The sequence below is a fragment of the Chelon labrosus genome, assembly GCF_963514085.1.
Source record: "Chelon labrosus genome assembly, chromosome: 15".
Lineage (NCBI taxonomy): Eukaryota > Metazoa > Chordata > Actinopteri > Mugiliformes > Mugilidae > Chelon > Chelon labrosus.
This window is the reverse complement of record NC_140348.1, coordinates 16,350,417-16,411,364: the sequence shown is the minus strand read 5'-3', so window position 1 is coordinate 16,411,364 and position 60,948 is coordinate 16,350,417. Positions and strand designations below refer to the sequence as shown.

General features: G+C 40.9%; 7 protein-coding genes across 8 annotated transcripts; 2 read left to right on the top strand and 5 right to left on the bottom strand.

Moving 5' to 3' along the window:
- Positions 1–1,056: 1,056 nt before the first annotated feature.
- Positions 1,057–4,831, bottom strand: echs1 (enoyl CoA hydratase, short chain, 1, mitochondrial). The gene is made up of 8 exons (XM_084561482.1): positions 4,436–4,831; positions 3,460–3,657; positions 3,242–3,369; positions 2,967–3,066; positions 2,751–2,855; positions 1,792–1,911; positions 1,636–1,703; positions 1,057–1,536 (listed from the first exon to the last, which is right to left on the bottom strand). The coding sequence occupies exons 1-8, from the start codon at positions 4,524–4,526 to the stop codon at positions 1,471–1,473; spliced, it is 876 nt and encodes a 291-aa protein (XP_084417608.1). The 5' UTR covers positions 4,527–4,831; the 3' UTR covers positions 1,057–1,470.
- A 465-nt stretch (positions 4,832–5,296) lies between these two features.
- Positions 5,297–7,930, top strand: sprn (shadow of prion protein). Its single transcript, XM_084562110.1, has 2 exons — positions 5,297–5,579; positions 6,648–7,930. Exon 2 carries the CDS (start codon positions 6,661–6,663, stop codon positions 7,126–7,128), a length of 468 nt encoding a protein of 155 aa, XP_084418236.1. The 5' UTR covers positions 5,297–5,579; positions 6,648–6,660; the 3' UTR covers positions 7,129–7,930.
- A 128-nt stretch (positions 7,931–8,058) lies between these two features.
- Positions 8,059–11,463, bottom strand: mtg1 (mitochondrial ribosome-associated GTPase 1). Its single transcript, XM_084562109.1, has 11 exons — positions 10,830–11,463; positions 10,660–10,723; positions 10,242–10,347; positions 10,064–10,150; positions 9,925–9,981; positions 9,604–9,694; positions 9,453–9,514; positions 9,277–9,373; positions 9,074–9,155; positions 8,850–8,962; positions 8,059–8,530 (listed from the first exon to the last, which is right to left on the bottom strand). The coding sequence occupies exons 1-11, from the start codon at positions 10,930–10,932 to the stop codon at positions 8,433–8,435; spliced, it is 960 nt and encodes a 319-aa protein (XP_084418235.1). The 5' UTR covers positions 10,933–11,463; the 3' UTR covers positions 8,059–8,432.
- Positions 11,464–11,514: 51 nt separating this feature from the next.
- paox (polyamine oxidase) lies at positions 11,515–15,475 on the bottom strand. 2 transcript variants are annotated; one of them, XM_084562108.1, is made up of 10 exons: positions 15,237–15,475; positions 14,527–14,697; positions 14,029–14,159; positions 13,703–13,890; positions 13,326–13,507; positions 12,959–13,128; positions 12,747–12,832; positions 12,514–12,626; positions 12,233–12,387; positions 11,515–12,120 (listed from the first exon to the last, which is right to left on the bottom strand). In XM_084562108.1, the coding sequence occupies exons 1-10, from the start codon at positions 15,388–15,390 to the stop codon at positions 11,968–11,970; spliced, it is 1,503 nt and encodes a 500-aa protein (XP_084418234.1). In that variant the 5' UTR covers positions 15,391–15,475; the 3' UTR covers positions 11,515–11,967. The 2 variants fall into 2 exon arrangements, with proteins under 2 accessions (XP_084418234.1, XP_084418233.1); XM_084562107.1 differs by having other exon boundaries at positions 14,521–14,697; positions 15,237–15,474.
- Positions 15,476–16,446: 971 nt separating this feature from the next.
- rassf4a (Ras association domain family member 4a) lies at positions 16,447–37,481 on the bottom strand. The gene is made up of 11 exons (XM_084561775.1): positions 37,324–37,481; positions 30,547–30,615; positions 30,335–30,410; positions 22,603–22,709; positions 21,812–21,891; positions 21,075–21,244; positions 20,571–20,672; positions 20,433–20,484; positions 20,222–20,343; positions 19,499–19,596; positions 16,447–18,851 (listed from the first exon to the last, which is right to left on the bottom strand). The coding sequence occupies exons 2-11, from the start codon at positions 30,597–30,599 to the stop codon at positions 18,782–18,784; spliced, it is 930 nt and encodes a 309-aa protein (XP_084417901.1). The 5' UTR covers positions 30,600–30,615; positions 37,324–37,481; the 3' UTR covers positions 16,447–18,781.
- LOC311500881 (C-X-C motif chemokine 2-like) lies at positions 31,661–33,281 on the top strand. Its single transcript, XM_084562510.1, has 4 exons — positions 31,661–31,728; positions 31,839–31,968; positions 32,059–32,139; positions 32,717–33,281. Exons 1-4 carry the CDS (start codon positions 31,668–31,670, stop codon positions 32,844–32,846), a joined length of 402 nt encoding a protein of 133 aa, XP_084418636.1. The 5' UTR covers positions 31,661–31,667; the 3' UTR covers positions 32,847–33,281.
- Positions 37,482–39,745: 2,264 nt separating the features above from the next.
- Positions 39,746–43,776, bottom strand: tmem72 (transmembrane protein 72; the record flags this gene model as incomplete). Its single annotated transcript, XM_084561085.1, has 5 exons — positions 39,746–40,179; positions 40,408–40,547; positions 40,731–40,802; positions 41,566–41,632; positions 43,701–43,776. 5 exons carry the CDS (start codon positions 43,774–43,776, stop codon positions 39,746–39,748), a joined length of 789 nt encoding a protein of 262 aa, XP_084417211.1.
- Positions 43,777–60,948: the final 17,172 nt, after the last annotated feature.

The window sequence follows — 60,948 nt, the reverse complement described above, 5'->3', positions numbered from 1 at the left end:
AAAAAAGGTTCCTCCCGATGATTGGAGCACCGAAAGAAAGTGCACACTAACCAAATTTGTTCTGGTGTTTTCTTTGAAGTCAAAATTATGGTTATAGTTCCCTAATATTTTCAACCAGTAGGCTATGTGGTGAAACGTGCTTCAATGGGCATTTGGGAGCACATTTGCAGCTGAGATTATATAATTATTTCCATTAAAATTCCGTATACAAGTAATGAAAGTGAAATCCCAGAGAAATATTCACTGACATTTGTTCAAAAATCAGCAACAATAAAACCGTTAATCCCCTTATTTTGAGTAAAAATGTGAAATGTTTTATTTGGCAGACTAATGAGATGCTCCAGTAACATCAAAGCCATAAAGTAAGCGTCCATGTTTATTTTGCTGTTGTTTTTTTATTGACTTTGTTACCTAATGTCCTCTCTAAGCTCTTATCTGCATGAACCCACTGTCCAGACTCAGTCTGTAGTTTTGTGTAACGGCACAACTGCCCCATCTACTGGCATGAAGCACACACTGTTTGAAATCTGGGTGAACTCGATGCTAAATCTGATTCAGAGTTGTAGCCAACACCATTTACTGGATGTTGTGTATATGTCAAATGCATGTTAGAAATCAGCCTCTGAAACCCCTCTGTTTACCAACAAGTAGATATGAACAATATGAAGTTACTGCTTGACATTATAAATGTGTCGAAAGGAACACTCATGTCCTTATACAACAACATAATGTATGTTTCTCTTATAATTTATACTGTATTGATCTCAAAGGGTAAATTATGTTCCTGCGGTTTGACCCATCCATTCGTTCACACAGCAGTGTGTACGCCCGGGGAGCAATTTGGGGGTTAGGTGCTTGCTCAAGGCGTTGCAGTCATGGACACGGGGGGAGGTGAACCTTGGAACCTTCAGTCCAAGCTGCGCCTCTAACCACTATTCCACAGCTCCACAAAAGAAAGGAGCATGTTTCCGCCCGGTTTCGATCAAGGGGCCTTTTGTGTGTTAGGCAAACGTGATAACCACTACACTAAAGAAGCTGATACAATGAAGCTGGAGATGCCTCTTCACACTTTTACTTACAATACCAGAAAACACTCTCGAGCTTTATTTGTAAAATGTACACAGAATAAGTTGCCTACAAAATGTAGACAAACATTTGACAAATGAAAAGGCAAAGTTAGTACAAGTCAACAAGGCTGATTCCTCTTGTTACACACTGGTTATAACGCAGTCAACAAATCAGTCAAACCTCCGGCACCCATTTGATTTCGAAAGTGAGCCTCAGCAGGTAGGGCTTCACTGTGATAAGACACTTTCGTGCATTCACTCAATGCCAAATTTTAATCTTAACAGCTTGTATGCTCCACTACCATCAGAATTTTCTTCTTCAATCACTGTATTGCAGATAAGAAAGTGAACCACAGATATCAGGAAGTGTGTGTTCATGGCCGAGATCTTGATCTGCTCTTTCCTAATTGTCCTGGAAAGAGGCCTTTCGCTTCTCCACAAAGGCAGTCATGCCTTCTTTTCGATCATCCTGTTAGGAAAAAACAAACAAATGGGCACGTATTAGATGGACTGTCAAAATAAGAGCCAACCCTTCTCACTCACTCTCTAAATGGGTTCTTCTACTCACCGTTGCGAAGGTAGCGTGGAATAAACGCTTCTCCAAACGATTCCCCTCAGCCAAAGTCAACTCGAAAGCTTCAATCATACAAAGGAACTAGTCAGATAAAACTGAGACCTATTCAATTCATATTTTTAAAATGGGCAGAAACACACTTTTACACACCTGCGTTAACGGCCTCTTTAGCCATAGCAGAGACCAGTTTGGAGTTGGCAGCAATTTTCTCCCCACATTTAACAGCTTCAGACACCAGCTGGTCTGCAGGAAAGATTTTACTCACCAAACCTGGGAAACACAAAAAGCCACTGAGTCAAGTATAATCAATATATAAATGTGTCAGTTTATTATGTCACGTCTTATGAAAACCGTCCAGAAACTGAGCTATCGAGAAAAACAGCGACTGGTGGTGCCTTTGTTCAAGTTGCTGTCAGATGCCAACAGAAATTAAATTATTCTTCTGCCATGAATTCCAGCGTGGGCTGTTCTTGTTGGATGGTGCAAATGTAAAAATGTGTGTATGTGTTTTACAATATTATACAAGCCTCACTTTGACAGATGTGTGCTGGACACCTTCTTCAGGGTCCCTATAATGAATTTGAAAACACTTTACACAACAAAGTAATAATAGTAGTGGAAGCTACAGACTGTGGTGGAGTTGCACTACAATGTCAACACCAAAACCAATGTTTTTCTCAAGATGGTTTCACTATTTTCATTCCCTGCATTACCCAGATGTAATGTTATTTAATTCATACAGTTACATGTCTGAATTTTAGTCTAAGTGTGAAGTAAACATTATTCCAGATGCTTTTACTCTTTGGACAGAGATTTATCCAGAATACCAGGTTTGAAACGCCCATCTCCATGAGCTTGGGCATGTTGCTTGCATGCAATGCATCCTGGTACATGTAGGCAGTGCAATAAAAGCTGCAAATAAGAAAACTGTTCTCAGCCACTATATAGCATGAATGACAAATGTAGTGCCTCACTGACTGGACATCCACAACTGTGAGAAAAATAAATTAAATAAAAATATAAATACTACATTGGGTTTTACCTTTTAAAAGAAACCCTCTGAGAACTTCATGTACTTCAGTAAAGGAAGTTTCCACTTTAGTTGTTACCTGATTGCCTGGCATCTTGAGCAGTGATTCGGTCTCCCGTTAGAACCATTTCCATTGCCAGAGATTTACCCACTGCACGAGTCAGCCGCTGGGTTCCACCAGCCCCTGTGGGTGGAGAGATGTCGTGTCATGATCCAAAAAACAGAATCTGTTCACTTCAGTATGATCAAGTACATTTTTAACAGGAAGGAAAGTGCATATGACAAGAGCCGTTACCAGGAATGGTCCCCAACAGGATCTCTGGTTGGCCAAACTGTGCCTTTTCTCCAGCGTAGATGATATCACACATCATTGCCAGCTCACAGCCTCCACCCAGCTGAAAACAGCAGGATGAGGAAGCGAATGAGATTCAGAGATCAGTTTTCCTTTAATAGTTTTGATTAGGGTCTGGAACATATGGTGATCCTTTTTTTCCCCCCTCATTTCCATATTCATTTTTTTGTATTTTTTTGCATTTCATGTGTCAGAAATCTCAAATATGTGATACCCACAGCAAATCCATTGACAGCAGCGATCACAGGTTTCTTCACAGTGGACACTCTGTTCCAGTGAGCCAGGAAGTTTCCGCCATAACACTCTTGGAAGGTTCGATTCTGCATCTCTTTAATATCTGCTCCAGCTGAAAAGCACCAAAGTCGAGTTAATTTCTACTCAGTAATATTGAATCAAACTTCAGAGAAAAAACAAAAAAAGAAGTAAATTCCCCCACCAGCGAAGGCTTTGTCACTGCCAGTAATGACAATGGCCCCAACGTCTCCATCGGTTTCAAAGACATCCAGCGCCTGTCCCACCTCCCTCATCAGCCCGTCACACAGAGCGTTGAGAGCCTTCGGCCGGTTCAGCTGAATGAAACCCACGTTCTTCTTCTCACCCCGCTTCTCCACCAAAATATACTCATATTGACCACCTGCAAGAAGAGAAAACCTCAGGTAAGGTTCAGGTAAGACTTGCAATTTAAATCAATTTTAAGACCATTTTTGTGGAAACTCTTTTCAGTAGTTTTGCAATGACTGCACTGTTAAGATTCTGCTGACTCATAAACTACCCTACAGTGTAGTCTTTAATCCAGGTGAAGAGTCACCAAAGTGGTAATCTGATTTATACCCATTGGAAAAACAATGATGTAACAAAGCGAAGTCATGTTCTGGTCAATTATTAACAAAAGCTGAAGGCCCGATACAAACAGCCTTGAGACAGCACTTCTGCACACACCTTAATGGCTTCTGAGTTCATTTATTGACACTTGACAATGAACAGTGCAATTAATAAGATTGATCCATTTTTTATAAAGATAAAATAATAAACAAAGCAATTAATGACTTCAAAACTACACAACCACATATTTAAACTTATACGAGCTCTAAACTGCATTCACAACGTCCTATGAGTTGTTTTTCTTGTTTATACCTGAGAGGTACAGGTATTAAGAGACACTACAGACATTACAGCTGTAATTTCCTTTTGCACAGACGTTTTTCTCTTGTGTCATCAACGACATGCAATGAAAGTGACTCGATTAAAGACCAGAGATGTTTTGTGCTGCAAATAAAATGTTGCTGCAAACTTGGCGTCTGTCTGCGTGCGCTCCACACTAGTCGCACATTCAATGACGCAGATTTCATGACATTGTGATGGGGCACAGCTGTTAATGAACTGACCCCGGGCCTCTTTTCTAAAACACGCACCTGAGCTGTAGAGACGGGCCGCGGACAGGACGGCCGGAGCGGCTCTGGAGGACTTCAGGAGCGAAGCTGCACTTCTGCAGAGGAAAGCCATGACGACAGACTATTGTCAGTGAACTTGGTCGTGGTTACTATCAGCGACTCCTTCCTCCTGCGGCTTCTTCTTCGTTGGTGTTTCTTCTTCTGCTTGGAAGTTTGACAACATGATACTGAATTACTGTGACCTTTAGTTTTATTCTTCCTTAGTATTATTTCATTTTTAAAGCAGAGTTTTTCAAACCAGGTGTAACTTAAAACGTGAAACCCCGTCTGTTATATATCTAATATATCTTTAACGGTGTCCTCATCTGTCGCTGTCTTTTCAGGACACTTACCGCCACCTGGTGTCTGGGAATAGTAAAGCAATGATCCGGATACATTCCCACTTTTATGATGTGACAATAAATCGGTTATATCACATAAGGGCTGACTTACTATGACCTACTGTTGTGTTATATTATCTTATTTTACGGTTTGTGTTGTTTCTTCCAGGGTGTGGATTTATTTGGTGTACAGTTTTCATTCGGGCTGCTATAATGGGAATTTGGAAAAATGTCCCATAGCCTAAACGTCTCGGTAAAATTGACAAAATGTATATATTATTATAAGATTATCTCAACAGTGTCTTATAAACTGTAGAACATTAACATGGGACTTTGGACGGATAAACAAATAGGCTAAATTTTATAACCACAAAATTTCTCCGTGAGAATAATCTATCGCGTACACATGCTGAGATTATATGTTCAACAACAACAGGGGGTCGTTCTTTACAGTATCTTTAAGAAACCAAACACAACATTCATCAAGTTCCTTACGGTAATATGATTGACAGCATAAATAATTCTGCCGATATATAAAAAAGTCAATTAACAGACCTTAATCCAAACTAAGATTATAAAATGCTACTAACTCGACCCACCAAGCTGATGGCATCACAGTATTTTATTCTACTCTGCTGTATCACACTCCTCAGATGCGCCCGTGTGAACGCGCAGCTCGTTCTCGCAATCGTCTGCATGAACGAGCTTGCATCGTCCGCGACGATTTCCTTCATCTTTAACCGAGACCCAAAACACAAGCAAGGACAACAACACAAAGGATAAAGGTAAGAATCAGCCTTTAGGGTGTGGAGATTAACACGAGCCTGGGTGCGTATGCGTAGTGAGAGTCAATCAGGCCAATGTATACCAGCGTCCAGGCTAATTTATGAAAATAGCGTAATTAACATAATGCATATGCATTTCTATTGCTCTTGTATTTGTAAAACATTTTGTTAATAATATGACACGTATTCAGCTAAAACTCATTTTAAAATATGTACTTAAACAAAGACGCCTCCTTTTGCCTTTTAATCATAATCATCCATGGAGGGAATTTTATTTCATATGGGCCTACAGCCTATTTGAAGGCTGAAAGCCGACAGCGTATTTATTGGTAAGCAGCATATTTATTTTTAAACTGCCCTACTTTAATGGATGAGAGCAATGAGCAGCACAGACCATGTTCAGCAGCTCTGACAAAGGACATCTCATATTTGTTGATCGGTAGGATACAAGCTGGCTTGCTCACTGCATATTATGTAACATGTATTAAGATGATACTCTGATTTTATGCAAAACTGATCAGTGAATAATCAACAGAAGGCGTTTATCTACAGCTGTTTGCTGGTTCTCAGATAAGCAGGTCATGATATATCCAAAAAAAGGCAAGTGGACTTGTTGATTTCCAGAGGAACTCAGTTCTCTTCAGTTCTGAATGATTGGTGGAGAGTTTAGGTTGTTGTTAGAAAAATCTGTGGGTGGTGGCTGCCTGAATCTCACATTACTATGGTCTGTAATGAACAGATGCTTACCTGTAACTGGAGGAAATTGTTTTGATCCTCTTTTCATTCCTCAGTGCAATGAATCCAATCTTAAGATGTGAACGGGGGTAACACCTTTTGGGGACAGATGTCAAGACTGTGTCATAAATTGACGGCAGATTATATCTCAGCATACCTCCATTGTTCAGAGAGGGCTTCTCCAGTTTTACATAAATGTCCTCCTTCCCTTCCAAACCTTTCTGTGTTTTACAGTTATACTCAGAATAAATGGATACATTCTCAATGTTATACATTATATGTGGAGTTTAGCCAAAACTGTTATAATGGCCATAATGTTCCTCTTTGTTCCAGTCTTCCTGCACAGATGTCAGGGATGAACCAGGTGGTTGCAACATGCTGGACTTGCATCCTGCTTTCAGCTTTCTTGTATGAGCCTGTGCTGGGAAAAGGTGGCCGTGGAGGGTCCCGGGGCTCCTCTCGAGGATCTCCCTCCCGCAGCTCCACAGCGGGGACCTACCGGGGAGGAGGCGCCTACGGTGGAACCCGCTCCCGCTTCAGGGCGGCAGGGCGCACATCCCCGGTGAGGGTGGCAGCTGCAGCAGCAGCAGGAGCAGCCGTGGCGTTGACGGCGGATAAATGGTACGCGTCCGCCTACCGCCAAAGCAAGGCCGACAGCTCGGATGAAGAACTGGATTACTACAACAGGACAAACTACTTTGATGCATTAATGTCAGACTCAACTCAAAATGGATCCTCTCTCTCTCAAGTGGTTTCTATAATTATTGCAACGTTTTCCCCCAAATATGGACTCTTACTGGACAGTATACTGTAAATATTCGGGTTATTTTTGGAGATAAACTTGTGATTGAGTGAGCTTCTGTCTAGGATCTGATAATGTGCAGGAAACCGCACAGGAAAGACCAGTGACAGTTGCAAACAAGTGGTGAAAGGATACAATCAATCACAGAAACATCACTGTACTGTATGTTTTTACACATATCATCTTTACCAATGGACAAATGTACATTACCAGCAGAGTATTCATTGTGATGTTTCACATTTGTCAAATACACTTCAGCCTACGTGACGGAAACTAGTGCCAAACTTGAGAATAACTGTAGTTTCTTTGAAGTGGAAGAACATATTTAATTACAAATATTTTCACTGTCTATACAAACTGCTGATTGCCAACTTTAAATCTACTGCCAAATCAAAAAAGCCTCTATTTGAATAATATGCAAAGTGACGAATGCTGCAGCTCTGAGGAAAGTGTGTTATGTATCTGCAGAACCTGAAATTTTATATAAAGCCTGGTCTTTCTGAAATTTGTAGTTTCTAGTCGTCCCTTAAAGGTTGAGAGTAAAACGTCGGGACCAGCATTATTCCACCCACAAAATTAAACTTGCTTCTTATAAGTTTCTCTTGAATTGGACTTCTTGCTTAGAAGTAAAATAAGCCTCATGTGCTATTTTTCTGCAAAGATAGGATTTAAAATTCTCTGCAGTAAGACGAGGCAAATAATAGTGCTGTGTTTTGGGAAAGTGAAACAGCCTTTTCCCAAAATCATCTTCCATTTCTGTGCAATTCATTTCTTTTTTCTGACCGAAATCTAGCAATTCATTTCTAAAACCTGTGTACAAACCATGACATGGTTTGCAAACCAACTGCTGCTCTCACGGTTGCTTACGTCTCTGAAGGTTATCTCGGTGCGTCCACCATCCCAAAAGACCTCTTTACCCACAGAAGACACTCAGGAGCAACAGACTGTTCCGTATTTATAAGTGCACTCTATTATATGCTACAACACTTACGTGCATAATATATAAAGAGTTTGTTATTGTTACTGTCTTTATGCTAATAAATATCCTGTTTACACCATGTCAGATATCTGCCTCGTGTATTCTGAAAAGTGTAAAAAAAAAAGTTGTAGCTAAATAAAGTTTAATTCTTTTAGTCACAGAGGATTTACAAAAGGTTTTGGTAACTTCCTGTACCATCAATAATCCAGACACACTGCATGATATGAGGGCAGCCGCACTACACTTTGTCTTTGTGTCTTTGTGAGGCTAAATATAAGTCTTTCCAGGTTAAGGGCAAACTGGTAAAAACCCAGAAACAGTCTTCCAAAAATGGAGGTCAGTCCAGCATTACTAGTCCCAGCTCTCCTTTCCTGAAGGCTCTTATGAAATCGTAAGCTGCTGCTGTGTAGTTTGGGACGGTGACGGTAATGTTTCCTGAGGGAGACGAGCAACAAACACTCAGTACTTTGAGATAATAGTAGAAACAGCTGATGAGAAGACTGATACTACTAAAAAGTAATAAGTTTAATTTTGGCTTAGTATAATATCTGGAAAAACACTGAGCCTGACTCTGTCTTTAAATAAAGGGATTAAAATACCAGCACCTCTGTTCAGTCCTTACAGAAATGGTAAAAATGATAAGAGGGGTGGCATCAATATTAGCTCATACTCTCTGCAATTAATTAACCTTAAAATAATGAATGAATAACACTGTTTGTGTCAAGTGTTAAGTGTAAAATTATCTCTTTCTTACCAACTCCAGTGATGGCTTTGATCCGTTGAGTCTTTTTGAGCTTTACAGCAATGCGTTTGAGGACATGCTGGATGTCATCACTAGGCTCTTGGAGGTCGTATCTCTCCACATAACTGCACATGAACACACACACACACACACGTACAGTAACAAATCACAGTATTGCAAAGCAAAAAGAAAACACAGAGTACATAGTTTGCATTAATATTCTTAAAAACACACACCTGAACCTCCCTAGCCTATTCAGAGAATAGAGTAAGTAGTCCGCGATAATATCTTCACCCACTAAATGGTCCAGTATAGTCCCTGGAGAAAAAGATAACATATAAACATTTTTTTTAGGAAACAATTGAAAATTTCCACATCATGTTATAAGATTGACAGTGTTTTATTTTTTTAATATCAGAGAAAAAAATGTTCTGCTCACCACATAAGGCCAGCTTCATGCCTGTCTCAACACTCTCAATCTTAGGAGGCAAAACTCCCGGTGTGTCCAGCAGGTACATAAAAGGTCGCTCACACACCTGAGAATAAAAATGACAGCTACAAATACCGTACAGGCGCACACAATTAACCCGTGAATACACATACATAGAAACCAACCTGAATTTTAGTCAGTACCGCTTTAGTTATGCCTGGCTCCCCTCCTACTCGAGATGCACGACCTGAAAATGATGCATAATTACAACATTTATCAAAGATTGTTTGATGTTATCCTTTCATCAATCAATTAACTACTAATGTTAATGCATACCCTTTTTCAAGTTTGTTCTTCTCAATGAGTTAATCAGCGACGACTTCCCCACATTGGGCACTCCAATCACCATCAGGCAGTAACTTGTACTCTGAAAGTTTACCATGACAAAGTTAGAGCACACCCAGTGTTTTAAATAAGGGGAAATTTCAATAAATGCAAAAGCAACAGCATGTCGATGAGCACCTTGCTTCAATATTCCTGTCTAAAACAGACTTTTGTAGAAGACCACATTCCGCTGAAAGCTATAAAATGTGTATAGAGCTAACAGATAATTCAAAATTTAAATGAACTAAAATATGTTCAAATTGCTTGGAGTACCTCTTCTCTGTTAAAGCGTGGCTGGTTCTCAATAATTTCCAACACCTTTGGCACCAACTACAGAAAAAAAAGAAGGAATAATGTTCAAGGTCACCTTCACAGGTTTGAATATTTAATATCCAGTAAAGATGGCAGTTACCTTTTTGACGCTGTCGTCTCTCTGCTTCAAACTGTCTGTGAAGAGAACATTGCTCACGCCGCTTTTCTCGAGCTTCTTCAGAACTCTCTGCAGAGTAAAAACAAGGACAGAACATTGGTAGTATTTCAAAATGCTGGTGGCACGTGACTCAGCTGAAGTAGCATTGAGGCTCTTGGACCTGCTTGGCGGACAGATCGGCGAGGTCCATCTTGTTGAGAACTAGCAGATGTGGTTTGACATTCAGCGTGTCCTGAAACACAGGGTTTCTTCCGGAGAAGGGAATTTGCTTAATGTTAAAGAAAAAGCAACAATGATCAGATCAGTCTGGTATGGCTCTGACTCCTGTAATGCCCAAATGTTTGCAGAATTTGTTTTAATAAAGAAGTGTGCATTCAAAGTCCCATATTTTCATGCATACATAAGCTAAGTAATGTATTTCTTAACAATAATTATCTCTGGTTCTTTTCTTTTTAAATACTGTACATGTCAGAAAACATATTAAAATAACACTCTGGATTAATTTACATGTTAAAAATGTGATAAAACCATGACTGCTGTATGTTCTGCTTAAGTGTAATGCAGTTAAAAAGGATATTCTGGCATCATGGATTTCTATGATGCAGTCCACACTCTTAAGGCTGGCTCTCATCTGCTTCAGTCCTGCAAATATCCAACATAAATTGATCAGAAAGTTGTTAAATACTTATATTCCAAATTCCCCACAGATAATTCTCTTGACATATTCTGGGAATAACAAAGCTGTCACCTTTAGCCATGTGTCCGGGGAACCAATGAGCCACTTCCCGTTCACCAAAGTCGAAAACGGTTCTGAATTTACCGACATTACGGAGTGCCTGGTACAGTTTCATGGCTGCTGGTAATCTACATAAGACGACGCCTGGATTTCATTTGTTTTGATAAAATAATTTTTGACCCTACAAGCTACGAAAACTCCTGATGCACTCGGTGTGCCACACTGTTTACATACCGACTCGAATCTGGCCTCGGGAAACTCCGTTCCGTTTAGTTCAAGTGCGATGATTTCTTCTTCTATGTTTTTATTTTGTAAGTGCGGATATTAAAGCGGTATATTACTGCCCCACGTGGGATATAAAATATTACTTAATGTTTATTCTTCAACAAGGAACTGGACGTTGGTGGTTGACACATACAGTTAAAAATGGAAATGGAGAATTTGCAAAGTGTGAAAATTACACAGAGGATATTAACTGCAAATTTTCAGTAAAACTGGCACCTTATTCCTAAATTGTCCGCTAAGAGTTGCGGACATAACACAACACAGAGACCCAGAACTAAACAGGCTGTTCACAAAATGTAAAATGATAATCCTTTAAATGTAAAGAGTTTCATATTGCACTAAAACAAAGGGAAACATTTAGAGTTGTTCTTATGTATATGCCTGCCAAGTACACAAATGCACAAAAACAGAATTGTCAGAAATAAGCAAAATTTATTCGTAGTTAATTACAATCAGTGCATAAACAATAAACAAACTGACAAAGAAGTTGCAAGATCAGTACTAAATCTTATAAGTATAAACAGGATTACATGTTTATTTGTAACTTTACTTTAAAGCATACAGACTACCCATTTATTAGTGAATGTTTAAAGCTGTATCTTTAATGTGTTGTCTGTGTGTGCATTCCTAGTCACTGTTGTCCAATTGTATTTTAGTGCACTGAACAGCCTAAAATCGTCAGTATCACACTTTGATTGTTGTGGCACATTTCAAATTCATGATTTAAATAAGCAGCAGCTTCCACACAATCCTCCAGATCAACTGGGATATCATTGGAATTTGTTTATCACATATGAAATGTAATGGGTAGGTTCATATTACAGCAAATCTAGTAAATTTGTTTAGTGCAAGGCAGCATCACCCTTTAAAGCTTTGACTTGGGAAGCTCAGATGGATTAACGGAGGAGTAGTGAGAGATAAGTCTGTCAGCTTCTCTCCACCCGGACAGAAGAGCTCCATGGACGGTCGAGAAGTAGCAGGGATGAGTCGCCTCTCCAGCGAACAGCACCTGCAGGGGCTAAAAAAAACAAAAAACAACCAAACAGTTAGAAAGTAGAGTCAAACCTTGAAATAGGTTTTTCTGTGTGCGCAGGGCACATATTTGTGTTTCAGCATGAACATGTAGGTACTTGTGACTGTGATCTCTTCGGTGGCAGCGGCTCCATCATGTTGTCAGTGTCTTGGTCCGAACAGCCTTTCCCAAGGTAACTGTAGGATCCACAAGTCCAGGGATCGTGAAACCACTGAGAGCGTAGAATTCTCCTCGGGGTGATGATGGGGTTCCCTAAACACGCAAGATTCGTGCGGACACAGGTCACACTAAAATATCAAAGACTGCTTTGGAAAACGATCTTGATAAGGTCTGAGCTGAGGAGTTTTACCTTTGTTCTTGTGACTTATTTAGACTCACCTGTAAACCGGCGAATAAGCTGTGTGACGGCATGTGTGACCTCTTGTTCAGACAATGTCTCCATGTACTCTGACTCATGCCCAGCAATCCAGCCACAGAGAACATGGCCATACCTGAAAATTAAACCAAAAGCACGACTGCACTCTTAGTCGACGTATGAGCACCTTACAGTATTTACCATCTAGTTTAGCATAAAGGAGCTGGGCAAGCATTAGCCATTTGTGGCTGTTGACCTTTCAGTAGGTTTGAGTACGGAGAAGCCAAACAACTTCTTTATCCAGGATCTCTGTACATCTGGCACCTCGTCCAGCATCGCATCCTATTTCACGAAGAAACATAAAACAGACAAAAGTTGGATTAACTGATGCCAGCTTTAGACTGCATCATAAAGCATTTTTATTTAAGGTGCATATATACACCTTTATGCACCTACAACACATCTCACCTCATCTTCCCACACCAGTTGGATGACCTCACAGTCAGCATCCCACCACGGTGCGTCAAACTCCACAAATATTTTATTGTTTGTTCCAAAGCCGAGCCTCTGGATGGAGTGCAGCTTGTGTAGAGGGAGAGGAGGGTGGAACAGGGTTGAATGGTGCTTCTTTAGGTATCCTGACAAAACACACATTAAGCTTGCTAAGCACCGAGTAAGAAAACAGATGTTTCACAGTGGTTAACATGCAAGATATTATGCTTGAGACTGTAGTTAGTAAAGTAGTACAGGACTGACTGACTCTTGTTCGCATAATTAAAATATGAGTAGCACAAACCAAAGAAGCGTTGTACATGTAGTGTTCCTCAGATTTTACCTAGAGGTACTGTGACAATAACATGATCGGCGACAATCCTTTCACCGTCACCACACTCGACAGTCACAGAGTTATCTCTCTTCTCTGTGTTGTTCCAGTGAACACAGCACACAGGTTGGTTGTAGGTTACTAAACCGCTGGGAAGCTCCGACATCAAGTTCTTGATCAGACCTTCATATCCACTGCACAAGACAAGAAAAATAAGTAGTCAGTTCCATATATACTGCAAATGTACGCTGAAAATTTTATTTGACATAAATCAGTTAATTGACAGACTCAGTAATAAGCACTGAATCATATAACAACAACATCATACATGCACGAATATGTATGTTGTTGTAAAATAAATGCAAACTATATACGTGTATGTTACGTACCGTGGGAACGTACAGTCCAATCCAGGCAGAGTCTTGTAAAGGCCAAAGGCCCCCAGGCCTACCTCATCCATGCTGTGTGTCCCATTAATACAGCACTCCACCTTCAACAAGTTGCTGATCACACACAGTCGCAGGGATCTGGTGGTGGGATCAATATCCTTCCACTTCTCAGATGCTCGTTGTAGCACCTCCACCACACAACAAGAAACAAAACAAACCCTTCATTTACTGAAAGTGAGATATAGCAGTCAGCCACGGATGCCAAACTGATCACAGACAAACGCACTGCCAGTATTATCTTTTTTTAGTCACTAAAAGAAATGCACCTCTGACCGAATGAAATCTCCCACACAGGCCCAGGGTTCTCCTCTTTCACTCTGAAATTCAGAACATTCATTCAGCAGCTCGGCAAACATCTCCTGAGCTGGATAGACATCCTCAGCACTCAGCTTTCGACCTGCACACATTGAACAAGAAAACCCCATGGTTTACAAACCTAATCATCTACCCAACATCTAAATGCCAGTTTCACACTGTTTATGTCGACATACCTTGACATTCCAGGGACTTTTACAAAATGTGCATTTAAGAGATATAAAAATTTACATATGCACTACAACAGCAAGTGTTTATGGTCTAAAATAACTAATCATGTCTTGCCATGAAATCTCACCGTACCCTTACAAACTAATGAATTATTTTCTACGTTTGAACCAGTATTGTGAAAATGTATTTTCTTCTATAGAGAGTCAGACAAGTTGATTCTCCTCTATGTGACACTCAGCCTTAGACTATGATTCCAAAAAACATCTGGAAACCTGAACTGCTGAAGACGCTGGGAACCCAGGGGGGGTGTCCTCCAATGTCCATGGCCTGGTTCTCTGGGGTGAGGGCTTCAGGATCCAGCAGTCCATACTGACGGGCCAGACAAAACACTGGGTTCTCCTCGCACGGTCCATGGATCCAGTTTGCGCCGATCTCAACAATGTTGTCACCTGCAGACAAAAAAATATTTAGTTTGTTTAATTTTATTAAAATGTGCGTTACGCCTGGGTTAAAAAAAAGAAAAAAAAGAAGAAGCTCTGAACAAAAAGTACATTTAAAAATGTTTGTTTACTCCGTGCTCCTGCTGGATTAGAAGTACAATGATTCACCAACTCTCATTATTATATACAATTTAGAAAATTAGAAAGATTGGCAACACAGACTTGCACTCTTGATTTAAACCTTATATTAACCTATTATTGCATTTCATGTATACATTCTGTATGTTCAGCATTGTGTTCACTTTGTACTGAGATGCAGCTGTTGACTGCTAACGTGTCTATGGACTTTGTTATACATTATAAACCTTGGTGGACTTTTGCACAACGTCTCAGTTTCTGCAAGCCCTGAAAGTGATCGTAACAAGGCTGTAGGCTTTCCTGCAAGTAAATGCATTTGCGTCATTTGTTGAAAGCAACACAGAAACATAACCTGCTGTTTAAACATAACTGGACGGGTCAGCTGTGAGTTGTGGCTGTCTTTCGCTCACCCAGTCTTCCTGTTTTTATCCGTCCTCCGCTTCGTGCAGTCGCCTCGAGTATCCGCACATGATGAAATCCGGCTTTGACGAGCCTGTGTGCGGCTGATATTCCCGAGATCCCGCTTCCTATTATAACTATTTTTGCGTTAACTCCCCTAGACATGGCTGGCTTCGTAGTGGTGCTTTATCTAGCCGTGACTGACAACTGCTTCCTCTGCTCTGGAAACAAGAGCAGCGACTGACCTGACTTCCGGTACGTACTTTCAAATTAAAACTCACCAGGTAGACTTTTTACTGGTGAATGGAAACACATGGTCATGCTGTCAGGTTAATTAAGAAAAAGAACAAGAGTCAGGGTAAAGGGAAACATGTATTTAGTAACCTTTAATCACTATTTAAAGCATCATAATAATAAGCCTCATCACAAATACACTAGTAAATAATCACAGCTATAGGAAGAACAACCGATTTTCAATATCACTATCACTTGACTGGCTCATTATACAGTTTATGTGACCAACTCTTACTCATTATAAGAGTTGTACTCATTATACTGGGTATTTTTTACAGCATATCTTGGCATCTGTGTTTGTTTGTTCCTTCTTATCATCTGCTTTATGACATATATGTCTGCCGTTTCTCCCATTTATTGCCTCTTCTGTTAGATCCTGCCAGTGGCTGTTACCTGTCACCTGATTCACACACTTGCTTACTCACCTTGAATTCATTGCACTGAACCAGTTCCACACAGCCCCTCCCTGATTGCCTAACGGGCCTTTCCTGCTGTAGTTTTTATCCTGATCCATTACCTGCATTGTTCCTTTTGATGTATTCACCTGTGCCCTGCTTAAATGTTGTTGTCTTTTCCATGGTCTACTTCTTTTACTATACCTTGACATTGTTTTGTTTGGTTTATGCAGTACCCCTATAGGTGCCTGAGTGTAGGGTCTCCCTTTGTAGACCTGAAGTGAAGGACATACAGCTGAGTGAGCGCAGGATCCGCAGAGTCCAGGGGTCATGAAACCACGGGGAACACATGATTCACTTCAGAGTTTCCTAATCAAGAAGCAATATCAAGAAATAAAAGCACACACAGAAAAACTTGGTGGTGAAAAAAGACAGAAAATATATATTTTTAATTATGTAGTAAAACTTGTTCCATGACAATAAAACTTTGTATTTGCTACATCGCTTCGAACAAGAAGCACCAACTGAAAAAAGCAAAAAGGTCTCCAGAGACTTTCTGGATAATAAATGAGTAAAATGGTTAATTTGTTTAGTCTACACATGCCGTCATGATACTGGCTCCCAGATTGGGGTTATAGTCAGTTTTAGAAAGTACTAATCAGTTATCTAAGCAGTAAATTTATTCACAACAGATTACATAAATTACATAAAAACTTTCATCATGCACAAAATCTTAAGGTCCTCTAACATCACGATAACTGACAAATAGCAGTAATGATATTCTGATTAACGTAAAAACATCCCGCAGGCCCCATTTGTGCTTGTTCCTTTCTTCTGATTTCTTTGTTAGTGTCTTAAAATGACTCCAAACCACAAGGTGGCACCACAAGACAAATTAATATCTAAAATAATATCCAAACCAGAAGCGGTTATCCCTGCCACAGTGGCTAATTCTCTAATTTTCATCTAATCCACAAAACCTGCCATACATACACCGATCAGTCATAACATTATGACCACCTTCCTAATATTGTGTAGGTCTCCCTTGCGCCTCCAAAACAGTTGTGACTCACCAGAGAATGGACATGGGCCTCCTGAGGGCGTCCTCTGATGTCTGGGAACAGAATGTTGTTAGTGGGGGAATTTGGGTCCTATGGGTTGAGGGGAGGGGCCTCTGTGGACCAGTGTAACCCACACACTCCTGATCACTTTGGGATTGGAAATTTGTGCTGTTATTCATGTTTTGTTCCTAAACATGTTCCTAAACCGTTTTTGTGTGTGTGCCTGTGTCAGGCTGCATCCTGCTGGGGATGGCTGTTGCCATCAAGGATCATTGATCATTGCTATGGGGTGGGGGTGCCTGGTCTGGTCTAGGTGGGTGGTACATGTCTAAATAACATCTACATGAATGCCAGGTCCAAAAGTTTCCCAGCAGAATATTGAATTGTCACAAGATGGTCAATGTTATTTACTTCTCCTGTCAGTGGTCATAATGTTATGCCTCATACATTTGCTAGTTAAACTAAAACTAGACATCTTTATATGGAACAATTTAAGGACTTATTGTAGTCCTTAAATTATTTTTTATATAAAAAAACCTGTGTTATAAAAATAACACAGTTTACTGAAACTTATTTACTCTCTAAAACTGTTTTCAGGCGCTGGTTTGGTCCATGTGAATGGAAACCTCTGAAATTTAATTTACCAGAGAGACACACAATCAGAAGCATATGACTCACATGAAGCATATTGTCGGTAGTTTTCCAGACTAAACCAGACTCAAAATTGAGCACTGTTTGGAAACCCACTGTTCATCTACTCCTGAGAAATTAATGAATGACACCAGTGCGCACACATTGCAGTACTACACTAAAACTGCTGTGAATAACGGTTTGGAGGATTTAAATTTAACCATTGACAATATTCCTGTGACTGTCTTTCGTTTGATGTGTCTAAATGTGACCAATACTCCTTGATCGATGATGATTTTTGACATGATTTTTCCCACGCTGCGACTGATGTCATAGAAAGAGGCAACTACTGTTAATCATAATTACAAAGGCCGGAACAAAATTTATAAAATTACATTTGCTGTTGTAAAAGCATGAGGTGTGTATATAAAGAATGTGTGTCTGGGGGTTAGTGGTGGCAGGGGACACTATTATTAAAATGATCTGATAAATCGAATAACAACAATGGTCAACTGATTGTAGGTCAGTGTTTAAAGGTAGAGGTTGCTCCACCAAACATTACAACAGCCTGGCTGTTTGTAAAACTGTGGGAAAAAGGAACAGCCCTCCTCTCTCAGGATACCCCCATTGTGTAATGTTGATAGGTCCACACACACACACACACGCTCATGGGAACTAGCTGGCAAAATGGGTTCCTCACATGAACAATGCTAATCTCTGCTCAGTGGGTCGAGGTACAGGAAATAATAAAAATGGCAGTTTTCTTCATGGGAAGCACGAGCTGGGTATTATGTTTGGTGTGAGAGATCCGTAAGAATTTATTTATGAGGGCAAAACTGCAGATTATTTATTACATAAGAAGGTCCAAGTCAGAGAAAACATTACCAAAAACAGTCTGTATAAATATCCATATACGCAGTCAGAGTTCTTTATACAAAATGTGAAATATATTAAAAGCGGATATCAAAACATGTAGCTAGAATCTAAACAGATCATACAAAGTGGAGAAATATGTACAGTAGTTTTAAAAGCAGAAGCACATTGCATTAAAAGCACCTTTCACCTTTATAGCCACATTTACTACAGCATTTGGAAATGTTCCCATAGTAAATCAACAACCGTTAGTGTCGCACACACCCCTTCTTCCCACACACACACACATTCGTACAGAACCACTCATACTCTGTCGCTGGTGTGAGCTTTGCCTTCGAGCTGATGTACAATCATTGACTTCAGAGCGCTGTACCTGCAGAGGCGAGAAAGAACACACGGTTAAAGACTGAGCGAGTCAAATACAAATTCAAACACATTGTAAGGTATTTACGGCTCCAGTTTTTTGTTGTTTTTATTATTGACATACGTTAGAGAGAGGGAGTTTTTCCATGCCACCATCGACTTGAATTGAATTTATTTTAATTGAAAACCTCACTGAAAGATCAAACCAAGAATGTCACTCAGTCTCACATTTGTTTCTACTTGAGACACAAGTCTTAAAAACAGATTATAAACTGAACACACACATTGACTTAACCCAACAACCTAACCAAAGTTTAGCCTCAACCTAACCCCACTCTAACCTTAAACCAAGTCTTCACATTAACGACTTACATAATGACTCCATAATGCGACTGTGTAAACAGATTCATCCCCCCACAGCGTGAGTAACACACACACACTACGCTTGGGTTAAGAGGCCGAAATCGCAGTCATATGAGGTAAATGATTACACAAGCTTCTGAACTTTTCATACAAACACTGTCCTCATTGACGATCCACTGCTTGTTTTGATTTTGTAACACGGACAGGAGACACACATATTGGCTTCACATAATGACACAGATCAGAGATAGCGTTGCAACTAGGTCCGATGAGTTAAGGAGACTCTCGACTTACTTTTTGGTCAGTTTGTTTATCTCACGTTCCTCTTCCTCTTTAAGCTTCTCCACAAAGCTGTCTAAAACGGGAATCTCAAATTTTATGTATTGGGCAACCTGGGAAGAAAAAAACATAATATAGTACAATATGAACATGAGAGACACTTCCCAGACTCATATTGCAGATACACAGGCATCCAAACAGCTTTCAAACCTCTTTTCTCGGTCCAAAAAAACACAGAACTACCTGCAAACAGCTACGCCACTGACTATAACAATTATTCTGAATAAAATACACAATGAACTGTTTTCAGTACAAAGTAGTTCCATTAAAGTGAGTGTCTGAAGCTAGTTCTGTGGTTCACCAAGAGAAACATGAAACGTTACTTCAAATGTTATCTCTTAAATGCTTCAGGCAACATCAACAAAGGTCCATTCATCTCCGCTTGGTTGAGGCAGAAATAGAGTGATATCCATGATTCCAATCACAGACCATGTAGAAAATTTGTCCAGCAACAATCCTGTTTTATTTATATTACTCAGCGTGCACAACATGCAGTCTGTCATGTTGGCCTATTGTTACATCAGTCCCCAAACAGGATATTTTCCCTCAGCTTTCTAAATTTAACCTGACTATCATTGGCCTATTGTGTCATTGTGTGTCCATGTTGGGTACTATACAAGATGAAAGGAGAGAGAGGGAGGGAGAGAGAGAGAGTAGTGGCTCGAGGCCCAGACTCACATCGTATGTGACTTCCTCTCCCAGGTCGGCCTCCGTGATGAAGATCTTGGAGATTTTCTCACAAGGTCCGTAAAGCACACGAGTCACCAGCGGGTATTCACCATCCCTCAGACGGGTCTTCTCTACAAGGTCACAGATAAAGAGATAAACTGTTTAAAACACACACACACACATTTGTAGAGACAAAACCAAGGCAAAAGTTAGGACTTACCACCAGACTCATGCACCATATAAAGGAAGAACTCTTCAGATTTATTCTCCACCTTAAAAGATGCAAATACAGATTATTTTTGGTTTTAGGTTTTGCTCAAACACCACTTGAGGTGAAGCCGGTTTCATTACTGCTCACCCTAAACTTGTGCAGCAGCAGGTTGAGGACTTGTCCAGTCGTCATGGAGCTGTTCACTCGTACGTTAGTGACTGAACCATAGGCCGGGGTAAATACAGACGTCTGGAGGACAGAAAACAAACACGCAGAAATATATGAGCGACAATATCTTAGGACAGGATCTGACCTGTCAAGGAGAGTCTGCTTTGTCAACACTTCCAGGATTGAGGAGGGATTCCTGGACCTGAACAACTTGGACATTTTGGACAGTACATTTGAAACATAAAGGAAATCCCTCCATCTGGAGCTGGACTCTGTTCAACAACAACACATCCAGATGCAAGATGCAGGAACTCAGTGTAACCTTGCTCTCTGTGGCACATTAATGAAATCAGCAGGCGATTGTCAAACTCAGCAAGTACAGGCACACCCGCACAGGAAACCACTGCCCCTCTGCACCTGCAGATGTGTCAACAGCAAGACACATTAATGCGTGTTCTTGTCCCTGGGCTTTGTTTATTGTACCTTGTGGTTGTAGAAGTGACCGTTGATGGAGAACCTGTGTGTGCGCAAGCGCTGCAGGTCTCCGGCCGTGTGTGTGTTTGTCCGCCTCTGAACTCGCATGAAGGAAGCGTCACTCCTGGTCCTCAGCAGCTGAGGGGAGTCCTCTTCCTCCTGGCCACCCATGTCACCGCCTTAGGGACGCACATAAACAAAATCACACCTTTCACATCACATGCACCAGATAGTGCCAGCTCCCCATGTGCTCAAGAAAAGCCTCTCTGTGCTCTCTAAGCCGAAGCCTTGTTTGTCCTTCATTTGTAGAATTAACCAATATTTGAGACCAATTTTGTAGAAGAGTATTTCATGCTGACATTCAATACTAATAACATGTTTTAAACAATCCTCTATGTACACACCCAGAGAATTAATGACCTGGGTTAACAGAGGGATTATCTGTAATGAAAAAGGACCCCTTTGTTGATATCAGCAACTGACAAAACCGTTTAGAGGGGCCACCGTCAGAGCCATCACTAAATTGTCTAACCCTGCTTATTTATAGTGTATTTGATCTGATCTGATCTGGTTGGCATCTCCAGATAATATGTGCTGGACACGTGAGCTAACCTTTCCACTACAAGATCTGAGTAAAGCTCAGGCGAAGCTGTAATCTGTTTGAAAACGTGTGTGTGTAATCTTCATTAATCCAGCGCGTGTGTGTGTGTATGTGTGTGAGAATGACTGCACGTGTCTGTGCTCACCCGCTGGTCCAGTTTCTCTGTCGAGTGAATTATTGTTAGACTCCACTGATAACTGCTTTGCCGCAGAAGATCTGTCATTTCTGTGCAAAGATGAAGAGAGAAGATTTGTTTAATGTACCTCAACATTTTTAGGTCGACTTCTTGAGATTCCAACCACGTCTTGATGTAGCCAATATATGCACGCTGAGCTAGAAGAAGTGGTCCAAAATGTTGTTGGTTTATGCTTTCTGGCACACAGTGGCGATCCTAGGTTCTAGGGGTCCCAGACAAAGGCTCTCTATACCCGCCAGACCAAACTAATGAAATCTGTGATAGGGTAGATAGAAGGGGGCCCCTATGGGGGGTATATACAGGGTATAAATCAGTAAAAATTAATGTCTGTCAGATTAATATGATGCTAAAACAAAGGGTTTAGCTTAGTTCAAACATAATTATTTATTTTTTTCCCAGTATTTTGGATAGAAATGTAAAAAAATTGACTTTCCTAAATTCCACTATACATTCAAATTGCTTCTTTTATGTTGACGGTAGTTAAAATATATATATATATTATTGTCTCTGAAGAAATGCATCAAATCAGGGTATTTGAAAAGTTGAAAAAATACTTTATTTTGTATTTTATTCCTTATGCTGATGTTAATTTCCTAATTAGCAATCAAACAACTGCAATTATACTATAGCATGGGTCTAGAATACTTGGTGTTTGACTTTCAAGCATTACAATACAAGGACCACATCTTTGTTCGGCCTTGTAAGGCCTTTGTGCGTCCGTCAGAATCAGGTTGTCATACCTGTTGAGACGGAATCTTTCATTGTCATCGTACATCTGAAGTCTTATTGGTCGGCGTAGACCCCAGTAGATGTTCAGCAGCCCTTCGAGAATGAACTCACCGTCCTCCTGCACACACACAACACACAAAGAAATGCACAATAACGGTCATTATCAGCAGTCCTGGTCAGAAAGGGGATATCCTGCTGGCCGGCCGCCACGGCGGTTCAGTATCAGGTGTACGTGCAGGAGCAGGCGCTCACAGATGCAGGGTTGGAAACTCTCCTCCTGGAGAAAGTTTTCTAGGTCTGACCCAACCTTTTCTTTTTTCTTTTTTTCCACGGGACAAGAGTGAAGTCACGTCTGAAAAGGCAGCAATAATGAGAACTGAGCCACGTATGCCACAGGTCACGTACACGCAGGGGGAGGCTTTTGGTTTCGAATAAATGAAACTCTGAGGTTTAGAATAAAATGGTGACTGTGCTGTACAGTTTTTCTAAAGCTAAAATAAAACATAAACTTAAGACAGCGAGAATAATATAATGAAAGTTCTTTCATTATATTATTTCACATTATGTGTCTCTATTATGACTAAACCAGTAAAGCAGATATTACACCAAAACTGTGACTGTTGTAATTGAACATGTCGCTTTATGAGTAGGTGTTTTTGTTTGCCTCATCTGAAACATCTTGTTGTATCATCACTATAACCGATTCCATATCCCGTAATGCAAACCACATCTTTTAACACGGGTCCTGCAGATGGAAAAAATAATCTATGAATCTATTCATCACAAAGATTCTGATACCAAAGAAACACAGATAATGTTAATAATTCAATTGTCACATGTCTGATCATCTGATATGCCGCCACTTGAAAGTTTGTAGCTATCCTGTTTTGGTTAAACCCAGGTAATTATGTGGTTTGCTGTTCAATCTAATACTGGAAATATACTGTAGATGAAAACATTCAATCACTCAATACTATGTCTGCTTGTACTGTAAGTGATAAACTTAATTTGTGATTTTATTAAAACAGGAATCATGGTAGGATGCCAGTTAAGAAGTCCCTAAGTACAAACACTATTAAATGTGACTTAAAGAGAAAAGAACAAGACGTTATACTCAACCAAAGAAAAAGACTGGTCCCAAATAGTTCTGAATTTGGCCAGAGAAACATATTGTATGTATCTGGAACAATCAAATGGTTACTAGAATACTGATCTGGAAAATAGTTGGCAGGTTAAAAGTTTTTGAGGCAAAACTGCTGTAAAGAATCCCTGACCTTTTGCAGCATGTGGCCACTCATTAACTCTGCATGAAAGCAGCTGACAGTGTGGATCTCAAGCTTTCTCAAGGAGCCACATGATTTGTTTGGTGTTTATACTCAAACGGCTTGTGGAATTAAAGAAATGTTTTACGCCGTCTGGGCCATTAAACGCAAGCCTGTAGTGTTTTTGCACGGCTAATTTTTCAATTTGCATGGACAACTGCGGACGGAATATTTTTCGAGAAGATGCTTGACTGTGATAAATGAGCAAGTTACTGAAAGAATGATACTGGCGGTTGTTTTAATTTTTTTTTTTTTTTTTTTAGACTAATAACAATCCCAAATGTGCTCACAGTGCTTCATTGTTTCTGGAATATAAACATTCGCCACAGCTGCACAAGTGAACCTCACCAACCCGCCACTCCTGAGTTTCCTGAACAGGCATGAACACACCCTCGCATGCACACACACACACACACACACACACACAAAATTCACACAGATGCGAGTAAGGTCAGCAGAGCTATTTTTGGAAGAAGTGGTTAATCGCTCTGCCTCAGTGAGCCTATAAAACCTGGACACAAGCTCCGGTCCACTCATACTCAGCTGCACGGACAAGACATCACTCTGACTTTCTCTGCGCCACAGACCTACAACTAAAGCTACAAAGGTGAGAGTGGTTATTTTTTTTCTTAATCTTTATGAGCTTTGTAACTTCAGCCATTTAAACAAGTTTTATAAAAAATATACAGCAACATTAGGATTAAAACAACGAAAGACTAAAGGATAAAATACAAGCATGTATAATAACAACAAAGTCACAAGTAAAACTAAAAGTGTCACTATCTAGGAAGTTAACATAGAGTTAACTAATTATTTTCTTTCCCTCTCCCGCTGCAGCATGAAACAGAGCCGGTTGCTACTGTCTTTGCCTCTCCTACCGACCATTACTGAGACGCTGGAGGACTTGCCTGGCTACTCCTCACCCTCCCAGTCCACCCAGGGCTCCCAGTCTCTAGATGACTACATGACCAGCATCCAGGCTCTCGCTCGCCCGGTTGAGACCCCGAGCTACGGCCCCGTCAGGCTCCAGAGGTCCCCCAGGATGCGGCAGTTCTCAAAGGCTCAGATGAAGCTCTCAGTCTCAGCCTCAGCTCCTCGCGGGTCTCCCCGCGCACTAAGGACTTCCAGACCTTCCAGTCTGAATCTAAACAGCTCAGATGATTTTTCTCTGAAAATGAGCAGAGAACGGGACTGCAGGGGGAAAGACCCCATGGACTGGTTGTTTGGACAGATAAGGACTTAAAGAGACTTTGTTGCTATTGTTGTTGAAGCCCTGTAGGTACTTGGTGGAGTAACCGAACAAGGTTTGAGGACTCTCAGGAGGAAATGCACTGTTTCCATTGACTGAACAAAGACGAACTCACCATATGGCTCAAGAGAAGAGTGAAGATCTATTTATTTCCATGCACTACGGACTCACGTCTTCATGTTTACATAGTTTATTATTTTGTAAAGATGTACCTGATATAGTTTTTAATAAAATGCTAAAATAATATGAAAAAGCTGAAGTTACTCATAATTGTTGAAGATCATTACAACTAAAAACCAGCTTAGGTCACATAACCACATCAGTTTTATTGTTAAACCTCTTTGGGTTATTCACAGTTGGTCATTCAAAACTAAAGGTTTAATCTGAAGATATCATCTAGGAACTTGTGATAGATAATTTTCAGTTATGTTTGAGACTTAATAATGAATTGAACAGACTAACAGTTTCAGACATAGGCTACTGTAGCTGAAATGTCAGGATTGCATCTAAGAGTGTGAGTGGTCGTCTACAGGGAAGTGGTACTCGAGTATTTTAAATTGCAACTACATTCTTGAACTGTACTACATTTCAGACAGAAACATTTTACACTTTAATCAACTACATACCCTCACTTGCCAGTTCATTAGACTACAGTGTCAGTAGTAACAGCCCTTATCTTGTTTCACATAACTGAGGAAGCTGTTGATTCAGCTGTGTTTTCATTATGGAGGCTTTGGTTTGTAGTACTGATGAATTGTGTCGTGGTGTACAGACACATGCTCCTATTATTCTGACAATCCCATTTTATATATTACATTAGAATGCATTAGTTCTTTAATCTAGTTTATTATTCCCTGCTACTTTTTGCTAGGCTTTTTTAATGTCATATTCACCCAGTAAATTTAGATTTCTAATTAAGAAGAATAAGAAGAACACATGAAATCCAGCATTTCCACGATAAGCATATTTACCTTTGGCAATTCAAATATGTTTTGATTCCAATACATTGTAGCCTACTTTTATTTAAAGTAAAGTAAAGAAAAGTTACTTTTTTAGACTTCTCCTTTGAGAAGGAATTGGAACTATTAGCTATGCAGCTGATAAGATTACTTTGCCCACCTCAGTTATTAGATCAGCATCAGGAGAGGGCTGTAAAAATGACTTCCTTTGACTTGCTACAACGCAATGCTGCAGAAAAATGCTACTTACATGTAAAATATCAGTAGTAATTACATAATAGTTTACTGAGTCCTTTTTTCATTAGCAAATTTGGGTGATAAATGCAGGACTTGCAAAATTCAGTAATTAATTGTGCTTTTACTCAACTGAAGGATCTGCATACATCTTCCATCACAGCAACAACACCAGCGCTTTTTGCAGCTTTACACTGCCATCTAGTGGTAGATATGGGTGCTACAATGAAGACCGTTTAAACTGCAGTACATGTTATAACCACTAGAGTGCGCTAGAGGCACATTCATTCATCTTCTATACCCGCTTAGTCCTGTTAGGGGTCTGGAGACTATCCCAGCTGTCATCGGGCGAGAGGCGGGGGTACACCCTGGACAGGTCGCCAGTCCATCGCAGGGCCAACACAGAGACAGACAATCATTCACACTCACACTCACACCTACGGCCAATTTAGAATCACCAATTAACCTAATGAGCATGTCTTTGGACGGTGGGAGGAAGCTGGAGTACCCGGAGAGAACCCACGCAGACACAGGGAGAACATGCAAACTCCACATAGAAAGGCCCAGCCGGCTCATGGATTCGAACCGGTGACCTTCTCGCTGTGAGGCATCAGTGCTAACCAGGCATATGGATTAATATTGGGACCAAAAACATCATATAGCCTACTGTACATTCTGCCAGCCCACGTGTTTTACTGAGTCAAGTGTTAGACACAGATCAGACTAATGTCTTTTGACTATATAATCCGAACAAATATTTAGTTTTAATGCCACCTGGGGGTCTGAGGTTAAAATGATCAGATTACCAAAGCTTACAGCACTGTTTACGTAAATCTATAAAGCTGAAGAGCTGAAGTGCTCTTGAGTGTGACAGTGAATCAGCGCCGACACATGACTTTCCATTCCGACAAGAGAAAGTAGAAAGTACCTCCAGTGTAATCTTCTTTTACAGATCTAATACAGTTATACTGCAGCGGGCATGCCAGTGCTTGTTTTCCAAGTGAGTGGAACCACCTGACATGTCCTCCCAAACATCACCTGACTACACCTGTGCAGTGTGGTCATGATCTTAAAACAACACACAAATCTCTCCGAACCACCCAGTCACCTCGTCACACCTACTTTTCACACGGAGCCTGTTTACATTAGATATATATGATCAACCTGGGAATAATGGTGCTATTCTATGGCTTGGCTACATCTGTTCTCATTCACACTGTTACAGTATTCTCTAGACATATCCAGATGTCAGCCAGCTAGCAAGTGAAGAATGTCACTGCTGAGTAATGTCTTCTCCCTCACATCCATCAAATGTCTAATGAGTCAGGGTCAGGGGTGGATGACAATCAGGACTTTGCGGTAAGATTGTTGCGTCAACTACTGTCAAGAAACTTTCATTCTCGGAAGGGGTCCCCGTTCTCGTAAGGTTCAGTAAGCAGGGATGTAGGCAGAGATATTAATGTGAATGTGGCCACACCCAGAGAAAATCAGTTCAGTCTCGCGTTGATGGCGAATGCACCGCAGTTTAATCATACAAGCCATCATGAGAGGTGTTGTTTTCCAGCCGCCAATAGCATGACACCGTGGTCACATACACACAAAGCTACCAGACGCAGCCATGGTACAGTTGCCCTAATTCTTTTAGTGTGAGTCACCGTCTGAGGTTCTGACACTGTCCAAACAAATGTTCAACAAAATAAAAAGAGGCCTCAAAGCTTCCTCTTTGTGAAAACATGTAGCTTTTAAAAGACACACGGGACATCAGACAGAACATCAGGCTCTTCTAGATTCCAGCACCAACTTTAGTCCATGAACCTCACAGAGAGCACGGAAGCTGTGTGGGAACGAGATGAAGTGATTTGCAAGAATAAATAAAAAGCAGGAATTCGGGAGAGCGTTGGAGGAGTGCAAACAGACCATACTGACATCAGATAAACATAGATAAAATACGACCATATTACAATGAATGCAGATTTTGTAACGGTTGAGTCATGAATCAGTCAAGAATCTGGGTTTTGAGAAAACTAGTTTAACTAGTTAGTTTTGGTTTTTTTTGTTGTTTTTTCATCAGAGTTTATTTCATACCAGAACCTTCATAAAGCAGCAGGATCCATGTAAGAGTCTCTAAAGTGAGAGTTGCACACATTAACAGCAGTCACTTCATCTGATAGAAAGTGACACTGTGTAGCCTACAGGTGACCTGTCACACGCAGTCACAGTTTGACAGTAAAACAGTTTGTTACAATTGAGCCTTCAGATTGAGTCCATCACAGCTAGTCGTCGTCTTCAGTAAAATTAAAACTAGTTACAGGCCTCTCAAAAGATCTGAGCCATTATCATGACCCTGGAGCAAGAAAGAAATACTGTTTAATAATGGGGGACTTAACTTCAGCAGTGCAGAACCACATTCAGGCTTCTACAAGCAGAAATATTTAGTTGTGATTACATTCCTGCACATATGTTTACTCTCACAGCTGCAATCTGAACAGAGCAACAAGAATAAACTTGCTTCTGCCGGGCGTTTATACATCCAATTCCATCTGTCAGAAGCTCAGATTGTATTGACGTATAAAATCCACCTTTTATTTTTCTTTTGGCAGCAAAATGTGCATTTCAATCACACTAGTCTGAGCAGCCTGCTGCTGGTGGTGACCAATACCACAGAGGTTGGCACGGTAGGACTGAGGAATTAATCTCCACCCAGCATCCTTATCAAGTGTTCCTGTGGCACTAAATATAGTGGTGCTTTCTTTTTTGTGAGCTTACCATTAACATTATTGGTGAAAATTACTATTATTATTACATTCCTACACTTACAATCAGACCAAACTGCAAATCTATACATCTATGGCAAAATACAAGTAACTGCAGGCAAAGCATCATATAAAAACTATAGAACAGAGTGATCGTCCTGTTCTAGCTCAAACTGCTTTTCTTGCCTGTCTTTCACATTTTTTATTTTATTTATTTATTTATTTTGCCAAACACAAAAAGCACACACATACACAGAGTAGAGACATGTCCATTTTCACTCCAGTAGCCTCCATCTACAGTTAAGAAAATATCGTTCTGGACGAACTGAGTAAGCACACATTTTGGTTTCGTTTCTCGTTTCCAGCAAAGTGGACAGATGACACACATTCCACTTTAACGTTCCTGAAGGCTTCCTGCAAAGTGGTGTAATGCATCACTGTATTGAGTCATTCTCTGTAAACTTAGAAATGGAAATGAGTGAGTCTGGTTCATTATCTTTCAATCAAATATGAAGGCTTAGACATTTAAGAGTTCCAACAGTTTGTTTTTGGTAAATATTGACTCTGTGTTATGATATCACTGGTCACTCTGTATCTTCATTAAGTGCATAGCTGCACTGGGATTTTCCCAGAAAGTGATGATGCAGTGACTTGGAGGGCAGTTACTCAGGGGGGACCAAAAAGAGGGACCACCCTTCCCTGCTCTTACACACACAATGCCTTTCTCTCAAGAATCTGCTGGTGAATGCAAAGGGGAAGTCCAGACCATAAAACCCATAGAATGATTACCAAACAAATAACCAAACCCTTGCAAACAGCTTCACAGACACAACAGAAAAAACGCTTACTGAAGAAATGCAAGCAGAGTTTTATGACTGAAATTTGAGCCTCTCTTTTCCTTTCCGTCTTCGTTCTGAGGGAAACAGGGGCTTTTTGTGGTTTACCAGCCATTTGCCATGTTGGAAAATAAACCAGGAATCTCAGGTCTGTGCTAAGAGCTGCTTCCACAATAAAACCAGTGTGGCCTCAGGTTTTTGTGTCCTAATTATCTTTAAATTAAAGCGCTGGTTTTCAGTAACTGCTTCCAGTTTTGGGATGAGTGTGAGCAGCTTTACAGTGATAAGTATCCTGCGATCCTGCACGCCACTTTTCAACGACCCCACTTACTTAACTTTTCATTTCCGAGAACCCGGTCTCTTCCCACGTGATCTGTCAGCTTTCCTTACCTCTCGAGTCCTCAGCTGAAAGTTTTTCCCTTCATGGTAACAGTTGTAGGTCCTCAGCAGTGACAGGATGTCAGACCTGAATATGAACACAACACCACAAAGGGTGAGTTAGCGCAAACAACTCCTGGACAAAGCATGCACTGATGAAATGTGATACACATAATCACTGTGCTGTTTTACTTATTGTTCATAAGGACTTAAGAAGGGCTTACTTTGGTATGAGTTTCTCTTCACTGAGCTTCACGTAGGTCTGGCGCTCACCCATTCTGTCTAGAGCCCAGCTGCAGCAGAAAAACATGAGAACACATCACGAGGTTTGCATTAGCCGTGTGCATATATGACTATAAAATGAATGGTGCCCATATTAAAGGAAAACTCCAGCTAAGCAAAATGCACCCTAACAGCAGTTCACCTCTTTTTCTTTCTTGGACCACTTTTGATATGTACTGGCCACTGCAGACCGGGACCACCCAACAAGAGCTGCAGTTCTGCAGATGCTCTGACACAGATGTATAGTCATCACCATTTGGTCCTTGTTAAAGTTGCTCAAATCCTTCCACTTTCTCTTTTTTACCGCCTCTAACATATCAGCTTTGAGGGTTAAATGTTTGAACTGCTGCCTAATGTTTACAACCCACTGATAGGTGTCACGATAAAGAGTTAATCATTGATATTTAACCAGGTGGTCATAATGTTATGGCTTATCGGTGCACGTATATTACAAACAATATTACGAGGTGAGCACATTAGTGTAATACTCCATGCATACTTTTATTTTGTCCAGTTAGAGAGGACTTGCGGTTTACCAGCCAGACTCGCCTGAGAAAGGGAATTACAAGAAATCACATGGCTTTATTGACACAGAGCCAAAGGACTGATAATGGTGTCATGTTGTGGCAAAGCCCAGAGACACTGACTTCGCTTATTCAAGGACAACTCCATCTACTGGGGCCAACCTATGAATAATGATAGAAAGGAAACACAACTTGGGAATCCCTTTAATTAATTTATATTAAGAAAAGACTCAGCAGAGCTTATGGTGGATTTGTTGTCAAGTGCACAGTAAAAAAGAAACAGAAAAAAAAGGAAAAAATTAAGAAAGGAAATGGAAAGTTATTAATCACTACGTCCTGTGGTGTTTTCTCTGACAAACACAAAAATGTTGTCCCTGATCCTTGGATCCTGAGTCCTGTGCCCTGATGTTTTCGAAGGAGAGAGCAGCGGCAGTGGGGATTTCCTGATTCGGAAAGCCCAGTGACTGAGCGGGGGAGGAGCATGAGTGTATAAAAGTGAGTGGGTCTAATGCTCTCTCAGCATTCAGCTAGCTGCCAATATGAATCCCCAGTCCGTCTGCTGGTTTGCCCTCCTGAGCCTCTGCTGTGTACTTATCACAGGTAAGAATCTTTTGATATAAATCTATGCCTAAATCCGGTAAAAGTAAGGATTGCTGTTTGTTGCATTGTATTGAATTAACCTGTAATCTTGTTACTGTGTCTGTGTGCAGTCAGTGAATCAGACAGTACATTTGTCCCGGGGAGATGTATGTGTCCGCAGACGCAACCAGGTGTAAGAGGAAAACTGAAAGAGCTCACAGTTCACCCAAAAAGCCCCCACTGCGAAAAGATCACAGTCATGTGAGTACAAGATGCTGCAGATACACGGTGAACCATGCCCGCTCGCGGAGGAGTTTGACTAAATGTGTGGTTTTACAACATGTTTTTCAGAGTGACACTGAGCAACAACAGACAAGTGTGTCTGAATCCAGAGGCACCGATGGGCACACAGCTGATTCGCTGCTGGAACAGGTGAGACCCTTTAGTATTTACCAGTTAGTAAATTCATGGCGGCACATTAATTAACGGCATGCACAGTGTGCTGTGTCCTGAAAACCTGAAATCTGAAAGGCTCTGAAGATCATGTTGAAAACTATACTCTGCAATGACCTTTGCACATCACAACAGCAATATATTCTTTATACAAAACAACACAGGATCTAAACTGGCTAAGAGGATCCACCCATCTTCATATTTCCCATAAATGACGACAGAGCCAACGATATCTTATTTGTTGCCAAGCCCATTCTTGTTCCGACAAAGCACCTGGCTGTATAGTTTCTTTATCTTTACTGCAGCTTACTTACAGACAGGGAATTCATGTTATATGGTTACATGGTGCCAGTTAACGAATATGTAAACCTGATTATTCCATAAAAGTATATTTTGCCACTATGCATCATACTGAAACCTTTACCCAGGAGGTAACATAATTGTTTGTGTTTCAAGAGAATGAGAAATCAACTCAGACCTGCAGGGAAGTCTGAAAGAGTTTCCATCTTCTACCTTCATCTAAACCGAATCTTGTGCTCCTTCATGTGTTTTCTAGAGCTAATCGCGAGGGTCGTGATGTGAACTTGTGTCTGAAGAGGAAGAGAGCGAGAGGGGGTCGGCGTCAGCGGCTTCAAAAGAGGAGACGTAACCACAGCCAAAATGTCGAATCCTCAGGTTCCCAATAGTCAAACAGACTGATAAATTACAAAAAAGCTACTGAGTGGAGAGATCTATGTGTGTGTGTGGTGTGAACACTCTGATTGTTGCCGCTCTGTGGACTCTTAATGTCACTAAAAGTCACCAGCATGCAACCACCTTTCTTTCTGTAAATATTTGACAACATTAAGCTCCCTTTCATTGTTGTCTGAGATGTAAATTCAAACTGCTTCCAGGCCAGCAGCAGCTGGAGGCTTCATGTTTTTTTGTACGAATGACTGATGTAATATTCAAACACTAAGCCCTGGAGGCTTTATAGTTAAATGGTCAGTATATATTTTATGTGTAGTTCTGTCTATGCAGCTAGCAAATGCAAATGACTTCGTTGGTTATTTATTTTTTAATGAAAATGGGGATTTTTATAATTCTAAATAAATATGTCAGAACAATACTGTGTCGGTTTCTGAATGCTGCTTCTGATAATCTTTAAAAAAAGGAAGGGAAAGTATGACGACCTTGTTGGCAGGATATTAGAGGTCTCTTGACCCACAGGCTCAGCTTTAGTTAATAAACTACAGGATGTGAGTCAGCACGTTGTAAACAAGTCTCATGCAAAAGTATCTGCACAAATAACCGGAGCTAATTTTGTGTTGTTGTTTTTTCCTAACGCTGCTCTGCTGTTAAATCAGAGGTGATCTCTTAATGGAAGAACACTCACTGGAGGCATTTTGGAAAAGAGAACAGATTATGGTGTTTCACAAATTTATGGTTTATCATTTGGCGTTGCACAAGAGACGCGGAAACATCCTCTTGATCAAGGCTTTGATGTCTGAAAGCAAGTGTTTTACGATAGCTTGTAAATGTTTCGCAATCATCTGAGACAAAGCAGATCCCACTAGGAGCCATGAGGGACACAAACACTTTATTTTAGTCTTGCACACACCTAGATCTGTTTAATGTTAGGTGAATGGCTAAAGCAGGCTCTAACCTGTCTTGTTTTCAATAGGAAAAACCTGCTGGCATCCATTCAGGCTCTTGCCACACTGCCTTGTGATTCCATTTCCATTCCAATCCTAACAGCACATGTTTGTCAAACTGAAAGTGAAAGTAAACTGTTCAACAGCGTCAGCTTTGTTAAAGGCGTGGGAATGAATGAGTCCTTTCTTAGATAGTGAGTTATTACTTGCTTTTCAGGTCAAGTATTAAACCTTGGTGAAAGCTTGGGTTGGATGTAAATGACTCCCTCTCCCTCTGAGGAAGAGAGGGAGAGGGGGACGGTGCCAGCGGCCCCAAAAGAGGAGATGTGGCCAAAGTCCCATCCTTGAATTCCCAATAGTCAAACAGACTGACAAATGACACAAAGCTACTGAGTGGAGAGACCTGTGTGTGGGTGTACAGGCTGATCGTTGCCGTGAGGCTGGGAAAAATCACATCCAGCACCCAGACAATAAGTGTGGCTCTCCACATGGATGCATGCTTCCCTCACTACTCACCCTCTGCACAAACGTCAGGTGAAACCGTGAAACCGTGAAACAGGTGAAATATGCAGTCGACACTGTGGTCTGTCCCTTTAGGGTATTCACAACAAGCTTGAGCTTGACACGCTGAAGACTGTGGAGAGGACAGTGGACTTTGGGATGAGCCCAGCATCGCCATCAAACAACACTGTCTACAGTGGAAACATTCATCCACCATCTTCTTAAAACACCCAACGTAGATACTATATATCATTACAAAGGCCCAGCAGAGAATGCACTTCCTGCACCAGCTCAGGAAGCTCAACCTGCCTCAGGAGCTGCTGAGCCATTTCTACACAACAATAATCCAGACTCTGCACATTCATCACCGTCAGTTCGGATCAGCCACCAACCAGGACAGGAACAGGCTGCAACAGACTGTGTGGACTACAGTAGAATTAATGCCCTCCAACCAGGACTTATACACGTCTCGAATCAGGAAACAGGCAGGTAATGTCACTGCAGATCCCTATATCCCTACATCCCCATGTAAGTATACTAACAGCAATGTGTAATCAGAGCAAAATTCATTGCGTGTCTGCATACTTGACTGATGCAAAAACAATCCAACTAAGAGAAGCTTGCTGCCTTATGAATTCTTGACTTGTAATTAAGTAAACCACAATCCAATCCAGTCCCATTTAAAATTCACGATTTACATGGAAGTAATTTTGTGCACGAAACATTAACTAACATCTGGAAAAGCTTTCAGAAACCGATCGACTCACACCGATCGACTAACAGATTGTAACCACTTGTTCCTGTGTGTGTGTGTGTGTGTGTGCGGGGGGGGGGGGGGGGGGGCTGGAGCCTATCCCAGCTGTCATCGAGCGAGTGTCTAGGTCACAAGTCTATCGCAGGGCCAACACAGAGAGACAGACAACCATTCACACTCACATGCACAACTATGGCCAGTTTTGAATCACCAATGAATCTAACAAGCATGTCTAGGACAGTGGGAAGAAGCCGGAGTGGAAGCCAGAGAACGCGGAGAGAACCCACGCAGTCACAGGGAGAACATGCAAACTCCACACAGAAAGGCCCAGTCGGCCCACGGCCCATGGATTTGAACCTGGGACCTTTTTCAATGCTAACCACCTCGCCACTGTGCTGCCACTAACAGATTGTGTTTTTAAGAATTTTACAAGAATTTATCTTGTCATGTGTTTTAATTAACTTCCAATTAATGGTATTCATCTTATCTGAAACAAATGTTAAGTGTACTCCATTTAAGGTAATGGGGTTTTAGAGTTATATAAGATTACAGGAATAAGAATAAAACAGAAATGCATTATTTAAAGTAAGAATATGTCATTTCTTTATGTAATTTTACTATAACGTACAAACACTGGAGGTTTATATTTCAACACTTGCTTTCAGTGCATTACACCTTCATTACCACTTTATTCACAAGACTAAGAAAGTGATGATACAATGGTGCCACCTAGTGTCTACAATATAACACTGAACTCCATTAAAATATCCAGTTGTAACGGCATGGTTCCCTCTTTGCAGTGATGGCCCATTAAACAGCTTGAAGAGACAGTGTGTGTTATTGTTTACTAGGAGTGTAGTCTCTTTTCACACTGTTAACACTCTAGGGACAGAGTAAATAACATTAATGTAATCTTTACTCGAAGTACAAATGACTGGGGTCATTGGTTGGGACTTTCTGAGACAATCCATTTAGTTGCAGTATTTAAAACAGAAGGTCGTGAAACCAGTGTGACTTATTTAACACAGCTAAACTCAACTCCCTGTTTCATACACTCCATTTTACACTTTCATTTGAACCTGAAACGTTAAACATTTTATAGATTTCTTTAAAGCAAAAGGAACAGATTGTTCTGAAGAAAGCCCTCTCGTACAAAGGAAGTGAGCCTTTCGCGTGTCTTGCAGCTGAAACTCAAAAAGAGAAAAAAACAGAAGAAAAAATGCTTGCATGAGCAGCTGTAGCCACCACAAAAACCAGGAAACAGACTGCTCACTACTGTCTGACTGGGAAGTGATCTTTGGAGGCGAGGCGCTAATTCAGCTGAACAATGATGAAAGATGGAGAGTGGATTATTTTAGATTTAGTCACATTGCTGCCTGTCTGCTAAATTGCTATTGCTGTATAAATGCTGATAAAGTTTTTTAAATTTAAAATCCAGAAATGGTTATGTTAAGTAGTGGGGAATAAGCAGCACCTGTCAGCTCTACTCCCTGTCTTTAATGACCTTTGCCCCCTTTCATCCAAGCAAAGTGCTGATAAAGTATGCCTATAATGGGATGGTCAGTCCATCTCGCATGCATATTAATACACAATAATGGCTGTATAAATTTTCCATAACTTAAAGGATTCCAGTCTGTCATCATCATTATAAATTATGCAGCTGCTACACATGACTGAACAGGAGATGGGCCAAAAGATTGGAGGTGAGCAAAGAAAATAAGGGTGGTGCTCAGATTTAGGCGAACGTGCAAAATCTCTTCTCTGGTACGTCTGTGCGAGAGCGTCCTGGGTGGACAAAGAACCTTCACTGCAGGTCTGCTAATTGGTCTGATCATCGCGAGATTCGTATCCAATTATCGCACCTACACCGGCAGCTGCGCCCCAAAGGCAATCCATTCCCATGCGTAAAATGTCCCGGAGAGCTCCAAAAAAACGCGCACAGTGCCATTTTTAGTAGAACCTTTCCCACACATGTCTGACTTCTGAGACAAACGCTGACTCAATGGATATATCTACCAGCATATCTGTTGCAATTGTGACAAATGTAAAATTTTACGAGCACAGCAGCAGATGAAAGATGACGAAAAGTTTTTATACCAATCATCACTGCAGTGGTGCATCCTAATGCAACCACCGTTTAATTTTCAACTTCTAAACATCTCTAGTCATCAGAGCTTTTCTTTCAAAGGTTTGTTTGCGTCTATAAAGTTCTTCCCCTCCTCATATTTTCGCGTGCACATCCCATGCGGTACATTTGATTAGTTTAAATCTTACCATAACACAGCGCGTCCCCCGTCTTCTTCCGTATATCCACCGGCAGTGTATCCCGTTTATCGTTATCAGTTTTCATGCCTCCTTGGCCGTGCGGCATTCAGAGCAGGCAGATAAAACTGACACCGGGATGATCCAATAAAAGGCCGCGCGCAGACGTCTCAGCCAATCAGAGTTGAGTATGGGCGGGGTGAGTCGCGCCTTCTCCCTCCTCTTGGTCACGGTGCCTCTTGGGGCTTTGCCTCCCTCCCATCAGTCAGTGTTTTAAATTGTGGTTTTAATGTTTAAACCTCAGAATACCTCTAGATTAAGTTTTTATTTATTTAGATATTAGTTTGATCTTTCAAAGAAGGTGCAATTATGTTTAACATGCATACAAAGAATGCACCAGAATGTGCTCATTTTGTGTAAGTTTGCATCAGAACTCCTATTTTCAGATCTAAAAATGCTATTCATGTTCAATTTATACAAGTTTTGTTTCATAAATATCATCTATTGTGTTTTCCCATCCCCCCTCTTGCGACAGTGTGTTAAGTGTTAAGTGCCATTTGAAATACTCACATAAAACCAGTTGCACAATCAGCAATAGGTATCTGTCTAGTCTGCTGTTGCATACACAGCAATGAGAAAATCAAACTCCTCTGCTGACATCTTTTGCTTCAGACATCTTTGTTTTTTTACCCACAGCTAAGCAAAGGAAAGAAGAAGGAGGAAGTGGTTCCTGTTACCTGTTAAGATTTATTACACCCATCCTGTTTTTAAGCCTGGATCTGCCGTCTAGGAAACCATTGTAGGGTGGAAACACAAACTGTAGGAAGTCTCTCTCTCTCCCTGCCTGAATAGGATTTATGTTTTAACATGCAAAGAGGAAGTAAGTTGTTCCAACAGCTGAACAACTTCCCTGCCGGAGAACAGCTCATTCTAAAGGATGTGTGACAAATCTGGTGGAGCATTTATGGAAGCAGACTGGAAATAGTGACACCATTTTCCTTCTCCTCTGTTCATTATTGGGTCACTCAGCTGCTAATTGACCAGAGATCATTGTGAAGATAATAACGCAGCTCAGATTAGAAACCAGTGGAACGATCTCAGCAAACCGTGGACAAAGACTGTCTTGTTCTCGCCGTGAGACACCAAAATGTCTCATCCCTCCTGACTGAACTCACATGTTAAATTTGTTAAAGGGACGTATGACACCGTGCAGCGGCTGCGAGTGTAATCTGTGTCAAATATGGAGAATAACCCAGTTGTTTAACCTTCAAGCTATTTATGCGCATGTGTGTTTTCACGTGTCTGCTGTCTGGCCCCGGTTCTCAGCGAGGTGCTGTCTGATAAATGAGGCTCTTTGCTTTTATTGATTCTCTCTTTAGCTTTGATGCTGCAGAGAGATTGCTTCTTAAGGCTATGTGAACAGTTATACACCTACAGTTCAGTGAACAAAGGACTGGGGAGTACAGTGTGTGTACAGTGTGTGTGCATGTGTGTTATGACAGAACAAAACAGTATTGATTTATGACCAGAACAAAGAGGAATGCCCGTGTAGAGAATCGCGTCCTTTGTAGCGTGAAAAATACAAAAGAAAAACAAATGTAATGTTGATACAGGCTTCCCATACCAGCCTTTGTATTACAAATATGCAAATTTTGTGGTGATTTATATAGCACTCGGGTCTGATTCACACACATTATTATCATTGTTCAGTGTGTCACATAAATACATGATATGGTGCATTGGTTGGGTACGGTTTGGTGAAACAGGCCTGCGGTGGAGCTTTGGTGGGCGATCTGATGTTTCTCTCATCACCATAATAACGTGAGTCCTCCTCCCAGAGCTCTGTCTCCATGGTCACCGCGCACACATGACAAACGCACAATGAGGAGGCTTGCATGTGACTAACACATGCACCTGCATATGCTTCACTGCCTGCCGCCCTTACTCGGGCATGTTTTCTCTGAATGAATGAAACAGTTGATCTAATTTATTGCGGTATGAATAATGCATGATTCACTAACTGGATTGGATTGCTCCGCATTGATGTCTGCCCTTCAATCAGGGCCGGCTTTGAGAAAGACGGGCCTGACACCACCCACATTCGCAAGGAGGTACAAAAGATTTAATTTCTTTGAATGCATCCACTTGAAGCTCAAATAGCCGCTGTTTAAAAACAGATTTCAGGTGCATTTTGTTCATAGGTATCATTTTTGAAATAAAATATACAAATCAGTCCAATATTTAAAAAAAAAAAAACTAACAATCTTTACATTTCAAATGTGTAATTGCATAAAATAAACTAAACTTACAATACAAAACTAAATGTTTGCTGATGTGCAGCACCAGCTAGTTTAACCCAGTGAGCGTGAATACATTATAAATGCTTTGTGTTATCAGTAAGAAGCTCAGTCTGTCTGTTTGTGTGCACAGCAGTTCAGTTAGTAATCATAGGCGCTGTGTCTGATGTGGTGTCTGGCTCAGGCTCGCAGTATCCGTCCATCTCCTCCATCTCTCTCTCCACAGGCTCCTCCTTCCCTCTGAAGCACATTGGCCTCCTCTCTTTCCACCTCCTCCTCTCTCTGTCGTTATCTTTAGGTGCTGCTGTCTGATCCAGCTCCAGCATGGCCTGGACGCTCTCGCCTCTCTCTCCCTGTCCAAGGCAGTGGTCTCTGCTCATTAGCGCCGACCCCTGTCCTCTCCTTCCTGTTACCATGTGGAAGAATGAGAATGCATTGTCCGAGCTTTCTGTCACGCAGACGCTGGTCGGGCCTTGGTCACCGTAGCTCTCCTGCTGGCTTTTGGTGGACTTGGTCTTTGTTTTCTTGCTCAGTATGAAGTTAAAAAAGGCGGTTGCCAGAAGCATTGTCCCTGCAATCAGAAATTATATTATAATATTGAAATATTACAGTGAGATAAAAATGGATAAACGAGCGATTTGTTCAATTTCAGTGTTCTATTGGTCATCCTGGTTCTTGGTCAAAGCTTTTGGGAACATTTGAACAGAACAGAGTCATCGTGAACCTGTATCATGTAAATTGAAAATATCTTTCTTTTAAACTTGTCCGCAAAGTGTGCTGACCATGCCTGTCATTTTACCTGGGATGACTGCATGCCAAACCAACACAGGGTGCAAGAAGCACACCACTGACATGATGGAGTAATACAGGAATTTGTGGAAGCCTCCAATGCGACCCATCTTCCCCCACAACACAAACAGCTGCCAGTCTGGAGGACAGCTATAGAGGGAAAGGGTAAATAGATGAGGAACACAGGCAGCTCTGTATCTTTAAACCTGTCATTTTCTTGCACTCCCTTTGACAGTAACATGCTAAATATGTTAATAAGGCAAAATATGTTAAATACGATGTTCATGCTGCAGTATTCTCGCCGAGCATAGATGCTGGGTGTTGTCTACTCACGGCAAACACATGGACAGGAGGGCATCCAGGAAATATGCCAGCTCAAACATCATTATGCCAACAGAAGACGCTCTGGGGGGGACAAATTATGAGTAGGATGAAACTGACAGCGTCTCACAGGTGTAATCAGTAAGCTGCTTCGCTTAAGGAGATCCAAACAGGTCAGTTTCTGAGCATTTAGACTCGTGGATGAAGACGGTATTCTGCAGTTTTTGTTTGACAAAAGGGAAAAATGTGGACAGCAAGTAACCAAAATATGATGCAGAAGACTTGGCATGCGGGTCATATGATTTTTTTGATCTCTGCTTTGTGTTTAAAAAGTCTGATAACCATATCATTATCGGAGAATGCCTCCAGCAATATACTCTGAAGTTTTATCAGAGTTGTGTATTTCTTTTTATGTGAGTGTACGGTAATCATCTGCTTTTTTTTCTCCTGTGTACTGGCTGAATAAACAGGCTAGCATTTCTGGCGTCCTTGGAGAGATGTTTTCCTGTGGCTCTGTGGGAGTTTGACTGAGGGACGCAGAGATAATAAGAAGTGGCAGAGGAGGATTGATCTCTTTTGTGCCCTCTGCACTCCCACATCATCCTTCTGACTCCTTCCCAGCATCTCTTTGAAAGTGTGAGTTCTCTACAGGAGAGATTATAAAACCGGGCACAGTATTTGAACTGTTTTCTAAGAGCTTTTAGGCCGCACATTCCTTGCCACATTAACCAATCCCGGCGGCCTATTTGTAACTTAGGAATGCCAACAGTTTAGTCTCATGTAAGTCAGGAGTGCTTCAGTAGGTTTAGAGTCTTAGAATACGTCACGGAGTTCGCTCAAAACTTACATCAGGTAGATGCCGAGGCTGGTGAATTCTCCTTGGTGAACGGTCTCCACTCCAACAGCACACAGCACTGAAAAAGAGACAGTTGACATTACTCTGAGTTAATGGTGAACAGAGTCTGTCCACCAGATGTCAGACTTAGCTCACGATTTTCACATTTGCTGCAGGCAGGGATGCAGCGGAGAGTAAACCTCTCAAAGTTACGTAAACACTGTTATTATTGTGCTGCTATTTTTCCACTCTAATGCAACTTTGTTTTGCACTGCAGTTCATACCCTTGTCACTGTGATTATTAAGGAAGCATTTACTGAATTCTTGCTGCCGTTCTTGTTGCCGTGAAGTTTGCGATGCCTCTGATTAACTAATCTAAATCTTGGCTGAAAAACATTTTATGCTCCATCATGCTAAAACAACGCACTTTCCAAAAGTGGTCCCATTCATAGTCACACTTTGCCTGAGGATGTATGTTATATGAAGATATTTGAGGGCACCCAGTTTATTATTGCTGTTGTTTCCGTGAAGGTCACAAAACTTTGGTAATAGCTTACTCATGCTTGCACTAATCATATCACTGCCAGAAAGCTACGTAATTTCATTTGAACTGACATTTAACCCATCAAAGAACATCTGCCAATAAACTGCAAACATGGCATCCCGAAAAAACGAATGTGATAGTATGATGAGGCACCATTCTATTGTATTCTATTCTATTCTATTCTATGTGTTTGAAAAGGGATTATGATGGGATGACATGGTTTGGTTGAACACATCAGCAATTATTTTTGGTAAAATAAAGTCATTGTACTCTGACTTCTTATGGTAAACATGACCAGCAGCAGTTGGCGAGCTGGCACAAAGTCTGGGAAGCGGGGGAAACACCTGGCCTGACTCCATCCAAAGCAAATTAAATCCACCCACCTCTTACTGTTGTGTGGGTGCGGATGGTGAAACTTCTATGATAGTACATGAAGAGGATACTCCTGTGTCGTTGTGAGAGAACATGAGAAATGTTGCGACAACAAAGTCTTTAAAACTGCGAAGAAAGACCTATTTTTCCCTGTGAGGTAAGCATGATTAAGTGGGGATGGCTGCTAAACACATGGAAGCAATTTCTCTAGCCCTGCTTACCAGAAATCCAGAGATACAATCTGCACCAGAGGGAAAAATCGAGGGAATGCAGCTTAATGCTTTCTGGTAGTTTAGAGAGTGTGAGAGGAATTAACGCTGCATATAGACGACATTAACATGTATGTCCTCCCTGCAAGAACAGTGTGTCTGCAAGGAGAACACACACGGAGGCCAACCCAGACATGTACACATGTGAACGCAGAGCCAACCCGTGAGAGACACAAACACATGCGTAAAAATGCATACATGCGCACACATATAAAAATCACGCATGGAAAAAGCCCACGTAGGTGTGAATGTATAACAGCTTGTGATCCCAGAAGCCCAATAACCCAGCTGGATGCACAGTCTTGGTGCTGGCGTTATGTGAGGCGCATGTCTCTCGGTAAATGTTCAGCGTTTGCAGCTGTTTGAATTTAAGTATAGGGGGTCCCATATTTTTTGAAGGCGGCTGCAACCAGAGAGCCATTTCCCCCATCATGATTTAATGTGGCTGAGAGAGCTGCGCGCAATCTGTCCCAATACGCCTGAGGAAAACAGAGGAGGTGGGACAATAACAGCAAGGATGTGTGCGATCGACTGTGGTTTTATTTCCTGTATATAGAAAGACGGTTTGGTGTTCTCAGAGGTCAAGACTATGGTTGGCTAACATCACGATCTGGCTTTTTAATATTTTGCGTGTATGACATTCATAAAAAACCCAGCTGGACGCCTCTTCCCCACAAGAGAGTTACTTCAGAGCTGGTAGTATCAGATATCTCATAGCTAAACAACAGGATGCACTTTACAGAAAATTCTACCAACACTATTTCTGTTTTCTGTTGAATTTTGGCTTGTTTATGTTTTTACAGGAGTAACCTCTGACCTCAGAATTTCACAGGGACAGTCTGCTGTGAATCTGCGAGTGAGTGTAGCCAGTGAATAAAATCAGGCTCATGCTGAAACAATAAGCCATACACATGAGTTTGATTTTGTCATTTTGTCTGTTTGTTTTCAGATTTGTTTCTCACCTGTTGCTGTAGAAACACCAAGGATCCTGCAGATGCACTCCACTACAATCCAGCAAATGCTCTCTAAGTTCCCCATCACCTGTTCCCTGTAGATATTCCCTAAGATAGCTGGTCACCTAATAGTAACTAAAGTAGCATTCTAGATGCATAGTAGACTGTTAGCTTGATTCATGGACGGTAATAAGGCTAAAGCAGCGTAATCCATCAGCGCCATGATGTGGAGCCTCTTAAACCGGACGAGTTTACTTCAGAAAGGTTTGTGACAAAATGCCACTGTTGCTCCAGTAACTGCTAATCATACACACACACAAACACGCACACACACATCCACTCATACAATACCACCTTCAGCTGGTTTAGTTTTCTACCTTGTATGCCAAGGTGAAACCGTTCAAGCTCAGGGTCATTTGCTCCGCCCGTCACATTAGTCATTAAGGCTGGTTAAAAATTATCTGTGAAGCTTTAATAGAAAACTAACTCGCACACATATTCAGAATTATTAGCTGTAATTTGTGTGCAGCCCTGAACTGCAGAAAAGATCCCTGACCTTACTTTCCAACCAGTGAATGTCCTTACATCTTCCTCTTGGTTCCCCTCTGTGTGATTTCACCTCATTGTGAAAATTTGGGGTGACTCTGTGCAATCAAACCATCTGATACACTTCACACAAACGCCTTTTTTATTTTTTTTCCCAAGCCCAGAGTAATTCTCGCATCTTCCAGTTTGGCATCCTCTGGAAGTTTGTTTCAGCAAGAGTGAGCACTGATGAAATAGATTACAGCTTGCGTCAGTAAACAAAAAGTAATTTCTACAGCTTTGCAAATATTATAAACAAATGTCACTTTAAGAGCAGCACAACAATGGCGTGGATATGGGATAAAACAGCCCGAGAACAAATAGACACCCTTTAACACACTTACACATGCATGAATGCAAGCCCACATAAGCGGCTGACGCAGGTCTGGCTGAGGGGTAAGCTTGTTCAGGCACAGCAGAGGCCTAGTGGCGCAGTCGGAGTCACAAAGTTCACATACACAAACACACACACTGACTCCTGGTAGGGGCCAAAGTAAGCTACATAAATCTCCTTAAATCTCTAACAAAGACACTTTTGTGTTTTTGTACCACTTTCGCTTGTTTCCGGCTTAGTGTCAAAGTTATTTGTGGCATTTACGGTGCAGAGAGTAACTAAGTGTGGAATAACTGTGCACCAAAACTAGTGATATTAATTAAGTCTCACTAAACGTAATTATTGATACGACTTTTGCAGACAAGGTAATATTGATTATCCTGTCCTGTATTAGATAGATAGATAGATACTTTATTGATCCCGAGGGAAATTCAAGATTGTCCTCTTTAGTCCTCTATGGACTCAAATATCTTAAGATATTGGATTCATTCCTATGAACATCTGACTTAAGTGATCCCCTGACGACTGACCTGCACCACCATGAAGTTAACATTTGTCTACGCTGAAATGTCTTGGAGAACTTTTGGATGAAGAAAGTACCTTTCACATGGTAACATTATCAGGCCAGTATATATATTTGTCCACTACTTTGGTTTATTGCCCAATACCTGTAAATGCTAGCACGCTAATAAGACAAACTATGATGGTGGACATGCTCAACATCTGCACTTTAGCATAGTCATTATGAGGATTTACAGAAGAACAAAGCGACATTAATACAGCTTCACAGAGTGATAACAGCTGTAGACTTTAAGTCTTGTTAATTTAATCTGTAAATTCTTTATAAAAAAAAGTTTAATTTGACTTATTTGACTAATTTAACGATTCATTCATGTTGACTGATTGCGCAGTCAAATCCCTTTGGCCTGAGGATATTATAACTAATTTAAGTTATAAATCAAACTAGGTGTGAAAAATAATTTTGGTTTACTGGACTAACAGTGAAAGCATTGCCGAGAAGGGATGTCTTAACAACCGTGACTCGATATCCTTCTGAAAGTGTTTGCATTGTAATTCTAACTTCTGAAATCTTGGACCGGACAAATGCCGCCCCCACCCCCCGTATAACAGTAATAACAGAAACTAATGAAAACTAAACCAGAACTCAGCATATGCAAACATTAATAACTAAACTGAAACTAAACAGAAATGAAAGAAACAGAAACAGTAATAAAAAAAAAAGAAGTCACCACTGAAAAATATGAAACTACAATAACTGCCAGGGTTTCTGTCATCGTTTCACTTTTCATTCATCCCTTCATGCATCCCTCAGAGTTGGTGAAAGAGAATAAGCACAACACACAGCGTACAGATCCAAATGTACAGTTGCAGGAGTTATTAACCCACATGTAAGCACTCGGTGGCAGAGGTGACATTCAAAGCACTTGTCTAATAATCCGCAGTCGACTGGGGTTTAGTGTTTTGCTCAACGACAGCAACTGAGTGATTTAATAAAAGAGAAAAGAAATTTTGATGCATGTTAAGACTGCAGAGCTGTGTGTTATTACTAATACACGAGGAATGCGTATAGCTGACTCAGCCATGCCACCGTGGCCACATCAGGCGGTGTGTGTGCAGATTTATTTGACATGCTCTGCCCTCATGATGACAAATAAAACGACCTTGTAAAAACACCATTTATGGTAATAAATCACTCTGTGCCGAGTTCAGATAACTTCTTCTAACATTTACTGGACACCGTGAGTCTTATGGAAACCAACAAGATATGCCACGGGGTAGAAATGTTTAAGTAGTTGTGAGTGATTGCCATCTAAACTTTAAATCTATTTTTACAATATAAATACAGTCCCATGTTTTCATTTGGTCTGTGAACTCTACAGAGACATCTCTTCTCGGCATCACTCCTCAGCCCGACCGCCCGACCTCGCGACCCTCTTCTCAAACTTTCCCTCGCCTGTTCTCACCCCGCAGTCATCTCCCCCACGTTATTCCTCCTCACCCTCCTCATCATCTCGGCCTCAACAGCGTTCCTCAGCCTAACTCCTCTGTGCCTATGGGCATGAGACTATATTAACTAAGGCTCACTCTCTCAGCCTCCTCCCTCGCTTCCTCCGAGTCCAGCAGATTTCTCTCCGGCGTGGGTGTCTGGTGCCAGAACCAATGAAGAACGGCTCTGATTTTAATTACAACAGCAGCTTTATTACTAAGCTCCATTGCTTTGCTCATGCAATCTCACCAATATTGCTTCATACCGGCTGTTTTATCTGCAGACTCAGAGAGAGCTCCAAGGATCACAAAATCCAGAATTAATGCAGAACAATACATTAATGATTGTTTTTAAACATGAAGATATTCTCATTGCTGAACACTATGGGGCTATTGCACCACACATGCAGGAACACCAGGTATCCCACCTTGATGGAGCCCAATTACAACATCTACAAATGCAAGGGAGTCACCTAGTGGTTGAGGGTTATACACTGCAGCCCCGACATGAGTGGTTGGTCATCGTCCGCTGATTCATGAACTCATACATGGCACTGTGTGCACACACTGTCACAGAGAAAGAGAAAGTGTTCTGTTTCTAAGCTATTCTTTTTTCACATAACCATTTATAATGATACCAAAAGGTCAACGGTCTCTCACCCAGAGAGATGAAGCACAGACACAGGGAAGGAGCAAGAAAAGTATGTGGTTGTGAAACAGATACGGATCAAGGAGAAATTTTCGGGAAGACAGCATCTAATCCTCCCCTGTTTAGTGTCTTACAGTCAACACAGATTATATTCATCATTACAAGGTGGCAACGTGCATTTCATTTTGGGACCCCTCCACAGTTTAAAAGGATGAATTACAGTGTTAGCGAGGCATAAAATCAGGTACACATGATCAGATCACATTTCAGGTATGCTTTTAAATCCCCGTAGCAGCAAACTGGTGAAAAGAGTTAAGTGTGCAGTCTAAGATTTCTGAACACTTTAAAATTGCAGCCGTTGATTTTTGTTTGTCTACTTGCAGCAGAATGTGTGTTTAACTAAATACTACCAAAATTAAACTACTAAAATACACTAAATTAAATGAAAAGTGCTAGTTAACTATTTGACTGAGCGTAGCCTGGTCTTTACACACTTAGCAGACATGAATCGTCACTGTCATTCTCCGTGTAAGGAGTATACCTACAATATTTGCTCTCCTTTTAGCTTTGTTTTTGTTCTCCACCAACTCCTGTGGATGTTTGGCTAAAAAATAATCTTGCGTTCCAGCAAAAACATACTCAGAAAATCAGAACAGTGAGCTGAAATATGGTAAAAACACTAGAGCAGACACAGTGATGAGAAGGTGAACTGCAGCACAGTACTACCATCTGCTCACAAGAACTTAATTTTGATTGGCAGAGCGTGACTTTGCTGGATGGCTGAGAGGTCCTGACTCCCAGATGCAAATGAGCTTGCTGAAGGCAACGTAGTAGAGATTCCAGTGTATGTGTGTGTGCACTGTTGTGGCTGGTAATCCTTGGCTTCTCAACTGTGAATTTAAGGCCAGCTTCTTTAATGCATATCCAATAAAATCTTATTCCTGCTCTCTCTTCCAAAAACACAGAGACACATCTTTTCTGTTTTAGACTTTAATTTGAGCAGCCCTGACTCTGGAGGCTTAGATCCTCCGACTTTGATCTGTTGTGTTTATTCAGCATACACAGCAGAACTGTTTTTGTGGTGATTGTATTTGCAGATCCCTGTCCTTTTCACTTCACGCGGCAGCAAATTACGGTGAGCGAAAGCAGCGTTTTCTCATTTTCCCGTCATCCTGCTCATAATGCGTCTCCTGCTTAGTGTGAGGACGTTTGGTCTGTCTGTCTTGCATCATCGTCACAGACAGGCCTAGTTAACAGAAACAACATAACTCTTTTGAATCTGACGAATGCCATCAGATGAGCTGTCTAGATAGGAGAAGAATTTCTTTGTGGCCAATGAGAGGATGACAAAGGGCACCCTGTCAGCCATCATCTTGAGCAGTCACAGAGCCGGAGTGTCTTTTTACATTGTCTTGCAGAAGCAAGGTTAAGGACTGTAGTATGAGAGGGCAATTCCTCTCAAGTGTAAAAACAGGCACACATGTGCACATAGAATCAGATTTCCACACTGATGATAACCAGAGAAGAGAACTGCAACCAATTCAGAGTTTGGACTTGGTTCTGAGGAGTTCTGATATGTCTTCAAAAATTTTTTATTTCTGTATGAAACAATATTTCTGTCCTATGAGCAGTTATTCTGTGGTCAGAATTTTTAAGATGTAGTATTTGCCCTGTAACCAAGAGGCTGCAGCCCAAATCCGGGACCCACTGTTCCATTCAGACTGATGGCAGCCGCTTGGGCCCATGCAGGCCTTGCTAGATGCCTTCTTCAGCCATTCTAATCTGAAGGAAGGAATTGGATATAAAATGATCTTAAAATATGAATAAAAGATTCAACAAAATCCCCACTTCAAAACATGATAACATCTGAGGCGGTGCAGCGTTTTATTACAAAGAGGAGAAAAAAAGCCTAACATAACATAGTTTGGCATTTCTTTAATGTTAACCAAACCTCAGTCATAAAAATCTGCTCTTTATTTCTTCCTTATTTCACTCAGGAGTGGAGGAAAAACCTTCATGGTAATCTGGCCTAGCTGTACAGATTTTCTGAATCTGAAGTCCTCAGAGACAGAAGGTCTAGTTTAAAAACCAATGCCCTTTCAAAAGAGAAAGAAGAGACGAGAAGGAGGGAAAACAACTCGAACTCCACAGTATTGACTACACTACGGAGTGCAATAGACTATAAGAATATGACAGTGGATGTGGGAGTTTGTTTTCCTTCCTGGGGAAATCCTGTTGTATTTCATAACGCAGTGTGTGTATGTAAGGTGACAGAGCTAACCTGCACATTTGTGTCAAAAAACACAGAAAAGGCCTGTTGGGAATTAAGGTGGAAAATCCTCTTACTGTATTGTCCATCTGGGAGCTGTAAGATGCAGCCATAGGTCAAATACATCGCGTCCAAATGAGATAAATTTAGTGAAATAATACGGGCAAGGTTTCCACACAGAATATCCTGCTGTGCTTCCTATTCCAGTTTTTTCCTATCACACTGTGTACACCGTTATTTGTCCCCCGACCAGTTTTGAAGAAAGCAGCACTCGTATATTATACCTATATAAATATATATAATATCATTGATGCCTTTAGAGGTCAGTCACAGGCCCCAACTTGAGCTCACGTAGATGGAGTTTAGCTGTGTGTCCGTCTATTTGAGTTTGTGTGCATGGATGTGTTACTTCAAAGAAAGAATTAAGGTATTATTTAAGCCTTTCTCTTTCTGTCTTTCAAATGTAGAGTTAAGACTAAGCCTTAAGATTTGATTTAGTCCTGAGAAAAACGGTTGGTAAGGTCCAACTACTCCTTACTTACCAGAATACAAACAGTTATTGAACAGTCTGTTTATATTGTTCACTGTTGGCCTGAAACATATCAAGCATCACTCATATGTTTCAGGTCATCATGTTTGTATTATACGGCACATGAACCGAATTTATCTGCTTGCTTTTACTTCTTTTAGTTATTCCTCTGTTCTCTTTTCTTGTGTTTAACCTACCCGGTGGGTTGAAGGGTCCCTCCATATTAGTGGAGTTCTGCTCAAGGTTTTTTTTACTGTTGAAAGGGAGTTTTTACTTGCCACTGTTCCCATGGTGCTCACTCTTGGGGTTTTGGGCTGAAGGTACCGTGAAGACTGGTTAAAACTTAACTGAATTAAACTGAAATGAAACAAACTCGTACATTTTTTCAGAAAATAGAAAAAGCTCACCCAAAAAATAGCAACACAATACATCCTATGCAGAATATAGCAAGAGAACTGGCTAGCAACTCATAGACTGCTACTTTATAACAAAGCACAATATTGCTTTAAATGTGTATGGCCCAAATTCCGTGCTACTGTGACAAGAAAATTTCCCATACGTGGGATTAATAAACATGTATTATCTTATCTTATCTTATGACAAAGGAACAAGCCAGAATTGTCTTTAATATTCACAGAGGCACAAACAGACGGCAATTTCTTTTGTGTTTCAGTATTTCTGGGCAACTGGAATCAAACCAAGAGAAAGTTTAGCTTCTGTTTGACCTGTCATCGTGGATTTGGATTGACGAGTTTGAGAGACTACGGGATTCCAGAAGATGAAAAGCCTTTGGCTGGAGGAAATTGGACTGTGTCTAGGTGTAGTCTACCCTTCAAATAAAACACTCTGAGGCCTTGTGTACAGCCTCTTCCAATAACACAATCCCTAATCTTGTCGTTTACTTTTACAGTTGTTGGCTCTGTGTCTAAAGACAGCTAATAAATTGGATGATAAAGTTCAAGGATCCGGGTTAAGAGAGTGGAATCATGTCTTATTACATGCCACATTATAAACACCATGTCGTTAGTCAGGCCCACTGCCCTCGTACGGGATATCGCTGGATAAAAGAGAAGCAATCATCCTTTCAATCCTTTACATGTGGCTGTGTTTTATGAGTGTTTGCGGTGGTCAGGGTGAGGGCCATCCTTTAGCCTGGTTAAATGTTTCCATGCTGCTGGGTTTTTCTAACCACAGCCGGTTGCCCAATTGTACCAATGAGGAGAGGCCTCAATCAAGGACAGCCTGAGAGGAAGACCGATCCGGCTGCTCGCCTGCTTCCAGCGTTTGTGGGAATGGATACATTTATGCACACATGTCGGGGGAAACAGGTTGAGTTTCTGAGCAACGTAATTGCAGTCCAGGGACTTGAATGTTTTGCTCATTTTATGAGGCAGCAGGAGTCGAGTCAAGCATCATAATGAGGCCAATTTTTTAATGTTGTTATTATTAGATCAGGTTAAAAATAAAAAACACTGAATAAACACAATGTGGTTCAACTGATTCCTCTCAATTCCCAAATCATGAATTTAAATTACTTCACAGGAAAAGTATTTCTCTTTAGCGTTATGAGAAAGGACACATTTGATGACAGAAATTTCGAAATCATTTATTCTGGCCTTCGCATAATTGTTGGACTAAGGAGAGAGGTGCTGTGAGAATATGACTTTGACTTTATGGGAATAACGGCTGCAACTCCTGAGAGTGTGTATATTTGTTCAGCACCTGTCACGTACATAAATCACATCAAACTCATGAGAGAACATACGGGAAGAACAGAAGATGGACAAGTAACAATGGATTAAGCAGACCATTGATGTAAATGGTAGATGGCCTTGTTTTTATATAGCGCTTTTCTACCTGTTGGTATTCAAAGCAATTTACAGTCACAGGCGCATCTACCCATTCACTCAGATAAGCGATATGCACTGGGAGCACCTGGGGTTGCTGAGGGGCACTGGGGTTCAGTGTCTTGCTCAAGGACACTTCGGCATGTGGCACATTCCAGGGATCAAACCGCTAATTGTCTGATTCGTGGCCAACCCGCTCCACCTACTGAGCCACAGCGGGTAGGAAGAATCACAAAACTGCTGTCAGTGTGACAAGTTTCCCCTTAGGCACTGGATGGATGTAGGTGTCCTGTCAGTCCTGGATAACCTTTCGCTGCTCCTTGCTGAACTTGTGACCCCGTTCGACCACACAGAAGCACTCCATCAGCAGGGTCATGGCCGCGCTTTAACCCTCTCTGCTGCTTCCAAGGACGTCCTTAACACTCAACAATCTCCTTGCGACCCTGACATCATGGGTCAGTCATGCTTAGACCGATTCCTATGCAAGACGACTTCATGGAAAGGGGCGATGGCTTAAACAGCCAGATTGCTCAGATATTAGACCCTTTAATGTAAAAGCACGAGGTGAGAGGGCGGGGCATGAGGGAAAATGTGGGAGGGTAAAGGATCAATTTAAAGGATGGCTGGTGGAAGGTTAACAGAGAGGTCAGCCGAATGCTTGCATGGTGTGAAAATGCAAATCCTTCATTTTCTAAGTTTATTGGATGTGGTGAGAGATCCCCAGAGTCCCTTTTCCGCTGGGGGCATTTGTCTAAATGGAGAAACTCAGCACAGTAATAAGTCATGCGTGAAATGTGTGCTGATACTTAACAAGATGGAGCAACAACACTCAGGAGTTTAACATGTCCTGCACGTAAACGGTTAAATAAATACGAGGGAACACGATTCTGTTACAGTAACAACAGCAGTAGTAATGACTGTAATTGTTTCAGTTTATCCCACAGGTAGGTGTTATTCACTGGAGGTGATTTTTAGATGGAAAGAAAAATAGAATGGTAAGTATTGGTTTTGCAAGAATGTGAACCTGTGGCATGAATCAAACCCCATCAGTGCCAGTTTTTGATTAAAGCAGCTCTGGTTTTCATCCAGACAAAGAGTTATGTTTCCCACCATAAAGCATGAAAAGCTGAAATCCATCCAAAAAACTGATAAAATAAATCCACTCATTGTCAGAAATCAAAAGGCAGTTTTTTATGCTACGAACACCTGATGATTTTATAGTTTGTCCTCTTCCCAACCTGCTATTCATGGGGCTGCGGTCAGAGGGTAGCGGGTGATTTGGCAGAGCTGTTAACCTTTGCATCTGCTGCATTACATGTCAGTCTGATTAAAAGCTGAGGGCAATAAACATGCCTGAAGTCCAATGGGTGTATGAAGCCTGAAATTCTGCTCATGGCCTATGATTCAGCTCCCTCCAAAAGTACAGAGGATGAAAAATTAATCAGTTAAATCCTTTGTAAAGATTTGCAGCAGTTGTGAAAATTAGGGAAAACCCAAGAGCAAAGTGAAGTAACTGCATATTTAATGTAAAGTTTACTCCAATTTTACCCAAAATGTTTAAATAATTTCACATATAATACGTTAATTCAAGGCATCCGTCTAGAACCACACTGTACAGTGTGGCAGTTGCCAGATCTGTACAAAGTGACCATGTGCCTTAACAAAATACAAGCTTTTAAAATGATTTTTTTTTTTTTTTCTCATAGAACAAATGAGAGCCAAAATAGATAGGGCTAAACTAAACTATCAGCCATTTAGGAAAGAAAATGTCTTAAAAATTTCAAGCCAAGATTAAAATATACATTAAATCAGTGCAAAACAAAGCCTAACATCAGTGGTAGCCAGCCATACCATTAATGCACACAGTGCTTACTGACTTTTTTTACTTTTTCTTTTCTCTTTCAATTCAGTGAATTACTGAGACGGTGGCTACAAGAAAAACATGCTGGGAGATGATATATGTCCAATTGAGCATGTGTGTGTGCGGGTTCAGAAACTTATATGACATCCCACTAAAAGTCCATTTGTTTTTTTTTGTTTTTTTATTAGACTGGAGACTTGTTGGTTGACAGGTGTTTTTATCCTCTCTCAAGATTTATTCTTCTTAACCGGCGGAAAATAAATGTGTGTTCAGAATTAGTGTGGAAAAGAACTATAATAATTATAATTTATAATTATGCTTTCTCAATATCCTTTCACTAACATTGACTCAACAGTACAAAAACATGAACGAATCAAAACAACGAGCAAAGATTTAAGAGCCAACAGATATAAGTACAAATTAGAGTCAATTACTCACATTTGCAGACGCACATAGACAGAATGACAGAAGAGAAGGAACATCATGCATCCCTGTATTAAAATCAGCAACTGTGCAGATCTGTATTTTAAAGTAGGCTAGTTCACATTAGCTGAATACACAGAGTCAAGACTCTAATATTAAATATGTTAACATAAATCCAGCTCGAATAAATCTGACAGCAATCCAGGTGAAGAACAACTAAAATTCTTGTGTTGATAAGCAAAATTAAAATGGGAAATGGAAGAAGGAGGTGGATGAATAATCAGCACTTGAACATGTGTGGATACTGTTAGACTACTAAACTAAAATTTACAGTGACATTCTGCATTTAACAGGATTATACAGCTGATAATTTAATGTAAGTTAACAGTAACTTCTAACTTATCCCGTTGAAGGTTGAAAGGGGTGAACCCTATTCAAGCTGCCATCGGGTGAGAGGTCAGGTACACAAAGAGACAAACAACCATTCACTGTCACATGCACACCTAAGGCCGTTTCAGAATCACCAGTTACCTAACATGCATGCTTTGGGACAGGGGTAGGAGGTCAGACTACATGAAGGAAACCCACTGGGCACAGAGAGAACATGCAAACTCCACAATCCAGCTGGCTTGCGGGTTCAAACCCGGATCCTTCATGCTGTGACGGTGTTTACCACAGCACCACCATGCCTCAGAGTATATTTAAGTAAACTATTGGAATGCCTCTACCAGCACAGCATCTAGTTACTCCTCAGGATGTGACAAAAGTCTGCATGCTGTATTTCATTCTGCAAAACTACATGAACATAATCAAATGAAACTGAGTTTATAGCATAATTATATAATAAAGATAGTTTGACTCTATATAGCCTTGACATGCGAAGGGGAAGGCTTCTCGTGACCTCAAGGAAAACCAGCAATCTTCATTCAATCTGCACATACCAAACTAGGAAAGCAATTTGTCCATTAGCTGGTCAGTGATGCCTGACACTGCACCTTGTCCAAATTTCACGGTCACTTCGTTTGATGGAGGTCGCACCATGATATATCCTTACAGTCCTGACCTTTAACCCTGTGGCCTCTGGCTGCGGCGCAGGATCCGCGAATGAGCGATCCAAACATGATGTCGGAGTGCAGCAGGAGGTTTGCTGTCGACAGTTGTAAACCTCTGTCACTGTCACACATTAGGCCTTATTGTAAGTTGGATACCTCACAGTCCACACACGTGCAGTCACATTCTCAATAATGCAGACATTGCATTTAATCAAATGTGGACTTAGAGGGGGAACGAAGCTAACAGAGTTAAGGCAATGACTTCTCACTTATTTTATCTTACTAACATACATTAGTTCCAATATCTGCATGTGCACACAGCCAAGTACATACATACACAGGGCTGTCCTTATCCACGCCATTACGTGCCAGACGTGTGCACATTGCTTGCACAGGGTCACGGCTTCTCTTACAAAAACATGTGTGCTAATTGGTGTATGCATCATACCATTTATCACATGTGCAAAAAAAAGCAATGATTACAATACACTAAGGTTTTTGCTTCGCTAGTGTTTCTGATGTTTTAAGTGCAAGTAAAAAATGAGTCACGTTATCAGAATGTTAACACAAACAAATGATGCAAACTTCATTTTAAAAAAAAACAAAAACAAACCTGCACAAACTCATTTCTTTACGTCACCACCTTAAAAAGTGGTTGACTTTGTTAATGAGTGTTTACATTTTCTGCTCAATGAATGTGCATAATAGCTGTAATGGATTTTTGGCAACGCTTTCCCTTCAGCATACGTCACAGTCCCAACTGCTGCTGTTCTTTTGGAAAAGCAACAAGTCAAAGACGAGTAATCAGATGCATGAGGGCTTGCTTCAAACTCCTACTTAGTCTCAAATCTGAGCCTGGTTTACTCTTGCGCCGAGCACACAGTCGGCCCACTTGATGTAGACTGTCGCCCACGCTTGACAAAGACCCAAAACACTTCTCTTTAGGTGAAAAGGAGCAGATTTGTTTCACAAATTGAGTCTGTTTGGGGGATTTTTCCCACAAGACTCCATGCAATCAGCCTGACCGCAATCTAAACAAGTGCCAGACAGATAAACCCACAGTGAACATCTCTTACAGAAACACAAACACACACTGTTATATAATAATTACTATAATCAAACACAAAGACATACACCTTCAAGCAAGATGAAGTAAACCAATATTATTATTCTCTATTACGTATCTCTGTTGGTTATATAAAACACTATAACAGAGTATGCTTTGTTTAACCGAAGCGTCAGTTTACAGTAATTTAAATAGAATTAAATCATTAAATTTAAGCTGTACTTACAATATTGCATTTTTTGGAGGTCTGGTGTGTCGAACTTAGACAGATTTATTAGCAAGAATATAATACTTGTTTTTGCATTAGTTATGTTATTAGAATGAGCCCTTCATACCTATGAAGTGGCCTGAACTTCTCCTGTTCACTTGGAAAGGGAGGGATACAAATCAGTTCTATTAAATTAAACAAATCTATTAAATCCTGCACAGTGTTCCTCTTGAATTAGATTTTATTTAGAAAATGTGTTTACAGTGGATACAATAAATACTAGGGATTATAATAACAATACAATTAAAATACAATTCTGCCATATATAGAAATAATTCACAACGATTTATCCTAACTAAATCCCATTTCCTGAATTAATTCATTTGAGACACAATGACACACACAAGTGTTGTTATGTAAGTTAATACTGGCAGTACATAGTCACATGAGGAAACAATTTCTTCCCGGATCCTCACCATAAATCATTTATCAGACTGAATTTGAGCTGAAAGCTGGTTTACTTCTGCAGCAAGTGGGTGGAAGCTTAATTTTGATGGTGTTGTCTTTACTGTGCAAGTCGTAGAACCACCTGAGTGGAGATCTTACCACGGTGTTTTTTGTGGGAGGGGGAGTGGATTGACAGGAAACCAGCTTAATCCACCAGGATCAGTCGATTAAGACCCAGACAGATTCAATTAAAGGAGAAAATAACTACCCCTGGCATGATAACATAACACAGCAAAAGAACAATACTGTCTCAGGCATTTAACCGCCAACAGCCTGACACGTGGGCAAATATTCAAGCATCAAAGAACAAACCGAAGTTCGATCATTGTTTTTCATCTTGGATTTCAGCCTAAAAAAACGTACCGTGGGGTCTGACAAGGTGACAGTGATTTCACGGGTGAAAATGCGAGGCAACTCACCCCAACAGGAAACAAATGCTGCTCTCTGTGCTTGTTAAGCGTTGAAAATATCTTCCTCGACCCGAACTGAAGTAGAATGTTAATAGGTTTCAAATTAACATTGTTTGGTTGTCCAAATACTTCGAAGTCTTTCCACGCAGCCTGGACCAGCTGCGCAAATATATACCATTTACCCACAGGGAGTATAGTTTTCATTTCGTATTTCAGTCCTGTGGCAGACAGTGACAGACAAGCCAATGCATATAGAGTTCAAACCAAAGAAATTAAATACGTGGAGGGGACACCTAATATTTCAGGACAATAGAAACTTCCACAACTTCAGACATGGAAGCAATAGAAGGGAAGTTCTCTAATCTTTTCCAGAAGTAGCTGTCATGCTTTTATCAGAAAAAAATCTTTTGCGTATTTTGATGAAAGAGACAGATAGGGTAATGGTGCTTTTATAGGCTCAAGATTTTGAACTGGGCGATAACTTTATGGCTGCAACTCCAGAGGACTGAAAGATAACAGCATTTTTATCATGCTGCTTTGAAAAACCATGAAAGAGTAAATCTGCATTTTGCAAAATATGCTTACTGCCAAGGGTCCTTGTGTGCATGTCTGTCAACATAAAGCTGCAGCCAGCTGGGTTGCTTACCTCATCCCCGAGACTGGAAACAGTCATCCTGGAATTTACTGCATAAAGTGAAGAAATGGTTCGGCACATAACCTCGCATAAAACGACGAAATTGCTGTTTTTAGTCTTTCTTTGTCTTGTATGTTTTGGAGAGGTGGCTAAATTGGTGGCTGTCTGTTGCGTGGCATATTCAGTGGGCAGGTATGAATGGGATATTAATCTTCTGATCTAAATCTTTTGCAAGAATGACAATGTCAGAATTTCCCAAATATGCATATTCACACTGTACATTGCAGATTGCAGCCATCATCCTCTCCTCTTCCTCTATTGTTGTCACAATCCAGCTGGTTATATTTCCTGTTAACCCTTTTACAGCTACTACATGTGTTAAAATGTGACAGAAAGAAAGCAGTGTCTACCCCCTCTCCTTCTGATGTTTCTCTCCATGTTATCAGGGTTTATAAGGTTTCAGATAGCACCTTAGAACTGAGATGCTTCCCAGGAGCCCCCCCGTGGGTCCCGAAGTCTGCTCAGGCCAAGGGACAGCAGGCATCCAGTCAGTGTGTCGCTTGGTACCTGCCTGCGCAGGCCTGGGAAAAAGACGTCTCTTATCAAAATCACAGCGCGACACGGACCTGCTAACAAACCTCACCTGATAACAGCGATTCAGAACGAGCTGGAGGAAAAGACAGAGGTTGCAAAGATCTGTAAAATATGGAAAGGAAGGGATGCATCAAAGAGGGACATTAACACAGGGTTTTATCTGGGAACTAAATTCTAACACACACTAAGGTGTTAATGATGAGAGCACAGGCTGTGGTCTAGAGAGCTCGTGTCACCACAGCTTGTCTAGTGAAACAAATCAAATGCTGCTCCTATTCGTCAATGGCCTTTAACTTAAATATGTCGTCCTACTGTGATTGTTAAGGATGCCTGGAAGGTAGAAGTTTAAATGTGTGCATGTTCTCCACGGGGTTTCTCATAGTAAACCTTCAAAATCCTCAATGGAACCCGCTATTAAACCCCAGTTAAGATTCACAGAAAACCCCCCAGTTACGCTCAGTGTAGCTCCACACCTCATTTTCTGTACACGAGTGCATGTGAGTCATGTAAATTGGGTTGTTCTCCAGCTCTCTACCACGTAATAAATACAGACGTTTCTTTTGTTGCCTGTGACTGTAATTGAGTGTTATGACCGGAAAACAAAGAGTATGAGCTTCCTGAAAGTGTGTGAGGAGGAGCAAAAGCAGAGTTTTGCTTTGCTGATTGGTCTCTGTACTCTACTTCTCTGTGTCCTCTTTAGTGGGACCCAAGTGAAAGCCACAGTTGCTGAATGGCCGCCACACCAACCCACAGTAAGTTAGACATAGATTTCCAGTCAAAGACAGTTCAGATTGCAACGGCCAGCCAGCATCTGAACAGCAGATTATCACAGCTTCTTGACCATTATACACCCCTTGAATGGTCTTGATTCCCCCGTTAATGGCAGCCATACATTTGTAAAGCGAGGAAGTGAAAGACATAGTTGAAAAAAAGAAGAAAAGAGAGAACCTTATTTCACATTCACCTCCCGAAACCTTTTCACCGCACTTAGAGCTCTCGGACACAAAGCTGCTTTTGTCTGGAGAGTCTGGGGTTAACAGAGACAAGGCCACTGGGAACCTGCTTGGTTTCTCACACACACACACACACACACACACACACACACACACTGATACACATACTAACAAAGAACCAGTTTATATTGAATAAATTAACATTGGTAATTATAATTAGACGTATTGTTTTTATTTGATTAAATGTGAAAAATGGCCCTTTTTTAGTTCTCAAACAGATTGGATGTAATGACAGTACTGAATGGGTAAAGTCCTGTTGTCTGTCTTTCAGTCTGCGCAAGGAAAAATACTATTACCACTAAATGCCACATTGATGAAACCATTTTTTGTACAACAGAAATGAGAAATAACTTTTCGCATGGAGGCTACTCTATGTTTGGCTGATAGAAAGCCAAAACAACCATAAAAATTAACACTGGCAGTTTATTTATATAATAATTTCAAACTTAATGGCAAACTCTATAAATCTGAATTAAATTAGAATTAAAAAAAATTCTATATTTGTTCCTGCTCATATGGTCGTCACATGTGAGCAGGAACAAATGCACGTATCTTTGGGCCGATGGGAATTTTTTGTGAATCCTGTTGCGGCGAGCACAAACATCCCTCAAGTCTGTGTGGTCAAAATGCAGTGTGAAGTCACTGTCGTTGGAAAAACGTTTAGAGGAGATGAATGAGGAGACGAGAGGTGAAGAGAGGAAGAGGAGAGTATTTAAATTCGTGAACGAGCTGCGAAACCCTGTAAATCTCCCTATATTGGTCATGTTTTCCCTCCCTGTGAAAAATATCCTAGAGCACAACACCAAAGAATTACAGCTTTTGAAATGGTCCCACTGCGGGTTTGGAGAGTCACAAATGACTATTTTTCATCCATTATTTCTTTTTTTCTCTCTCTCTTTTGTACGGCACTGGCATCTCGTTTCACCACCACTCCAGAGCAGTGCCTTTCTGTTTTCACTCAAGCGTGGTGTCGGATCTTCAAAGTACGCATCTAATCCCACAGCTATCCCTGGTGCAACAGAAAGAAATTAACTCCCAATGAAAGTTTAACGGTTTCTTTTGCAATCACCGCAGTGTCTGCTGACATCTTCCCGTACAAGCAGAACACTGATTTCTTGGTGCACGTGTGTGACTGTGCTCCCAGTTTATGACTTTCGAAGCATAAAAACGCAGGTCAGGTTTGCTCAAGTGTTCAGGCCACATGTGGAGAAAGTTGAAAAGACCACTCGTAGTGGTTGATGTGGCAGCTTCAGAGACCACCCATAATTG

What these genes read in the sequence shown, in the direction of transcription:
- echs1 (XM_084561482.1), bottom strand. Translation starts at nt 4,526, where the DNA reads ATGGCTTTCCTCTGCAGAAGTGCAGCTTCGCTCCTGAAGTCCTCCAGA. An exon ending in TCAAGATGCCAGGCAATCAG is followed by an intron (nt 1,912 to 2,750) that starts GTAACAACTAAA and finishes TGTGTTTCCCAG; the next exon opens with GTTTGGTGAGTAAAATCTTT. An exon ending in TAAAGAGGCCGTTAACGCAG is followed by an intron (nt 1,704 to 1,791) that starts GTGTGTAAAAGT and finishes GTATGATTGAAG; the next exon opens with CTTTCGAGTTGACTTTGGCT.
- sprn (XM_084562110.1), top strand. Translation starts at nt 6,661, where the DNA reads ATGTCAGGGATGAACCAGGTGGTTGCAACATGCTGGACTTGCATCCTG.
- mtg1 (XM_084562109.1), bottom strand. Translation starts at nt 10,932, where the DNA reads ATGAAACTGTACCAGGCACTCCGTAATGTCGGTAAATTCAGAACCGTT. An exon ending in ATAGAAATCCATGATGCCAG is followed by an intron (nt 10,348 to 10,659) that starts AATATCCTTTTT and finishes TAACATTAAGCA; the next exon opens with AATTCCCTTCTCCGGAAGAA. An exon ending in GAGACGACAGCGTCAAAAAG is followed by an intron (nt 9,982 to 10,063) that starts GTAACTGCCATC and finishes TTTTTTCTGTAG; the next exon opens with TTGGTGCCAAAGGTGTTGGA.
- paox (XM_084562107.1), bottom strand. Translation starts at nt 15,390, where the DNA reads ATGTCTAGGGGAGTTAACGCAAAAATAGTTATAATAGGAAGCGGGATC. An exon ending in CAGCGTCTTCAGCAGTTCAG is followed by an intron (nt 14,160 to 14,520) that starts GTTTCCAGATGT and finishes CAATGTGTGCAG; the next exon opens with GTCGAAAGCTGAGTGCTGAG. An exon ending in GTACTCAAACCTACTGAAAG is followed by an intron (nt 12,627 to 12,746) that starts GTCAACAGCCAC and finishes TTTAATTTTCAG; the next exon opens with GTATGGCCATGTTCTCTGTG.
- rassf4a (XM_084561775.1), bottom strand. Translation starts at nt 30,599, where the DNA reads ATGGGTGAGCGCCAGACCTACGTGAAGCTCAGTGAAGAGAAACTCATA. An exon ending in GAAAGATTCCGTCTCAACAG is followed by an intron (nt 21,892 to 22,602) that starts GTATGACAACCT and finishes ATCTTTGCACAG; the next exon opens with AAATGACAGATCTTCTGCGG. An exon ending in GAGAGGAAGTCACATACGAT is followed by an intron (nt 19,597 to 20,221) that starts GTGAGTCTGGGC and finishes TTTTCTTCCCAG; the next exon opens with GTTGCCCAATACATAAAATT.
- LOC311500881 (XM_084562510.1), top strand. Translation starts at nt 31,668, where the DNA reads ATGAATCCCCAGTCCGTCTGCTGGTTTGCCCTCCTGAGCCTCTGCTGT. An exon ending in CTGCTGTGTACTTATCACAG is followed by an intron (nt 31,729 to 31,838) that starts GTAAGAATCTTT and finishes GTCTGTGTGCAG; the next exon opens with TCAGTGAATCAGACAGTACA. An exon ending in TGCGAAAAGATCACAGTCAT is followed by an intron (nt 31,969 to 32,058) that starts GTGAGTACAAGA and finishes CATGTTTTTCAG; the next exon opens with AGTGACACTGAGCAACAACA.